Genomic DNA, 72089 nt, shown 5'->3' with positions numbered 1-72089 from the left:
GGGCTTGTTTGGATCTCGTTTACTTGCTTATCACCACTAATCGCTCTCTCTCTCACTCGGGTCTGCCGGATCTGCCTTCGGTCCGGCGGCGAAGTTAGTGTGGTATGTGTGTGTTTTTGGAGTATTAGGGAGTTTGGTGAAAAATGAAGATATTTTGGGATTTTGGGGGTATTTATATCCCTGAAATCCCATTCTCATTTAACCCCTCTCAATTAATCCAAGTCCAAGACCCGCTCCTTACCCGATATTAATTAATTACGCGAAATCACTAAACATAACTTCCTTTACTCATCATTAAAATTTTAGGATGTTACATGGTTGTGCGTTTTACTTTATTCTTTCGCTGAAAACTATGTCGGTTATTTAAGTTTGTGGAACATGTTTGCATGTTTTGGTCCTGTTATCTATTTGTAGATTGATAGGATAGCCATTAATCTGTAGACTGAAAGTGACTGGGGCGAATGAATTTTTTTTATGCTCCTCAAAAATTTGAGTTTTGAAGCAAAAATAGAAAATGATAGTACATTGATTGTTTGACCCCATATCCAACAAGAAATAAGCCTAAAAGACTGAGTGCTTAATTGCATTGGTGTATTGATAGATCTTAAACAAGCTGTTATAGTAAGTATGTGATATAAACATAAAGATATGCCAAATTGAAAGACGTGTTAGTCTCTAACAAAAATCTCGGCGAGGATGGCAGAAATGTAATAACCTGTCGTACTCAAGCCTTATAGTTGTTTGATCACCAAAAAATAAAATAAAGGAAATAACAAGCGTTATGGTTCTTGACACTGTGAGTCTTTATGCGTCTTAATCACTTGAGTATTCATATGCATGAATATTTCACTCGCTTTTAACCCAAAGTCATTAAACTTGATCACTACTGTACTTCGTACAATTTAAACTACTGACCTAATCAAAATCCGTTGTTAGTCATACATTTGTTCCTCCCTTGCGCGCATCTCAATACCAATAAGAAACGGACCACAGGGGATACAATGTATGCAATCCGACAGATGGACTCGTGCATACTCACTCACAGCAAATGAAACTTGATCCATTGCTCAAAAGTTCTATAACTTCAAAAAAATTTTGATCGACACTATAATGGTTTAATTCAAGTTGGGGTGATATGGCAAAAATCAAATTAAGCTTGAACCGATATTAGAGGCTGATAGTTTCTGATATTATGTGCTCTAATTGAACCATTAATCATATCACAAAAACGCTTGAAAGTTTGTTATAAGATTTAAGTGGACAACAATATCAATGATCGACTTAACACCAGTCACAATATTGCTGAAATATAAAACTGTGATGGAAGGGCAATATGGTCAATATGATTCTCTGCTTAAACTCACCAAAAATCCAAAAATATGTACTGCTTTTGAAAAAACCATACAAAAACACGAAAACATTTTCTGTTCTATGTTTTTATTTTCGAATATTTTTCTTGTAAATACATTTCTTCAAAAAAAATAAAATACCAAAAAGATTTTGCTTTTTCGTTTACATAATATTTAATCTTCTTAAATTAAGTGTTTTTGGTACGTAAAACACGTTAAGGTATGTGATCATAGAGATACGGGATTTCGTTGATTTATTTAAAAAGTGGTATCAATAATTAATTATTCTTTAATTTAATTAATTTAATTTAGAATTACATAAAGGTAAATCGTTAGTCATGTATAACGAACTAAAGTCATTCATAACGAATTGTATTCCAATTCGTTAACTTATTTCCAACTCATAAACTTATTTCACTTCCGCCACTCTATAACGAATTTTGCCGACGAGGATATTTTTGGAGATATGCTAGCATTCGTCAGACGATCATGCATTCATTTTGCGGTGACAGCAAGACCGACTGGATATTTAAGCATCATCCTTCAATTTTGGAATACGACAACGTATGTTGAAGACAACAATCATATTGAGGCAACGATCAACAGAACACCCATTATTGTTGATACTGAAGATATCCGTCGGGTGCTTCGATTTGGAGATACTATTGATAATCCTTGTGAGTATGATAAAGAGTTGATCAGGGGTTTATTTAATCGAGTATTCTACGGTGGTGATATTGAAGCTTCTATGTACAACAAGGCAGGATTATGTCCCACTTACAAGTATTTATTGCATGTATTAATCCATTTCCTAGGTGGACGAAAAAGTGGCTTTGATGAATGTCGGATTATGCTACAATCGACATTTGTCTCTTTGATATTGAAGAAGCCATTTAACTTCTCTAAAATGATTTTTTATCACCTTAAATAACAATGTTTTATGGTGAATCAACGCAAGAAGTTCTTGATGTATCCTCGCTTCCTTCGGTTGATTATCCAAGATTTGATTCCAAATTTAGTTATTGATCGGACGTTAGTAGATAATGTGCTAACACTTGAGCATATGACTACTGTCTGTAAGGAGGATGAAGATTTATAGGAAAGATCCTCCACGGACCAAATGATTGATTGATCATCTGGTGAATCCAGATTATGTATGCCCTCCCGATGATCATTGGATCCACGATGACTCAGATTCGCAGCATGAGGAAGGACCAGGTGGGAACGATGGTGATGAGGGTGATGATAATGATGGTGGTGATGGTGATGGTGCTGATCCAGCTCAACAGCAACGTGATGAGGCTGAGGCAGCTGTTGTTGAAGCTGCTCAATGTAAACGAAATGGAAAGGAGAATCAAAAGAAGTTGCTGAGTTATGTCTCATTTTTACAAAAAAACCAAAGCCCTTAATGAGATTGTTACATCTCAGGGGGTGAAGTTAAAAGAACAAGAGGACTTAATTTTGCAGCTTACATGAAAGACGATGCGCTCAAGAAACTCAGAAATGATGATGAAGATCCTGATGAGTCAGGTGCTATGGGTGAGACGAAACACACTCACGACTCATCTTCTGGTGCAGGTATGAGTGCTGCTGCTGGTGATTCTGGTAAACAGTTGGTTGTTTATCATGACTCGGATAATGTCAAACCCATCGAGTCGATAAAAGCCAATACTGTTATATTTATTGATGGGTCGGGGATGGTCAGAAGCATTGTGAATGCTGATGAAATTGAAGTAGGACAGTTTGTTGAGTAATCCTTAACACGAGAGCAGATTTCTATACTGTTTGGTCTAAATGACGATGAACTAACCGTGTTAGAGGCTGAGAATGATGTGGAGGTCGAGAAATATGAAGAGGTCTTGAATGATCTGACTATTCAGATGAACAAGTCTTTTATTTATGAAGACGAGGAGATTGAAATTGAAGATGTGACTGTTGAGGAATACCCTGACTTATTTCAACACTCTAATGTTGATCAGGGTGCTCCAATATTTAGTGAAGAAAGTTGATAGCCGAAGATCATCTGGGAAAGGTATCAAAAGGCAAGAATGTTGATACATGATTTGATTCAAAGCGAGATCCGACTGTCGCTGATATTCAGAGATGGTTTGCTTATCGTGACAAGAAAGCTTGTAAGATTATTGATGCATACAGGTATGTGGATAAAGAGCATAAAGTTGAAGTTGTCGCTCGTGCTCAAGCAAATCATATGACATCTTTTAAGGTCGTATCTAAAGTGCGAGGTGACATTATTTCATGGCTTTATGATTCAGATTTAAAGTTCTGTATTATTAAATGGGAGAATGTCATTCAGTATTATGAAAAGAATACTGAAGTTCTTTCATTACCGTGTTGGGGCGTTCGGACCCTCGTGTGTCGACCTTTTATGAACCGTGGGGGAAATCGACATGCAGATTGGTTTCATCAACATCTGTTGTTCGAGGTCTATCACGGGTTTAAATTCTTTAAGCCATAGATTCCGATTCGTAAGCGCATTGATGAGATAGATACAAGAACAGGTTGGAGAAAGTTGGTGCTTAAGGTAAAGCCTCCAAAAACGATGAAGCGTGTACCAGTCAAGACGCTGAATCAACACATGTATTTATCTTTCAACCGCTGGTATTATGACAATCGAGCTGGCGAGGCCGTCATTGTTTTGGGCAAGGGCTTAAAGACCGAGCTGATAAAGATCACTGATCCAATCTGGACAGAGACCGACAGAGACCGACAACGACGTTCTGTTCAAGAATAAAATATTAATAGAGCGTCGTGGGGACTATGACCGAGCAATGCAATTTCAACGCGTTGTTCGTGTGTGTCATGAGCATGGGATTCACAGTTGCAAAGACTGGCAGACCAAGCGCTTCAAATAACTTAAAGAAAAAGAGCTCAAGACGAGGGGGTGTCTGTTAGTGCACGGTTATGCATCTCGAGTCTTTGTATTTATGTTTTGTATTTATTAATGAAAGAATTATTATATTAAGTTAGTTTGTTAAGAAGTCTCTAGTTCGTTAAGGATGTTTCACGAACTAGATGTTAAGTTAAGTTCCCTCCTAATTCGTTAAGGATGTTTAACGAATTAGGGGGCAGTTCGTTAATGTTTATTCATTATTGTAATGTAACGAAGTGGAAGTCTAGTTCGTTACAGAATGTGTAACGAACTAGACCCATCTTCTATATATAGAGGTGTTCATCCTCTGTTTAATTTAAGTATTGATTAACGTATTGAATCTCTATCAATTTGTTCTCGATCAATCCTTCGTATATTTAACATATTACAACTAATACTAATAATATATAACATATCTACACATATAATCTATAATATAGCCGGTTAGAGTAATCTATGAACTAGATCGGTGTTAATCGTTATTTGGATCTTAGATCTGAGATCCTTAGACGTTCACAAAATAAACAATGGAAACATATATATTTAGAATTATATCACCCCTTCACACGCAGTTAAGGGTTTTAGTGAAACAAGGAAACCAAAACGTTCTTGGTCTTCGGTTGTTTGATTTTAGCACCATAATACAACTCATCTATTTCATCATACTCTAAGTCACTAGTAATTATGTTTACGTTTGAACCATCACATGACTCGTATGAAATTGATTTTTATTTTTCAATAATCATAGTTGGACTTTCTTTTACTCCAACACTATTAGGTTAAGCAACCCAAATTTTTCCAGCTGACTTTTTCTAATTGTAAAAAGTGTCACTGTTAGACCTTGAACATTCACCCTTTTCAAAAATACTTTTTGGTTGTTCTACCCTCTCATCCAAATCCACATTTTTGGTGAAACCTTTTTCTCAAACTGATTTTGTTTAGAAACTGGTTTACAACTTGAATTGGTTTCACAAACAGTTTTACGAAGGCATGTTTTTAAGCATGAACACGATCATGCTTAAAACGTGTCGGACATGCATAGAACAAATGTCCCACATCGCCAAGATTGAAACATTTTCTTCGGTCAACACATTTTTCAATCAGAGATGTTTGTTTTTTAGCATGTTCACGCTCAACTTTCTCTTTACTAAAACTCTTTATCCGATTGTCTTCTAAAAATGGCTTCTTTTTCATATTAAGAAGTTAAACCTTTCACAAACACAATTTTTTTAAGTGGTTTCCTGTTTTTAGATCCATTAAGTTTGTTAAAACTAACACCTTGGCTCTTGTGATAGAAACTTGTTTTAGAAAACCTTTTTGATTCCACACAACCATTTTTACCCGTTTTCACCGACTTGTCAGAACTTGACTCGCACAATACCATTTCAACAAATTGAATACAAAAATCACTCTCACACTCAGAATTGTTCTCAGATAAGGCACAATCGGTATAAACAGATTCAGATAAGCAAGATTTAGAATCATGGTGTGAAGTAGTAAGCTCCACGTTCAATGCTTTCTCGAAACCCTCGGGTTTATTTGGAGCATAAAAATTTCAGACTGTAAGCGGAACAACATGATAATATAGATTTTGATTTCTTTGTCCAATTACACTTTCTCCATTTGATTAAGTATTATTGGTATTGGGAAGTTGTAATCAAACACATAAGATGAAGCCTCATAACTTTAGAGTTTTAAATCGCCTCTCTAAATTTCAATCTTAATCGATTGTAACTCTTGTTTCAGTGACGCATTGTCATCAATATAACTGTTAATAGCAATTTGCTTTTCTCCAATAGTGTGTTTGAACATCAAAATTGTTTTCTCGTCTTGTAAAATATTGTTCCACAAGTTTTCACATTTTTGAAGCTTATAATAAGATTCCTTTACCTTGTTAAAGTCTTTGAAAAGTTTGTCATAACTTGTTTTAAGATTTTTCAACTCAAAATCTTTTACCTCACATTCCTCGTATGGAAATTCACATTTTTCACATACAAACACATTAGTATGTGAATTTACCTTATTAGCCATGTAAGCTTGTTGATCAGTCTCTTTTGTTTCATCCGGTTTCTCATCATTTGGAAGTTTCACATCTTGAAAATTTTCCACCGCTTCCTCATCATCATCTCCCAAATCAATTTTTCCATGTGGCATTTACTCGCCATTAAACCATCATGCAAAAGTTTTAAGAATATCAGGACGAAAAATAGTTTGACAGAAATCAAAGGGGATAAATTGAATCTTATTTTAGGTTCGTGGCTCAAATTCCTCTTTTTCTTCAGAAACTTCAATAGTAATGTCTTCAATAAAGATATCAGAATCCTTAATCTCCACAACCTTCTCCTCTTCCATCTCCAAATTCATAGAATCAACAACCACTTTCTTACTTTCTTCAAAATTTTCAACAATCTCTTCCTTAAAACCTTCCTTTTCAACCAACTCAGCAACATTAGCTTGGTGAACGTAATTTTTCCAATTGAAACCCTCATCTAGTTGAGCAGTTGAAGTTGATGCTTTAGAAGTTTTTGTTATCAGGGTTTGAATACTCAACATGGTTTGGAGAACTTTGATGGTAGATTGCTTGTCTATTATAATCTCTCCCAAACGGATTTGCACTAATATCACCCTCCTTCTTGTTGGTGCATTCTCCTTTGAAGTGTCCTTTCTCTTTAAATCTAAAAGATCTCACTTTAGATTTATCAAAAACCCAACTTTGAGGAAGTACCATCTAAACAATTTTTCCCGGTGATCTCTTTGAACCTTTATGCTCTCCTGATAACACTTGCCATACACCATCTTATGTCAAGCATTTCCTTCTCTTCTGGGTATTTTTTTATCATAATCTTCTTTGGTCATGTTAAAGTTTCTAATTCTTCTAGCAATCAAGCATTCATATGACTCCAAGACTGATCCCATATATGACATACGCTCTTTAACATTCTTAGCAGTAACACCACTGTTAGTTTTAATGTTTACAACAATGTTGCGCTGAAGCACATCAGGGCTTTGATTTTGAGGGTTAGATGGTTGGGAATTTTTATCAGATGACACAGTACCAAAATAAATGCTCGAGAATTGTGGAGTTTGTGATCCACCTTGTTGACTTTCCACCAAAGCAGCTCCATTGTTGTCGATACAATAAGCAGTTTGAATTTTGGGATTTTGAGGTACAACCGACTGTAAACTTGTGAAGCAGAAGAATTCTTCATTTTCTGCTTCTTCCTGAACTCCAACTCTCGATCTTCCAACATCTCAATGAAACGAGCCTAATGGAGCCAAGCATAAGCCATTGGATTTGATTGTTGAATCATAATAAAAGTCTCCCACTCTTCAGGTAATGCATACGCCAATTTGTCAATGTATTCACATTTCGATTTATCAATCCCCAACCTTTTCGTCTCATTAACAAGATGACAATATCTCTCAGTCAGTTGAGCAAATGATTCATCTTTCACCGTCGAGAAAATATCAAACTCTTTCTTTAACAGTGCCATTTTTTTTATTATTCTCTCTTAAGAAAGTTGCATTGTCATCATTAGCAATTTGTAATAGGCGATAATTGGTTGCATTCTCATTCTTCAGGATTACATATTCCTCTTCAACCGCAAGCCACATTTTATAGTAGACACTTGAATATGCGTCTCAAATTTATCAGCCCAGTTTGGATAATCTTCCATTTTGAAAACTTTGGCCGTTTATTAGAAGTAGCCATCTCATTCTCTAAATTCAGATTTTGAAGCAGGGTTGACGGCTATGACACAAAAGCACTTAGGATTTCCATTTTCAAAAATCAAATTCTCACTGATCTGTATATGTTTAACAAAGTTCTTATAAGTGTTCAAATCCGTATATGTATCCAAATGTATATGACCAGTCAAACTCCACATATACTTTTTTTTAACCATATATGTCTTACCCCGTATATGTTTTGGAACAGCGTATAAGTCTAATGCAACGTATAAGTCATTTATCCATGACTTAATGCATATATGTTGACAAACATATCCTTTGAAATAGATATCCATTTAACACTAACATATTCGTTTATCTCCATTTTGCAATTTTAAAGATGTAAACAAGCTTGGTTGATTTTGAAGCTTGGTAAGATTGTTGTATGCAACAAGAGAACATTGTGTGAAGTTTGAATTAATTTTGACCATGAAATCTTAAACTTGTGAAGAAATAGGATGAAAAGAGGTAACTTTTGATGAATTATTGTGATCTCTAAGTAGATAAGGAACCGAAGCTCTGATACCACTTGAATTGACCTGACTTGCAGATGACGTGTCGGATTGACATGAACTTGAATACTATCTACTCTTTAACAACATGAGCAGAAATCATGTTGAGACGAAATATAACAAGATACTTTTAATTCTTTAACTTTATGTTCCTTCCAAACAGATTACAAGTGCAATCAAATATGACAGAATCTTAACACAAGTACAAGAATGAACTCCTTCAAAATGAACGCATAAGTCCACATTATATAGACAAACATATACGACGGATATGTCACTTATCATATACGCCGTATAAGTAAATATGTGGTGTATATGGTACTTATGCTCTGCTACATGCTAACCCACATTCCAATTGTTTAAACATTAAATACCAGACCCTATCTATAGACATTATGCTCTGACATTTTTCAACCAAAACTCTCCCCTACACCCTCTCCACCTCAAAGTTGTGAGTCAAATTTTGGGTTTAAATGTTGTGTACACAACGTTGGAGAAGAGGGTCGTTTGTGTGTGTGTGTGTGTGTGTGAGAGAGAGAGAGAGAGGGGGGATAATAGTGATTGTAGGGGAGTTATAAGTTTGTTATAACTACACCACTTTTTGTAAAACTCTCTATTGTAGATAGTATCACCGCGTGTCATATAACGCTCCTACATGGAGAGTTTTGACTACGCATGATCTTATATAGTTATGACACAATTGAAAATTTTTTTGGTCTCCATGGCCCACATAATTAATGCCAGGTCATTGTAATCATCAAGTTTTCCTTTTCTATTTTGAGAAATTTTTTTGAACGCCCAACTTATTTCATTTCGGACCTTCGTAGGTTTATCAAATAACTTACGAAATTTTGAATCTCTAAGAAGAATTAGTAGAATGTTATCAAATCGAATATTCTAATATCAAATTTGAATCTTTCAAATGGGATACTATCTAAATTCACCACATCGAGATACACTCGTTTTACGATTCGGGGAATATCCTCACCTAATGACAATGCCTTTGAACACTCACCCAAAGGCATAACAGTGCAGTTAGATAAAACTCATTGTAACATCCTGGAAAATCCCATATTAATTTTTGGCCAAAGACATCAACTTTGGAATTTGAAGTATCAAAAATATTTTTAAAGATATGGTGGAAAAGTTAAACAAAGATATAAATAGGTTCATCCCACATTGGAAGGAGGAAGAAAGTAGAGACATTTCACAAGGGTATAAATAGGAAAGAGAAATTTCACCCACATGGATAAATTACAAAACTTGTTAGCTCCTTATAAGGAGATGAGTTAATATGATAACATTCTTGTATGCTTAGACACACTCGGTGGTCTTAGCGAGGGTGCGAAGCATCCAACACACACACACACGGGGCTCGGGTGATGGGAGCAATATGGTGCTTTGTGGCGCACTTTGCACGCTCGCATCGCCACAAGTTGTTTGAGAGCCGCCTTAGAATTTTTGAAAAGTACAAGGACCAAAAGTGAAAATTTTGAATTTTTTATTCTTCGCACTACGCGGCGGATCAGGTACAAAGACTTCGCGATATGCAAAGAAAAAATTACAAAACCCAAAAATGGGCGTGTCGCGCTACGCGAAGATCATAGTCACTAATGGAGTAGATGCTCACTTATGGAGATGGCATAATTTTTAATTATTAAAATATTGTACTCAGACTTAAACAAGATTTGTAGATCAAACTCTCGGGTATCCAATATCCGAAAAGCCTTCAAAGTAAATTAATATTTTATTACAAAAAAATTTCTTTCGCTAAAACAACACACAACTCTGATATATTTATGAAACAGGTAATAATTAGTGGTCACAATTCTAGGCCCTATGTAGGGGTGTGACAAGTTGGTATTAGAGCCATCGATCTTAGCGATTTAGGTATTAAACCTCAACTAAGCTTTAATCAGAAATAAACTTCAATCTTACTAAAAAGATAACGATCTTAGCAATGTTTGGTACTTGATTATAAGTATCAAGGCTGTAACTGGCACGTAATTATTTTTTTACGTATAAGATAATAAGTACAGATAAAATAGGAACATATTCTTACCCTTAATAGACTACGCGCTGATGTTCGATCATCGTTCCAGTCTAGGAATGATACAGCCTTCATTCAGTAAAGGAAAAGGATATATGGGAACATTTTACTCCCAGTTCCTGTATCTAGTGATGAAAATTTATACCAAACAACAATGGAAGATGATTCAGACTAATTCGACACTAAGACCCCACTAGTTCCAATAAGTACAAACCAGAATGTGCATGGAATAGGACCAAGTATATCCAGGAAACCAATGATGTCAAAGGGAAAAGAAATAATGTCCTATCCAGAATAATATCCTCAGATATAGGATTTTTTTCCGGCAATTTAAGACCCCTACTTTTCCACACTCAAGGTGAACGCCTGAACATGGATTATAAGTCCTCAGAAGGAATGTACAACATTGAAGATGATTCAAATGTTACTAAGTTAGAAAAAGCAATGATCAAGAAAGAAATGGATCTTGAAAAGAAGGAAAGAAGGAAGGGGAAAGACGAATACACAAAAAAGGACAACAAAATTAAGAATTTGATCGTTCGCTGAAAAAAGTAGACAATAAGATCTTAGAAGTTGTAATCAGTATTAAGTTTGTCCACTCTTGTAACTATGACATAAATAAAAGATGTGTTTTATTTTCTTTGAAATATTAAACTTATCTTTAAATTTAGGAAAATTGGATTTTAATAATCCCTATTAAATGGTATTGGCCGATAATAATCCCTATTTGTTTTATCGCCACTGGCGGTCTCAAATTCAAAAAAGTTGGCACCCACGCCCCCCGTTAAAAATGACTTAACGGCGTTATAGTTTTTTCTGAATTTCAAACCAATGTTTTAGGGCTTTTGATCGTTAGGAGGATACGAGTTGATTGGTGTAAAACTTAGCCCAAAACAATGATCAAAACGACTCGATTTTGGTTAATTGTATGTTCAAACACCCGAATTGAAGCATTGTTTCGTCATTTTGAAGCACTATTTCAAACTAAGTTTTACACCAATGGAATCGTATCCTCCTAACGATCAAAAGCCCTAAAACATTGGTTTGAAATTCAGAAAAAACTATAACGCTGTTAAGTCATTTTTAACGGGGGACCATTGGGGGCCAACTTTTTTGAATTTGGGACCGCCAGTGGCGATAAAACGAATAGGGATTATTATCGGCTAATACCATTTAATAGGGATTATTAAAATCCAATTTTCCTTAAATTATGTCAAGAATAGAAAGCACAAACTCTCAAAATAATTCTCCCAGTAAATCTGGAAGTGAGAGAAATAGCAACAATGAGATTAAGGAAAAGCCCAGGTGGACAAAAATCTAAAAGTCAATTACCCATTTTTTAAACATATTACTATTTTAAATAGACATGTATCGACCCAGAAAGATAATTAGAGTAATTCTCACTCTCCGCTCGTACATAATATATGTACTAGTCGTTGAAAGAACAGATAATAAGGGCCAAATATATAATGTCGATTGCTCAACCGTACTTTGGCTATCCTCAGTAACGAGTGGGAATCTGCCGAACTTATTACAAATTGATTCCTCTAAAGAACTTCATCGACCATCTTCACTAGTATGATCATAAAATAAATATAGTAATGATGAGATACATGGATCTATCGTTTTATATATTATCCCAGCATCATTTCTCAATCAAAGGACAAACATTTGGATCGTGCACAAGATAACCTCAAGAAAGAGTTACTTAAAAGGGAAAAGCAAAGTTAGAAGGACATCCCTCTCATCAATTTTATATGATTATCCCAACATCATTTCTCAATCAAAGGACAAGCATCTGGATCGTGCACAAGATAACCTCAAGAGAAAGTTAGTTAAATATCTCGCTTAACTTCTCTTCGTGCTACGCGAAGTGGTCATCACGGTCGTGTAAAACATATGGACACGTGGCATCAGGTGTCAGACCACAAGGAAACTCTACGATAACTCAGCGAATTTGAAGACCTTCGTGCTATGCAAACGGGTTCATTCTTTTTCCTTCGCGCTACGCGAAGTAACTCAAAAATGGCTATAAGTAGGGGGTTAACTCAAAAATGGCTATAACGTGTTGTTTTTATTAAAGAGTCAGTCAAATGTTTATATGAGATTACGTGATCTCTAACGTGTAAATATTTAAGGGATTACGTGATCCATTCCTAAATTACAAGATATAAAATAAAAGCAACTCAGACAGAGTACACATGTGTCTGGATCCAAACATATATGTCTAACATGGGTACGTGACTGCAGGCTAGCACTCATAACCGGTTCTCTAATGGGCATCAGTTCCCGGATAACCTCTGAATTGTGTGTGTACGGCAGTGGTACAAATCCCGGAAATAGAAGACGTTTCCGCTGAGCTTGTACAGAAAACTATCTTGTCAATCGTAGATTTATTAAATATTTTTAGAGTCAACGATTCACCGGCATATCACTGATGTATTTTTTCCAACATTACAGGAAATAAAGTCAGAACAGATAGCAAGGAATTAGAGTCACTCATGGAGTAGATGCTCGCTTATGGAGATGGCTCAATTTTTAATTATTAAAATGTTGAAATCATATTTAAACATGATTTATAGATCAAATTATCGGGTATCCAATATCCGAAAAGTTTTCAAAGTAAATTAATATTTTATTATAAACAAAAGTCTTCCGCTAAAACAACCCGCAACTTTGATATACTTATAAAACATGTACTAACTAGTTGTCACACTTCTAGGCCCTAAATCGGGGTGTGACACTCTTTCAGTTCAAGGATTCAACTATTGAACGTCACATACTTGCCTACTCTCCCATCATCACCAGGTACTGCCGAAAGTAAGTGATAGGGGTAGAAATCAAACCTAATTCGTATGATACACTAAGGAGTTGTTTGTTTTATCATAGGTAAATTTTCTGGAGTCTACATACCACATCTGCAGACATCTATTAAAGAAGATGTGGACCAAACCTTTGTAATTTGCAAAAAGAAGATTGTTTCTTTTTTAACGTCTATAGACTACTAAACTAATTAATAGTGGGGTACGAACTGTGGTAGTGGCTAGTGGTGATGAACGGTGATAGTGGTAGTGGACTGTGGTGGTGGACGGTGGTGGTGGATAATGGTGGTGATGGACGATTGGTAGTAGGTGGTGAACGATGGTGGTGGAGAATGGTGGATGGCGGTATGGTTGACGGTGGTGGTGTTAGATGGTGATGGTTGCCGGTGGTGGGTGGTGGTGCTAATGGACGGTGGTGATGGTGGTGGTAGATGATGGGTGATGGGTTGTGGTGTTGGCGGAGGTGGGTGGTGGTGGACAGTGGGTGTTGGTAGGGTTTGAATAAGTTTAAAGAAGTTGGACATTAGCTTATTTTTTAAGAACATAAAAGTATTTTTCAGGTCTTTTTAAAAGAAAAAAAAACTGTTTTTAACTGCTTATGTGTGCGCGTCTAAAGACATAAGCTCACTGTAAACCTTTTAAGTAAAAATAAACAAAATCTAAGTCTTTATTTTATTACTCAACCGTTAGCTAAACTTAGGACAAAAATATGTCCAGATGAAATTCACATGTTGGATTTAACTAGCTATTTATTTATATATGATGAATTTATCATATCAATTTCCGAACATGAGCGAGTTTTTCACCTAAAAATAGGAAAACCAAGAAGATATAATTGTTACCAAGGATTAAGGATTTTTTAACTAGCAAAAAGCAAGAAGCTATTGGGTATGGGCACACCGGTGCTAGCCGAGGATCTTTACGCCACTCATTCCGATATACTAGACCCACCGGTGAGGTCGTTTGCGCAGTGGGATTTTGATGTTTTCATTTATATATATTATAGATTTATAAATTTTTATTAAACAGACGTACAAACGCAACAACATGTTTCTTTACATTTTTTTCAAACTTTTATTCCTTTATATGTGAACATAAACTATGAATTCAATAAATATAGATTAACTTTGGATGATAAACATATATTACCTGACTAGGTTTTATCTCCCATATTACGTGGTTGTGTTTTTTTTCGTGTCTAATATTTATATTTTTTTAATTTTAATTTTATTTATTATAAGAAAGTTAATAATTTACTTAGGGTTTGTTGATTAAATAAATGAGATGTTATAACCCATTTAAAAGCTATGGGTTTGGTGAGAATAATGACCCGCTTATTTTTTTACTACAAAATTGTTTCTTAATATAAATAATATATGTTTCTTAAAAATTTAGATATTAATTTTTAGTATATCCTTATTTTATAGGATTTTCATATTAAATATTTGATGAGATTAATTTTTAATACACTGAGATGTTATAGCTCGTTTAAGGTTATTTGGGTCTGGTGAGACCTAAACTGTCACACCGCGACCAAAGGCAGCGTGGCATGCCGGGATGTAACGATTGTCCATAAGCGCATGACACTATTCAAGGCGACAATATTTAACAAACTGATTTCATTTCCCAACATCAATGTCACATCACATACTTGTTCATATAATAAACATAACAAAATATAGCAAATAAAATATTGTTCGTTTTTACTAATATCCTAAAGTCTTGATGGCGTTATCCTCCAACTCCATAATCAACATAAATGCAAACCTGTAACATTTCATAAAAAAAAGTTTATCAACACAAAGGTTGGTAAGCAATTCATAGTTTTGAACACATATGTATATAATAAGAAAAGCCACAATCTTGTTTACGAAACAATAAATAATAGCAATAATTTGGATAAAAATTGAGGTCACTAATAAGAATACATTAGTGACACCTTGCTATAAGGGGATGTCAAATAGTCTAGGATTTATAGTTATCGTTAATAAGAATACATTAACGACCATTTCTATAAGTGGATGCCAAATAGTTAAGGATTTATAGATCAACCAACCAAAAGCGGTAAACACGTAAACACATGAGCATGTAAACATAGAACACCAAATCGAACATTTATTTAAGTGAAGTATACAATAACGTTTGTGGTTTAAGACTCAAGTATAAAGCACTTAATTTGAATAAGTATGAAATGTCACCCCCAAAACGAAAGATGGAAAACGGGGTATGCATGTACTCACGTTCAAGTAATAAACTTGAAAGATGGATGATTTGGAGTTTAACCAGAATGACGGGTTTAACGAGCAAAGCCTAAGTAAGAGTAAAAACCTTAAATTAGAAAGGTTGTTTACTAGATACGAAATGTAAACAATTAAAGTTTAAGGTTTTAAATGTAACTATTTAAGAATTTATAATAAATACCCTTTAAAATGTAAGTTTGCTCGAAATCGGGTTAAAGTATCTAACCTTAATATTTACTCAACCTATGTTAAGTAATAAGGTGGGTAAAATTCAAGAATGCAAATCCCTTTAAAATAAAGATACTAAAACGGGTTTTAACGAGTGTTCGGGTTGTTGGTTCGGTTTGGATAATTGGTCAAACCCAAAGTCAACTTTCCAAAATAATAAATGTTATGAGATAACTCATTAAAATCTAATAATACTTAACCAAGTATGTAGCTCCATTGTTTTAGAATTAACAACGCACGTTAAGCGAGTGTTTGGTTTTGTCGGTCCAAACTTTGTTATGAGATCAAGTTGGATCCAACATTTCCAAGTACTTAAGAAAATAATTAAAATCAGTTTATAAAGTAATTTAAAAGATTTATACAAGTCTTGATAGCTAAAAACACACTTGTGTGTCTTAAGGGTGAAAATCGGTTTAGTTCGGTTTGGTTCAGTTTCCATCTCACAATAAGTTCATAGATGGTTTCCACATGCCCAAATATCAAAGAACTTGTATAATAATGTACAATGGAAAATACTTAACTTTTACAACCAAAAACTTAACAATAAAGTCTTTAAACAAAAGTTCGGTTTTCGTTTTAGATCTTGGTTCGGGTTAAGACCGAGGTAAGATTCTACAAAACCATAACCATAGAACTTATAAAATGATTTTATACACTTAGATCTAATATTAAACATGTTAAACAAGTATTTAACAAAAACTAGTAAACAAAGTTCGGTTTACGGTCTAGAGCTATTTACGGTTAACCCGTGGCTAGACTCTTAGAACCCATAACCATTGAACTTGTAAAGATGACAAACAAACTAAAATGAGCTGAAGTTAAGCATGGTTAGTATGTATAAACAAGTTATATATATATATATATATATATATCAAGAACACGAAGTCCTCCATGTAGCCTTGCCTTACGAGGCCTGAAACTTAACCAACCGGGGCCGGATAAGTAACTACCAAAGGTAAAAAGGGGTGTATATTATATATATGTTATACAACCATATTCAAGTATAAACAAGTTGATTAAAATGAAAGACTATGGTTAGTTTGACTTGGGAAGTCAAACTACCAAGTATATGAAGAACAGCCTTTAAATCTTAAGAATTGAGAGAGAATTTAGAGTAAGAACAAGTGTAAAAATGAAGGATATGGATGTGTATATATAGGATAAGGGTCAAAGTTTCCTTGCAAAGTTCTCTTTCATGTTTGCATGTAAATAGATTGGTTAAACAAACAAGCAAAGCACAAAACAAAAGGAAAATTCGTATTATGTTGCAGGCCTCTCTAGGCGTCGCGCGACCTAAACCCCCTGCCATGGCCGTGCGGCTCGACATGTTCAATGTGGGGTGGGTTGGCCCAGATCATCTTGTGTGGTTCGTTACGCGTCCCGGAAGTTCGTTTTTGATGTAGTTTGGTCATTTTAAAGGCGTTTTCGAATCCGTAAAAGGGGTTTTTCAAATTGAACCAACGAGAATGATTTTCTAACAGAAAAATCCAATATTTTATATATCATAAGTTTCGGTTTACAAAACGGGTCGGTTTACATAATAAAAGCAATTACAAGATAACCCGAAATTGACGAATGTCATAGTATCCCCTACTTTAGGAAATTTCGTCCCGAAATTACGATGAAGATGATGATGCAAACAAATGTGGATACTTCTCTTTCATTGCATCTTCTCGTTCCCAAGTGAATTCCCGCCACACCGTGATTCCCATCGAACTTTGACTAACCAAATACGACTAAGCTTGGTTTTCTTCTCTTTGCGATTCATGTTCTCAACGGGTCGTTCAACCATGATCATCGACTCATCGACATGTACTTCGTCGTGAGGTATATGGAGATCACCCTCGGCTAAGCACTTTTTGAGATTCGAAACATGAAATGTCAGATGAACACCGGCAAGTTCTTCTCGTAGTTCGAGTCGATAAGCTACCTTCCCAACACGTTCAAGAATTTTGAAAGAACCAACGAAATGAGGAGCTAGCATACCCTTCTTTCCGAAACGGACTACCCCTTCCAAGGAAATACTTTTAGAAGGACAAGGTCGTCAACATTAAATTAGATCAGTTTTCGCCGTTTGTCGGCGTAACTCTTTTGACAACTTCTAGTGGCCAGGAGGTTCTTACGGATTTGATCAGTCACGTCGGTCTCTTCTTGGACCATTTCAGGTCCCGTGATTTGAGCTTCACCGATTTCGTTTCAACTAATTGGGGAATGACATTTACGACCGTAAAAAGCTTGAAAAGGAGCCATATCAATGCTAGAATGATACCTATTATTATAGGAAAACTCAATGAACGGAATGTGAGAATCCCAATTCCCACCGAAATCAAGAACACACGCTCGTAGCGTATCCTCGAGTGATTGAATCGTACGTTCAGATTGACCATCCGTTTGAGGGTGATAAGCGGTGCTAAGATCGATACGTGTTCCCAAATTTTCTTGAAGTGAACGCCAAAAATGAGAGGTAAAATGAGCACCGCGATCGGAGATGATAGACAATGGTAAACCGTGTCGGCACACAATTTCCCGAACATAGATTTGAGCAAGCTACTCGACAGAAAACTTCTCGCGGATCGGAATGAGATGAGCAGATTTGGTCAAAAGATCGATGATTAGCCAAATGCTGTTGTTGCCTTTTTGGGAGTTGGGTAGTTTAGTGATAAAGTCCATAGCAATGTCTTCCCATTTCTAAACGGGAATCGGTGGTTGCTCGAGCAGACCAAAAGGTCTTTGATGTTCGTCTTTGACTTTTGAGCAAGTAAGATATTTAGATACAAACAACGCTACGCCCTTTTTCATACCCGACCACCAAAAGGAAGCACAAAGATCGAAATACATCTTTTACGCACCGGGATGAACGGAATACCGCTAATTGTGAGCTTCGTCGAGTATGCAAGTACGAAGGTCATCGCGATCGGGAACCCACAAACGATTGAGAAACTACAAAAGACCATCGGGTTTAGTTTCGAGTTGAAGTTCGGCTCCACATGACATTTCGTCGTACATGTTACCTACTTCAACAGAGGTACGCTGAGCTTGAAAGATACGACTCTGAAGATCGTTTTGAATAACGACACTTAAAAGCGGAACGAATTTAACATTAACCTTTCGATTTAAGGCGTCGGCAACAACATTCGCTTTGTCGGGATAGTAGCGAATTTCTCAATCGTAATGACTAAGTAATTCGGCATCTTCGTTGTCTCATGTTGAGATCTTTTTGGTCAAAAATATGTTGGAGGCTTTTATAAATAAACATGCAATATGAACAATCAAAATAGAGTAAACACGTATAAGCACACGTATAGGACACCTTGCTATAAGTGGATGCCAAATAGTCTAGGATTTATAGTTATCGTCAATAAGAATACATTAACGACCCTTGCTATAAGGGGATGCCAAATAGTTTAGGATTTATAGATCAACCAACCAAAAGCGGTAAACACGTAAACACATGAGCATGTAAGCATAGAACACCAAATCGAGCATTTATTTAAGTAAAGTATACAATAACGTTTGTGGTTTAAGACTCAATTATAAAGCACTTAATTTGAATAAGTAAGAAATGTCACCCCCAAAATGAAAGATGGAAAACGGGGTATGCAAGTACTCATGTTCAAGTAATAAACTTGAAAGATGGATGATTTGGAGTTTAACCGGAATGACGGGTTTAACGAGCAAAGCCTAAGTAAGAGTAAAAACCTTAAATTAGAAAGGTTGTTTACAAGATACGAAATGTAAACAATTAAAGTTTAAGGTTTTAAATGTAACTATTTAAGAATTTATAATAAATACCCTTTAAAATGTAAGTTTGCTCGAAACCGGGTTAAAGTATCTAACCTTAATATTTACTCAACCTATGTTAAGTAATAAGGTGGGTAAAATGCAAGAATGTAAGTCCCTTTAGAATAAAGATACTAAAACGGGTTTTAACAAGTGTTCGGGTTGTTAGTTCAGGTCTTGATAATTGGTCAAACACAAAGTCAACTTGTCAAAATAGTAAATGTTATGAGATAACTCATTAAAATTTAATAATACTTAACCAAGTATGTACCTCCATTGTTTTAAAACTAACAACGCACGTTAAGCGAGTGTTCGGTTTTGTCGGTCCAAACTTTGTTATGAGATCAAGTTGGATCCAACATTTCCATGTACTTAAAAAAATAATTAAAATCAGTTTATAAAGTATTTTTAAAGATTTATACAAGTTTGGATAGCTAAAAACACACTTGTGTGTTTTAAGCGAGTGAAAATCGGTTTAGTTCGGTTTGGTTCGGTTTCCATCTCACAATAAGTTCATAGATGGTTTCCACATGCCCAAATATCAAAGAACTTGTATAATAATGTACAAATGAAAATACTTAAGTTTTACAACCAAAAAGTTAACAATAAAGTCTTTAAACAAAAGTTCGGTTTTCGTTTTGGATCTTGGTTCGGGTTAAGACCGAGATAAGATTCTACAAACCCATAACCATAGAATTTATAAAAATGATTTTATAAAAATAGATCTAACATTAAACATGTTTAAACAAGTATTTAACAAAAACTAGTAAACAAAGTTTGGTTTATGGTCTAGAGCTATTTATGGTTAAACCGAGGCTAGACTCTTAGAAACCATAACCATGGAACTTGTAAAGATGACAAGCAAACTAAAATGAGCAGAATTTAAGCATGGTTAGTTTGTATAAACAAGTTATATAGTTATGTATATATAGGGAAAGGTTAAAATAAAAACCCACTTCAGTTGAGAAAACCATGTAAACTATCTCTAAACCATTGATCTCCTATAATGTATGGCTGAGATTAAATGTGAATTATCAACACATTATTTATGTTAAAAAACATATTATAATTGCAAAAGGGTAATAAAGACAATTCACATACCATTGCTTTATGTCTAATCAAACACCAGCTAATCAACCCCTGCTTCATCTCACTACACTAAAAACAATCGTTCAAATTTTGAAACACATATTCCGACACAAATTATCATCACCGCTTCATCTCCTTCGTCTTCCACAGCTGATGAACAGTAACAAATCGATTGAAGACTGAGAGATATCAGGCGACGTCGACTAAATTATCGGTATGTTTACTTTCTTTTTGGTTGAACAGATGTTAATAACAAACTTAGGTTTACGTTTTTAACATTTTCCGTTGATCTATTGAGTCATCTGGTTTTTAACATTTTCCGGTCATCTGCTTGTTAACATTTTGGGGTTATCTTTATATAGCGATCTAAGTTTTAGGGTTTTTACAATTTTAAGAATATTAAAGTTAAAGAAAATCCTTGGGTTTCATTAAGGTTTAAAAGTATGAGCTTTATGTTTGAACATTTTTAATAACTTACATTTTTAACTTGAAACACATGAAGTAAGTTACATTAATGTGAATGTGAATTTTTTAACTTGAAAAAAGATTTTTTTATAACTTTAAAACATTTTTATTGCTAAAAAGCTAATTAAGAATGCGGTTTACGTTTAAAAGTTTGAGGGTTTTGAACATTTTTATTGAGTTAGATAATGTGAATGTGTAACCAGTTTAAAAAAATGATTAAACAGAAAAATAAAACAACATAAAAGTATCTGTAAAAGAATTATTAGGGTTTTTGGGTCGAGTATAAACTGGCCTCACACAGTTAATGTAAAAAATAGCTTTTGATTTTATTCAATGTTTTGAATCGAACACATGTGTTGAATACTTTATTGGATTACTTGTAGAAAATGAAATAAAGCACTTCCAAGAAGAAGTACTTTGTTATTGACAGAAGGAGTAGAAGCATCTCTAAAAAAACAAAAAAAAAGAACTTGAAAAGACATTAAGTAACACAATATATGTGAAGAGCTCAAAGAAGAGAGAATGTGGCAGGGCTTAGCTGGGAACAAAAGGTAAATGAAAAATTTAAGGTTACAATAAGTTATATTTTTTTTTGGGTACTTACAGTTTAGGTAAATCATAGTTTAACTTTGTTTTGTTGTATTAAATCAAAAATTGCAAAAAAAAAACGGTTTAGGAACACAATTAGAAATACGATCTTCATAGACTCAAACGACTAGAAGAAGAATCAGAAGAAAATAAAATATGAAGAAAAATAAAAAGGTACTTTTAAGTTAAAAAGTAGCATGTATAAGATTAATAATGATATTCATGTTTTTCATGAATATAGACCATTTAAAATATATAGAATATAAGTCTATTATTGCATGAACAGATTCTGATGGGAGTGAGTACGAAGAGGATACTACACCAAAAATTTGAAGGGGCATAAACAAAAACAACGGGAAGAAGATTCAGAATCAGGTATGAGTAAACCTTTATTTTATGTGATATGTGAAGTAAATTAAATATGGAGTATTCGTTTGGAGCAGATTTAGCAGGAAGTGAAGAACAGGGATCCGAAGAGATGAATCATCCAAGAACCGATACTAAGAGAGGTGGCAAACGGAAGTTGAAGAAAAATAGGCTTTCAGGTAAAAAAAAAGATCTTGTCTAGTATAAAATGTTTTGATAGAATAAAGTTGATGAGGGTGAAAATTAAATTGTTTTGATAGAATAAAGTTAGAACATATGTTATTTATAAACTAAAACATACGTTAAAACATATATTTTTGATAATTACAATGTAAATTGATGAGATTTTTCGTTTAACAAATAATAGCATTAACGAAACAAAAAGGTTTTGGGGGCAGAAAGGACATATAAAGATCTGCTGTAGTAGAATTAAAACTCATTAAATTTTGTTAGAATACATCTGATACTAAACTTGTTGCTAATACAATAGATTCAGACAGCCAGAAGATCGACATAAAGAGGCAACGCAAGGTGGTGAAGAAAAAAAAACAGGTTACTAGTAGCAAGTGTAGTTAAACAAAGTGTTTGTAAGCATTTGCCAGAATTTGAAAAATAAATTAATGAACTTGTTAATACTAACAGGGTATGAGGAAACAGATTCACAGGAGGGATACTCAGACGGGGAGGAAACAGGTATGTGTTGTTGGATATCAAACAAAAAAAAGTTTGTGAAGTGTAGGTCATGTTTGTTAAAATTAAGTAAAGTTAATTAAAAAATAGGTGACAAGATCCATTGGCCAAGGCAAAAGTTTTTGGGAAACTAAAAAGAGAGGGTAAAAAAGATAGGGCAGAAACGACGGATGATGAGAAGAAGAAAAAGTGGCACGGAATAAGAACAAGGTCATCACCGTCTCAATTATGCATGTGCATAAAGGAGTTAAGAAAGAATCAAAGGAAAGGAGTAAAGAAAATGGGTTTTGGGAGAATGCTGGACTTTAATGTTGACGGGATATTGGCCAAGTTATCACATTTCGTTGTGGACAGGTTCGATCCAGAAAAAATGACAATTGGTTGAGACAGGGAGTATTAAGGTAACCAAAAAGGCAATAAGGATATTGTTTGGAATCCTATGTGAGGGTGAGAAAATTGAGAGTCTCAAATATCATGAAGAATATACCAACAGTGTTGCAGAATGGAGAGAGAGATATCGTGGACCACATGTTGCACCAACAGAAATTGTGGCAAAAATAAGGGAAGCTGAAGACAAAGATACATCTTGACTTTTTAATGTTGTTCTTGTGCATCATGGGGGACTGCAAAACCCAAGGAAGATGCAGAGTGGAAGTGTTGAACTACATAAGTAGAAAACGGATTTCAAGAAAATTGATTGGGGTTCTTACATTATCGAATGCTTGAAAACATGTAAGCTTGGATGGGAAAGATGTAATGTAAGCAAATACTTATGCGGGCCACTTACACTTTTAACGGTAATTTGTTAGTTAGTTTAATAATGTTTTAAAGTATAAACACATTAACTGGTAGAAGCTAGTAACTTGTTAGTTTTTTGTTTACAGATTTTATATGTTGAAAGAATGGACTTCAAAGAAGTTTGTTCAGAAGAGAATACAAACCCAATCAAGTTTTGGAGTAAGGAGTTGCTTATATCAAGAGATAGAAAAGAAAGGTTAGCAGGAGGATTCGGAGTTTGGGAGAGAAAAAAAATAAGGAAATGGGTCAAGGAGGATAAAGGTGACGAAGAAGAAGTTTTTCAGGTGAGAAGATACAAATTTAAAACATATGTTATTTGTAAAAATAAAAAAGTATGTTAATTTGTATTCTGTTATCCTTATAACAAAGGCTAAGTTGAATGAAGCAGAGGAATATCTTGAAGAGTTTGAGAGTGCAAAGAAACAAATGGATAAAGTGATAAGAAAGCTAGAAAAAAAGAACCTAGAGTCTGAGGAATTTGAAAAACTACGCAGCCGTTACAGAAGTGCGTTAACGTTAAAGGTAGTTCATGGAAGAAATGGTGACGAAGATGATACTGGTAAGTTAATTAATATTGTTTTTTAAAACATTTGAATTAAAAAAGAGTATTATGAGGAGGAATCAGATGTCCAAGAAGAGGGAAATCCAGGAGATGCAACAGAAGTAAGCTTAGACAACGACCAAGAAGAAAATAATGTCAGTGGTGGAGGTTTGTGAAAACAAAAAAATGTATTGAAAAAAAAAAAGATTAGCATATAACATAAGTGATATGATATATATAGTCTTTGTAAAATCAATGTATTGCAGAAGAAAAAAAGGGAGAGGATAAGGAAAGCGAAGAGGATGACATGGGAGAGGATGAGATAGGAGGCAAGATTGACCATGTGATAGAATTGGAAGACACAAACACCAAAGATGACGTAGAGGTTGATGAAGAAAACAAAGACGTTGGTTTGAGTGAAGATGAAAACAGAGACGACATGAATATCTTTGAGAAATCGGAAGATGAAAGTAAGTTGTCAGTTGTGTTAAAGAAAAAAAATTGTAACTTCACAATACATAAATGTAGGAGTAAATGACGTTGTGTACATTTTAAAAAATTTTGACAGGTGGAAAAAATGATGTGGACAACGTGGAAGTCGAAGATTTGGAAGCCAATCAGGATGGGAAAACAAGATATGAGAGTGCTAGGGATGATGATGTTAGGTTGCCGGAAGTTGAAACCGAAGAACGACAATGGGCTAACGAAGGAAGAACAAAAAGGGAAGCCGCCCGTAAACCAAAGACATTAGGTAAAGCCCAAAAAATACATAGCTGTTAATTACATTTACCAATTCAAGTTTTCAAGTTTTTTTTAATGTTTTTGAATGTTGCAGAAAATGAAGATTTTGGAGCCGATGCACCTTCTTTCAGTCTAGGGGTTTCATAGATTGGTAATAAATTATGGTTATTTGTTAGTTAGTGATTTTTTAAAATGTGTAAATTAAAACGATATTACATATTTGACGTCTTCATTATATCTTGCAGCAACACCAAAAAAGAGTAAAAGAGGATGACAAGACAGGTATTGAAAAATATATCGTAGTAATGAGTAATTGTAAACTGTAATAGTAACTTTTGTTTCAAATGTCATAGACACACAAAAAAAACAAAGAAAATTGTGGATGTCCAAACACCGTCACCGAATAAAGTATCACAGGAAGAAACAAAATGTATTAAAGACAAAGTCCATATGTTTCAAATTTTGTTTTACTGTCAACTAGAAATTGAAAAAGTATTAAAACAACCAAATTTTGGTGTTGTATATGTGTGTGGTAGGCACAACAAGAAAGACAAATGTTAACGAAGGAAGCTCATCGCATCAACCGGTGAAAGATGAACAAAGGAGAGGTATTAAATAAGCAGCTATAAAAAAAATTTACAAAACTCATTTTCATATGTTATTTTTTTAGGAAAACATACGTTGTATATTGTTGACAGAGTGTTCTATATGTAGTTGAGCCAATAAAAAGGGAATTTGATCCAAGGGGAGTTGTTTTGGAAATCGAGAAAAAAAAGACGACTGTGAACGCAGGGGTGGTTGGAGGGAAAGCTGAAAAAATTACAACAATGAGTGGGCCGTTGGATATTGAAAGAACGACAACGAATTTGGAAAATAGAATATGGGAGTACGTGATGGGTGAAGACAGAAATAGTGAAGAAACAAATCTGTAAGGTACTACAAAATAGTAATGTCGGTTTTAATAACTCCAATGTTAACGAATTACAGAAAATGAGTTTTTTTTATTGTGTTTTCTTTATATTTTGTAAAACGTAAGTACTGAAAAAAATTATTAACATGTAGGAAAATACTATTCTCAACGACTCATGGACTGAAAGAAGATGTGGAGGTGATTAGGAGTTTAAACTACGAGGAACGGGTTGACAAGAATGTGGTGAACATGTGGTCGGCTGTATTGAATGAGAACATAACTTGGGAAACACAAAAACACCGAGAAGATACTTCCTAAATGCAGAGGTGATGGTAAGTGCGTAATTGTTTAAAGGTATTTATTACATGTTGGTTAATAAATTATAGGGAAATCTAAACGATACGTAATGATATGAAAAACAGGGGGAGGGTTTGATAGGGGCAGAGAAATGGGACAAGATTGCGAGAGACGCGAAGTTTGCCCAGAATGTGAACATGTCAATGAGGTCAAACCTAAGTATATGTAGTTTCAAAGACATAGACTTGGTCTTTTTCCCAGTAATGGAAAACGATGAATATTTTTTGGTGGTGTTTAATCTTAAGAAGCCGTCAATTTTCACAATTGACCACTTCCCTAACTTGTTTCCGTTGGCAACGGTACGGGACAATGACGAGTTCGAATTAAAAGACATCGCGTGCATACTGGTAAGAATCTACTTAATTAGAAAGTAAATATGATAACTAATTAAGTAAAATGAAACAAAAAATGGCAAATATGTTTATTAGTTTGTTAATGGATTTACAGAAGGACATGTTTGTGAGATATTTGGAGTCATGGAATCATCCAAAGAGTCAGGAGATAAAGGACAGTAAGGTTGAAAGAATTCAGGTGAAGTGGGCAATCACAAACCACACGACAGAAGGTGGAGTAGTGTTGATGAGGCATATGAAGACTTTAATGGGGGGAGGGAGAAAAATTCAAAGCCGGGTTTGCTAGACAAGGCATAAAGAAAAAAAGTCAGCTTAAAAAAGGAAAAAAATATTATCAAGAATTCTTTTGTCTGACTTAAACACTCTAAAGAAAGAAGTTCTGATGGAGGTAGGAGGTGTTGGAGGTAAGTGAAAAAATCCCACGAAATTAGTGTGCTTTTGATTAAACTTGTAGTTTTTGGTTTTGTAAAACTTTAATTTAGTATGGGGTAGGGTACTGAAATGTCTGAACATGATTTAACTGGGGGGCAGTGGTTGGGGCAAAGAAGTTACGGATGTGACTTCTGTTTTGTGGTATGGACCAAAAGTATGTTGTGGCCCCTTATACTTTTGTTTTGGAATATGACTTTGGCAGGTAGTAATTGTGTAACATCCTACTTTCGGTTATATTAATAAAATAAATTTCGTTATTTTATAGTGGGTCGTTATCGGTTTAGATAAATAGAATGCGAGATGGGCTAGTGTTGGGTAAATGAATATGGGTTATGGACTTGGGTTAAGAAAGAAAGAAGGAAAGACCATGGGCTTAAGCCCATGATCCATAATTATATAAACCATTAATCACCATTTAATCCTCATTCACACATATTCCATACACCACCAAAACACACACTTAAGATTTCTCTCTAGTTCTTCCTTATCCCTAGCAGAAATCAAGAAGGAAACCGAGCACCGACCCGAGGTAATGATAGTTTAATGTTGTATGAGCTAAACCCGTTAGATATAGTTGCGAAACGATGAGCCGACACCATTTAACCATTTAAACAACGAGATCCGGGTGGAATTGGGTATAAACCGAACCTATGATGAGCTTAGGGATCACCCTTGCTCAGATCTGGATCGAACGGGGTGAAAAACGAGTTAAAACTCATTTTTCCGGTGAGTTCGCGTTTTTCCAGCGGCTTTCCGGCAATGACGGCGCCGGAAAAGTGTACGAGGATAATGAATATGTCAGGGAATGTTCCCTGACATTCTGACCTAACCCTAGTTCGCTATGGTAACTTAGCGAATTGAAGGGTGATTCGTTAGTTGAGATCACAACGAACTAGCTCTAGTTCGCCTCTGATTCATTAGGAAATAAGGGGTAAAGAATTACCCTTGATTCGTATTAGCCAGTTCGTTAAAGGAGATAACGAATTAGATTATCCAGTTCGCTACCGGAACTGATTCGTTTAAACAACCAGTTTGTTAAGGGGTCAATTCGTTACAAGAACCAGTTCGTATGACAGCCCGATTCGTTAAAAATAGTGTAACGAATTAGATGTTTAACATAATGACAGAATGGTCCCTGAACTTGGAAAGAATGATTTAATTACAAAGAAGCCCTTAAACTTTCAAGTTAGCAAATTTAATAATAATACGAACTCTAATGTAAAATGTGTTACGACAGTTAATAGAAATAAAATTTTTTCAAGCTGACCTGGCAGCTCGACCCCAGCCAGGGGCTCTGCCCCTTGAACCCTGCTAGGGCTGCCTCCCTAGACCCCACTGACAGGGGCGCTGCCCCCAGACCCCCGTTCGTTGAGGGTTATAATTTGAATAGAAACGTGATATGGCTAGTGATAGATAATTGATACGAGTAATTGTTATACAGTTAGTCACGCACAGCTAAAGAAGGGAATAACTATTAACGGCGAACGTAACCGACTTCAGGTGAGTTTCTAGCCCCATTCCTTGTTATGTTTTCGGGGCTGTGTGCATACTCGATGTGATTAGTTAATACACTTATACTGAGTGATAAGTGTATGCCATATATGTATTATGTGAAATGTATGAATGGTTTCTTGCCGGTACATGAACGATCTTCGGAATTGCATGTACTGCAAGGAAATGGTTGATGTTATATGTATGTTGTAATATGAAGAATGAATGATGTATGTATGTGCCAAAGTTACGATTATGTATATAGAAAGTATGTTAAGGAGGGATGGAAGAAAGGGTACCGGACCCTAATAATATCCGAGGATGGAGGGTACCGGACCCTAATAATATTCGAGGATGGAGGGTGACCGGACCCTAATAATATCCGAGGATGAAGGGTGACCGGGCCCTAATAATATCCGAGGATGTAGGGTACCGAACCCTAATAATATCCGAGGATGAAGGGTACCGGACCCTAATAATATCCGAGGTATGTAGGGCGAATGCTCTTTATAACGTAAGGTTAATTATGATTGTGTATGATGAATGAAGGACATGTTAAGTATGTAATGCGGACCTTCGGGCATGTATATGTGTTTGTAAAGTAAGTTATGTGATTAACTAGAACTCACTCAGCGTAGCTGACTTTTAGTATGCACACAGGTTAACAGATTGAGACAGCTAGTTTGAGATGGACACATGGCAGGATTGAAGAGGCTGGCATCCGAAGATTGTCTTGATGTTTTGAATGTTATGATTTATGTTATGTTTTGAAAGACAAATTATGGATATATGTAACGAATGATTGATGTTTTATATTATTCCGCGAAAGTTTTAATTAACTCTGATTTGTAGAACTGTGTTTATGAGTAAATCCAACACCAAAGTAGGGCTACCGGTAATGGGGCCTTACAAATTGTGGGACCTTAAATTATTATGTTAATTTGTGGACAAAAACTGTTTTTGGAAATAGATATTAGGTGGCACCATGTAGGGAATTCCAAGGAAAATATTTAAAAGTAGCCTACAGTAAAAAAGTATAAAAGGTACAAAAGATAATATCTTAAGTAGTCAACTGTAGTGGAAAATGAAACAAAAGCAGTCAAACGTGGGGGAAAAGACTTGCGTTAGTTGAACACGTGAGGATGAGCCAAAAGGTATGGTTGGTTGACTTAGGTATCACAAAAAGCCTTTATTTGATTGTGAAAAAGGAATTAAAATATTGGTAACCTAGCTGTTAAAATTATAGTATGTTGTTAAAGTATTTGTAACCTAGTTGTTGTCATCACTAACGAAAGCCTTTATTTGATTGTGAAAAAGAATTAAAATTCTAGTATGTTGTTAAAATATTTATTGTGTACGTGGAATAGTAGGTGTGACACTTGCGTAGTTGTACTGTAGTTGATTGTACACGTGGAACAGGAAAACAAACTGTTACAAATATATAAGTCGGGGGACCATTTATAAAATCAATAAAAATGTTGGGGGGTACACTTACTTTCTGAACACGTGACAATTTGGAGAACATTCGAAAAAAAGAAAAAAAATGTTAGTTTGACCAGCAGGTATGCTAGTTTGACAATACGATTGCGGGACAATGACCATACGATTTATTATATACAAAATGTGAAGTATGTTTACATAACATATCAATGTTAACATATGTTTTAAGATACCGTAAAACATATGTTACTAAATTAACATATGTTTTCAATTACAACCTAACATATGTTATACATGTTACCGAACTTGAACTATTGTTACAAAACATATGTTCACACTTTCTCCTAACATGGCATGGTCGAGTGGTGAATGGAAAAAAATAAGCTAAAAAGCATAAAGCTTGCATTTCGAAAACATAGTTAAAAGCATATAGTTAGCAGAAAAGTTGTAGACTTAAAGGTCAGTTTACGTGGGATCCGTTTTTATGTTAAGTGAAATTAAAGATTAATTTACTATAACAACTACTAACAGCCCATTAGTAAAAAACCATATAGCTTGCATTTCGAAAACATAGTTACAAAAAAAAAATTTACCCAAAATAACGAACAGAAAAAAAAGGAAAACACGCTTTATAAAACACGTATATATATGCTACAAAAAGTACACCTGATGTTAAAAAAGAATAAATGTTTTTTTAAAGCATATTGTACTATGTTGTACTTTTATAAGTTAGATCATATTGTTTTCAACCTAGTACTCTTGGTAGGGTCACATTTACCTCGTAATATATACTATGTAGGATGATAAGACATCTCTCTGATAACGCATATCAGCTAAAGATAAAGCTAGTTAAGTAGGAAAAGACAACTAGGAATGACAACTAAAAGCATGTACAATACACTTTAATACTTGATAAAGTAAGCTATCTAAGTAACCAAACCAAACTAGGGTCCCAACCAAACTAAAAAACAAAATAAAAATAAGAGAACCAAAAACAACCAAAAAAGGTAACACGACAATAAGAATGTCCCTAACGCGTATTTGACGTCGCAAAACTTTAAAATCATCTTCAAGCTTGTTTTTTGATTTCAACAACCCAGGAATGATTTTCTTAGAACGGTCATACATAGGCTGGTCTAGCCAAACAAAATAACCACACTTGTTCTCCTGCATTTTAAAAAAAAAACAAAAAAGGAAAATAAAAATTACAAAAATATAGTGTATTTAACAGAATTGTATACCATATGAGGACATGAATAAAAACGGCGTCCAGGATTCAAATCGGTCCAAGACGTACGTAAGGTGGCAACCTTATGGCAGTAGCACACATACATACTGATGAGACTGATTTTATGAATGTGGTTTTTCAAGGCAGCCGTGTGGAATGACTTGGTGAGTGTTGAATGGGTATTTAACAACAATTAAGCGGGTGGAGATAAAAAATGTTAAAGTAATAAAAGAAAATAAATGCAAGAGAATATGGTAGGAGGGGAAAGTTGTAGGACAATTAATTGGTCCTTGAACAAGTATAGCTGTCACGTGAACTATGGGAGGACAGGAGGGGAAACAGCTGTCACGTGAACTATGGGTCCTTGACACAATTCCCAATATAGTAAAAAAAGGTAGCAACCAAACACAAAGTCACGTGAACTAGTACATTTAATTCCAAGAAAATAAAATCTAACCATAGTACACATACATTGGGAAAACACTTAAAAAACCACCTAATACATTTAAGGGTGGTAGATACAACATGGGATCCCGTTCCCAGATACATTTAACAAAAATAAAAACTAAAAACATCCCTTAAACAACATAACAAAGAGTACATACTTTCAGAAAGAGAACATCTAAACTGAGGGGTCACAAAACTAACGAACAAAGTAGAAACATTTGCAACAGTGGCAAAAGTCAAAAGACGGGGTTGGGTATGGAAAAAGAGTGGTGATGTTAGGGAGGGGATTGTCAAAATTATAGTAAAACATCCATTCATCATCATGATGTTGACCTCAGGGACTTGAATTTCTTATGCAACTTTGCTCAACTTTGGGCCTCTCAACCTTCGGGGTTTTGTACTTAAAATCTTCAACTTTAGGTTCAACGAAATTTGGGTGAATTTTGAAGGAAGGTAGGTTCTCTCTGTTGACCACAGGTTTATAGTGCATTCTGGAAGATGACTCTATTTAATCTTAGAAAGAGGAACTAATATACGTCGAGTTGCAGATATGATAAAAATTGGAAAAAAGGATGTTAAAGAAAACAAGAGTTTAACTATCTCCTTATCCTTTATATAATGAAAAAAGGTGAGGGAGGTTAGATGAGGATTTGATGTGTTAATAAATATGGTGGTAAATGTAAGTCCAAAGGGCAAATGGTTGGTTGTTAAGTCCCAAATGTTGGCTATGTCCTTCCTTTTTTAAGAAATTTATTAAAAAGGAAAAAGTAAAAAAAAGGAACTTGCAAAAAACAAAAAAAAAAATAAAACGGGATAACCATTAAACAAACTTGCAAATGTCATACATGATCCTTAGGTAGTAATTAGGAAAGAGCATGCTAAAAGATTATAACAAAATAAGAATCAAAAACTAAACATGCTTTCCTATGAAATTTATTTATTAACCCCACCATGAACAACCTAAACATTGTTGCTGCTTTCTGGCTCTGCCAAAGACTTTTTCTTCTTGTTCTTGGGATTTAAAGGACAATTACAAGATTCATGATGAGCATACTCACCACAAGTACGACATAACCTTGCGACTTTACCTGCCTTCTCGACAATTTTCTCCGAGTCACCCATCACTCGACGAACCTTGCCACATCCTTTTGTGCGAACAGCATCCGGATTCTCAATAAAATCATCACCTTCATTGACATTCCCAATAATTTCTTCAAAAACAGATTCATTATCATCTACGGCATCCGCATTTCTAAAACATGTTTCAAAGAACAAAGACTTTAACTCTTTTATCTTCATAGCAAAAGAGTTTAGACCTTCAGAGTCAACCCTCAACATGTCAACACACTGACTTACCATCTCCAAAACCTAAAAACATAAAACAATTTGAGGATTGGAATCCACACTAAAAGATTTGAAATTGAGAAAACAATTCTAGGTAGAGCATCCCGTTTCCACCTATCACTTACATACTTCAACGGGATCTTGTCAACTTTTTTAATTCTATAAACACAAAACACATGGCAGCATAAAAAACCAATACGAGTGAATCCCATACAAGAACAAGAGGCCGGGTTGTCAGCAGGATCAAAGTTAACCTGTACGATAAAAATAAAATGTATGAGCATAACATATGTTAAGGTAGACTTCACTTATAACATTTGTTTTTAGGTAAACGTATAACATATGTTAAAACCAATAATTATGTTAAAGTGACCAAACTTGATCCTTAACGTACCAGAAAAACGTTGATTATGTCCTTCCTTTTGTCCAAGTGAGTCACGGAATATAAAACATGAGAATCAACGGATTCATTGTGTATAACATAACAACAATATATACCTTTCATTATCTCCTTTCTAACTTCATTAAAGATGGCTTGAGTGTACAACTCAAATGCATGTCTCTCTATTTCTTCACTAGTATTACTTTTAAATGAAACAGATGAAGTCTTATACTTACAACCTCTTTGAGAGTAACGTTGACTATTTAGTCTAGACTCCATACATAGCATAAATTGGACAAGAGTGTTAGCGCTAGTTGAGTTGACTTTAAATGTTGCATTAGAGCTTTCACAACGAGATGTAGTCTTCATCAAACAACAAAAAGGGATCTCTCGAAAATAAGCAGGAACCCAACGATCACGGATCTCAAACATATCATTCAACCACTCGTTGTCTTGTAAACCAAACTTCTCAATAAGATAGTGCCATTTGGACTCAAATATATCAGGGGTGATAAACATATTCCAAACCAAACGATGTATTCTAGAACGAACATTAGTATTCTCAATAACATCACCAGATACCTAATGTAAAAAGAAACAAAAATATATCAAAAAAACAAAACACAGATACGAAGCCTATGATGTGACTCAGAAAATATCTTGGCCGGAAATTTCTTCATTATGTGCCACATGCAAAGCCTATGGCGTGACTCAGAAAATACCTGGACTACTGCTTGCCGCATAGAAGGATCCTGATCACTTAAAACTAGCTTGGGTTGTTGGCCATGACAATTAAGAAAGTATTGAAGCAACCATTTGTAAGAGTCGATAGTCTCACTACTGATCAAGGCATCTCCTAAAGTAACACATTTTTTGTGGTGATCTACACCAGTAAAAGGAACAAATATCATTTTGTACCTGGAAAAGTAAAGTGAAAAAACACTAAAACATATCTTTTATTGATAAAGGTACATAAGATAAGTGAAAAAACAAAACCAGAAATCAAGTGACTAACCTATTAGTCTAATAGGTGGCATTAAAAGCCAAAACGTGACCAAAAGCTTTATAATTCAATTTGGATATCTCATCAGCCCAAAAGATAGATCTTAACTTGCCATTTTCAACTGTAAAATCAAAAAAGAATTCGGGGCAACACTCATAACGATCTTTCAACTGGTCAATAACTAACTGTGAATCCCAATCACCTATGAAAATCGTCATTCCATTATAAAAGTTCTTGAAATCAATAGGTGTACCTCTAAAGTTATGATGACCTCCCTTTATTGAGACAAGTAAACGATGAGAAACAGTAGGACCAACTCTATTTAAGCTCATCTGGTGGACAAATTTTTTGGTTGAGAATGAAAGCTTTTTAGATATCTTGTCAAGTCACGGTTAAAAGTGTCAACAAGACAATGATTGTGATCTTCTACAAACTTAGACAAAATAAAGTTACAAGTTTCACGACAAAATGAAACACCTATGTGAACCTTGCAATCAGTTACGGTAAATGTCTTCTGCCTGACATACATTGACGGTTCAGACAAGGAATCAAAAGAACGTTTGCTTTGGGGGGTACCGTACTTATTACAGCTCAAATACTTGTGTGTAACGTCCCCTTTCCATTTCTTAGTATGGCCTTTGCGGACCGAAAAACCAGATTCTTGAGCGTACTTATAATACATAGTAACATCTTCCCATGATTTAAAAATAGTGCCTTCAACAGGTTTTAAATTGTTATCAATCTTTGGACGCCAAAACTTCGAACCATTAGGAGAATAATAAACATAATAGGCATCCTCTTCTTGAAGAATTGTTGGTTCTATGGAAACAGGAGATACCACATCATTTTGGCCTAAGGATGTTTGGTTGCTAAAGACATTCTCTAAAAAAAATAAAAAAAAATCATTTAAATATAGTAGACATATGAAAAAATAATGCTTCAAAAATAAAGGATTTTAAGTTATAAAAGCATGGGAATAAAAGCATTAAAACAAATGGAAACCACCTAGAACCCTTAAAACAAAAACATTTATAAAACAAATGGATTAGAGGTCCCTGGATTAGCGTACTACAAACTAGACTTAACAACATTAATATGACTTAATGAAACATTACCTTAACTAGTGGGACTAACTAAGTGGTTCATGAAATTATTTGAAGTAGACTGATCAAAAGGTATGCTAAAAATGTAGGTCCCCCCGGGTCGTCGCTGATCGATACGAGATCCGCACGAGGTCTAGGAGTGCGGAATCCTCCTAGACTCGTTTAATGGTGTAGAAGACGAATAACACGATTACACATAAGCAAACACACAAACAAACAGACGAATGGGATAAACGAATCTGCAGATCCTTTATATAAAACCAAACCACGTTACAAACCGAACACAAACAAAGACAAGACCGACCCGAGGTGAGCTCTACCTCGGGTCGTCCCACACGACTCTCCCTCTCTGTTTCTCTCTAGACAATTGAACTGAACACACTAAATTCTAACTTTCTGGATTCCTTAACCCTAAACAAGACACACATATATATAGATAACCAACTTCGCGGGCTTGGGCTTGGGCCTGGGCCTGTAGGCGAAGTTGTTCTAACTTCGCCACTTCGTCTCCGCTGGTCAGAATTGCATAGCGACGGTCACAAAATGCACCAACAAAAAACTTGACTGCTTGGAGTAATTAATGTGATATCATCATTGTAGCCGGCTAGGACATCCATCGCAATAAAGGAAGAGTGGGTGAAGGAAGGTGGATAACATTAAAGGTGAGTCTTAAAATTGTGTTTATATAAGAAAAAGTAAACATAATATAGGGGGGGGGAGAAGTATAACAAGACAAGAAAGTACAAAAAATATAAAAAAGATCTTCCAACTACAATAAAATAAATTAAAATAAATGGAGTAGGGTACAAAGGGGGACTTTAATCAAAAGTGTTTGTAGAAATAAATAATAGGTGTCATCAACCAAACTCACACCAACATCCCATTCATATTTCAATTAATACCTTTTACTCTACCACACCACAAAAACATATACAAAAAATGTATCCCGCCCCAAGTACACCTCCAGAGGATGTTATTGAAAAAAAAAGTTTTTTGCACTAAACCCTACTAACAATGTGGTTGACCCGGCTAACCAGCAAGTAGAAACTGGAATCGAGCAAGTTGAACCGAATGGTGGGGTTAACAATCAGCCACAAGTACACGGGAACCCACATGAAGACGACCACCCTCCACCTCCTCCTCCTACTCTTCGACCCACACAAATAGTGCCTGATTGGGCGGAAGGGTACGAAACTGACCATGGGGCGGAATACGAACCACCATTACACTAACCTCCAGCTCCAAAACCAGAACCAGATGGTTACGAGTCTGAACCTGACCCCTTTTACTATGTTAGTGATTCTGACGAGTCATGGGACTACTACAATTGGGGGAGAAAATAGGCTGTCTAATGTTTAATTATGTTGTATTTTTATTTTAGGTTTACCGTTTGTTTAGTGTAGGTTGAATTATGTACGTTTGTTTAATTATGTAGAAGAATAGTCTAATGTTTAATTAAGTTTAATGATGTAACTCGACTCAAAGTTTGGTCTTTTTAATTATTTGGTAACCTGGTTTTACATTAAACCACAATTTACCATAACGAGAAAAAAACATAAAACAATATACAAAAAAGTCATATATTAATAATCGTGCTAAAACATATGTTATCAGGTAGAAGACATATGTTATCATTTGAAGTCCCTTGAAGGACAAATCAAAACATACTTAATAAAAACATGAGTTATCAAGTTATCATAATATAAATGTCATACAACATATAAAGACCGTACTAGCAAAATGTGACACACAGATAGGGGAATCCAGAAAAATACAAAGAAAAACACACACACAACTAGAAAACAAGCACCAGATTAAAACTTCCAGTTGAGAAAAGACTAAAACAAACAAGCATTCCTCACTCATAAAATCTTTATATCAGGAGTGTAATGACCAAAAAGGTTATAAGGTAATAGGACTGACTAAAGCACACTGACAGAATAAGCATTCCTCACCACCCATCAAACTTGGATAAGAGTGATAATCATCACATAAAAAACAAAAACAAATTTCTTGGGATCAGGAATTGGAGAACCAGATATAACTGAAGTTGTAACTTCATCAGAAACTTGATAAACATCGAGATGGTTCACTGCGGCGAACGGATTAACTTGATGAACAACTGGAGCAACGTCAACAGCTACAGGTACGCCAGGTGCTGGATTAACTTGATGAACAACTGAAACAATGTCAACAGCTCCAGGTACGCCAGGTGTTGGATTCACTTGATGAACAGCAGAAAAAACATCAACGCACAACACGGAGTCAACATTGGAATGATGAATATCTAAAGAATCGAATGCTGTTAGTTGATGTTGTCTCTTTGAAGGAAAAAAGGCTGAAAAATCTAAGAATCGCTTTGCTTTGGGAGACATACTTGAAAACCGGTAACCTGGAAGGAATCAATTTGAAATTTTCTGATGATGTTAACATATATGAAAGCACCTCAACAATCGGTGATTTGAAAAGATAAAAAATATTAAAGGACGGAACACAAAAAGACTAAAATACCCTTCTACTTAAAAAACAATTAAATATATCCAGTGAACACATGGCAACACCACAACCACTCATTTGAGTTTCCAGGGTTTTCTCAACTGGAATTGGTTTTCTTTTTATACTTTCCCTATATATATATATATATATATGTATGATAGTTTTTATCTCCTATATTATAGGGTTATTTTATATTATTCTTTTCAAATATTTGTATATTTTTTGGATTTTAATTTTGTTTATTGTAAACAAGTTTATAATATATTTAAGATTTGATAATGAAAGGGTTTCACAAATAAATGCGATATTATAACCCTTAAAAGTTATTTGTGTTTGGTAAGACTAATGGTCTGCTTATTTTTTTTACTATAAAATTGATTCTTAATTATAAATACTATTTCTTTTAATAAAAAAATGGATATTAATTTTTAGTATAAAAATGGATATTAACATTTAGTATATTCCTATTTTATAGGATTTTCATATTAAATATTTGATGAGATTAATTGTTAATTTAATAAGATGTTATAACCCTTTTAAGGGCTATATGGGTTTGGTGAAACTCATACCCATGAAGTCGGTTAAATGAATGAGAAGCTCCCATTTACAAATAAAAAACAATCTAGTTAATTGAGAGAATATATGGAGGTTTCGTTTATATATATTTAAGATATATAGACGAAACCTTTAAAAGCTATCTAGGTGCTCCCTACATTCTCTCAAGCCAACAGATTGTTTTATTTGTAAATGGATAATTCTCATGCATTTGACCCGACTTCACGGGTATAGGTCTCACCTAACCTAGATAGTCTTTAAACGGGTTATAGCATCTATAAAAATTAGTTTTACCAAATATTTATTATGAAAATCCTATAAAATAGGGATATACTAAATATTAATACCTGATTATTTTAATAAAAATATATAATTTATAATTAAGAAACAAATTTATAGTAAAAAAATAAACGGGTAATAGGTCTCACTAAACCTATAAAGTTTTTAAATCGGGTTATAACATCTCATTTAATTGTGTAACCCTTTCATCATCAAATCCTAAGTATATTATTAACTGATTTACAATAAATAAAATTAAAATCCAAAAAATATATATAAATATTAGAAACGAGTATTATAAAAGAACACCGTAATACATAGGATAAAAACTAGTAACATCATTTATTTGTCGAAAGATAAACTACCTTGTAAACACTTTCTGTGATCTTTTATAACCGAAATTTTTAATTAAAATTTTAAAATAGCATATTTATTGAATGTTGATCATCAAATTTTCAAATTTCAATTATTAAATTAATGTATTCATTGAACTAAAACGAAACTGATATAAGTTTATTCGAAGTTATGTGATGAATATCATGCGTAATTAAAAACTATCGTTGAAGAGATGCAACAACGTCATGTGTAAGTTATTCAAGTTTCATGATCAATGGCATATTTTTGTCCAAGTTTAATATTCACGCTCTAGAAAACGAAAAATTTTGGTGACTAAAACCAACCAGCCATTAAATGTATAGACCAAGGAAATCAAAATATATATATATATATAGAGGTGAGTTAACGTACATAATCGCTAACGTATATTACGTACGCGAAATACGTTCCACTAAAACGTTCAAGCAAAAATCACAAAAACTTTAAACGTTCAAGGTTAAAAACACTAATACGTTCAACAAAATCACAAACTTTAAACGTTCAAAGGTTAAACCTTTAAACGTTCAGGTTTAAAGTTTATCAAAATTGATCGATTGAATATTCAAATTGATGATTAATTGGATCGATTTCAAGGTTAATTGATCAATTAGGTTCAACAATTTCAATTTCAATTGCTCAATTTGACAACTGACCTGTGAGCAACGATTGATGGTTGTGTCGTAGAAGATGGTGGTCACGACGGTAGACGATGGTCGCGACGGTGGACGGAATTGTTGAACAGGGATGGTGAAGGTGGACGGAATCGACGAAATCGACGGGAGAAGAGGTTGACGGAGGCCAGCTGGCGTATTTGTGATTTTAGGGTTATTGAAGATCGACGATTCATAGCCTCGCGTACGTAATGTACGATAAAGGATTTTTGTATTCCATCCTTTACCTATATATGGGGTAGGTTAAAATAAAAAGAGATAGTTTTCTAGGAAGAGTAAGAATAAATCTTAGCCATTAGATCATGTTAATCAATGGTTGAGATTTAAAATTACCAAAAACATTCATAGTTTCCTATAATTACTCTTTCACCTCTATAATCGACATAGTTTCCTAGAATTGTTCTTTCACCATAGGTTGTAGTGCCACATGTCAAAAATCTATTGGTTCTTATCATTCTTAGGAAACTCTTTATTTTTATTTGAACCCTTTTCTATATATATATATATATATATATATATATATATAGAAGGGTTCAAATAAAAAGAAGGTGTTTCCTAGGAATGGTAAGAACCAATAGAATTTTGACATTTGGCATTAAAACCTATGGTGAAAGATTAATTCTAGGAAACTATGTCGGTTATAGTGGTGAAAGAGTAATTCTAGGAAACTATGACGGTTTTTGGTAATTTTAAATCTCAACCATTGATTGATATGATCCAATGGCTATGATTTATTCTTAGTCTTCCTAGGAAACAACTTATTTTTAGTTTCTAAAAAGAAATAGTTTCCTAGGAAGACTAGGAATAAATCACAACCATTGGATCTTGTTAATCAATGGTTGAGATTTAAAATTACAAAAATCCGACATAGTTTCCTAGAATTACTCTTTCACCATTATAACCGACATAGTTTCCTAGAATTATTCTTTAACCATAGGTTGTAATGCCACATGTCAAAAATCTATTAGTTCTTACCATTTTTAGCAAACTATTTATTTTTATTTGAACTCTTTTCTATATATATATATATATATATATAGCAAGGTTAAAATAAGAAGACATGATTTCCTAAAAAGTATAGGAAGAGATATTAACCATAGGATTTATAGTAACACATAGGGGTATGATAGTGTTACTTGAAATTCTTTAATTTTGGAATTAAAATATATATTAATGTTCACTTATATTTTTATGCCTTATTTAATTACAATATCAAAACTGATTACATTTGATCTCATTTTTATTTTTTTTGTTATAAATCGATGCACAACTTGCAACACTATAATCAATACATACCAATTATCAATCCATTCAAACACATCAACAGACATGAATTTATCGTAATTAAGATTACTATGGTTTTCCCCCCCTGGTGTTGTGTTATTCAATTAATATTAAAATAATATAACACCAAACTTGCACAATAACTTGATTACTTTTAAGGTTTTCCTTCAAATAAGTTGGCATTGAACATGTCTCTCCCAATTATTGTTTTCCTTTTGTTTTTGCAATGAAGATAGGTCTTGAAAAAGTTGGTGAATTCTTATAGTTTTCATGTTCTGTTTCCCACATCCATCATTTATCAAACGTGTATTATGGGCAATTCTCGGGCTTTTTCAAACTATATAAATCAACACAAATTGTTACTAACATCAAACACACTAAGTTAAAACACAATATATGAAAAAATAACACACCATTCGAATAATTAGTGTGTTTCTGTTACAACACACCATTCAATTGATTATTGTGTTTCTGTTACAATCGCTAGACCAAATACTTTAACAATCACTTAATGTGTTTATGTTAATACTCACAGACCAAATACCTTAAAGCAATCCACCAATATTTGGGTTAAATAATTAAAAGATTTTAGGTAGTTGAGCATATTTTGAAAGTTCAAGAGAAAATTGCATAAAAATAGGAGCTTCCAATATTATCACGTTGACAATCTGCATGTTACCAAATATTGTCTGACAAAAATAACCTTTAACACATCACTTTTAGCCTTTAAAATAAAACACTCCTCTAATTCCTCCTACATTCAATCTTAGCCATTGATTACCAAAATCCTACCACTCAGATTCCTTCATATACTTTTTAGACACACTCATATTTTTACAATAACTCCTCCCTATATATATATATATATATATAGAAAATGGTTAAAATAAAAAGACATAGTTTTGTAGGAAGAGTAGGAATAACATAAATTTTAGAGTTAAGAAACTATTTAGCCTAAATCCTAGATTCTAGGAAACTATTTGGTAGTTTTAAAAACTACCAAACTCAACCACTAGATCATAGATCTAAGGGCTTAGATTTATTCTTACTCTTCTTAGAAAACTATTTCTTTTTATTATAACTCACCCATATATATATATATATATATATGTGGTGCCATAGATGTAAAAGAAAATTAAAATGCTATTCTAGTATCGTTTAAAGATACTCTATAAGGCTATGCGTAGTGGAGGGGCTACAAAATGGGGCGTTTTGCATCGTGTGGCACACAGTCAGCAATGGTAAGTTTTTATTTTTGGTGTGTAATGGTGTTGTAGACCAATATATATATATATATGTATACACATATATATATATCACTCTCTCTCAATACAATATAATAGTAATAAACAACACATTCCCCCCCCCCCCAAACAACACCATCCGGCGACAAAAGCTTCCCCCCCCACCCCACACACACAATTCGCCCCAAATTTCGCACAGGGGGGCGGTGTTGTAGCCCAAAATCGCCCAATCTTCATGCCCACTAAGCATAACCTAATAACTGTTTGTCATATTAATTTAAAGAGTCGACCTGAACTTAGACGGTATCAGTTAAGTTCGTTTCACTATAAACAACATAAAAAAAGGAAAAGAAAGTAAAAAAGATTAACCAATCAACTAGTTACCGTCAAGTGAATCAATAACATGCTTGCGGTACCAAAGTTCACTATTTATTTATAGGGGTTGAGTTAAAATAAGAAAATTAGTTTTTGTAGGAAGGATAGGAAATAATCTTATCCATTCATTTTAGAATTGAATGGTTAAGACTGGATTAGAGAGAAAATCAAGTGTAAAACAAGGGTAAGGGCATAATAAGGATAACACATTTGTTGACTTTCTCTCTTCACATGCAATGCACATGTCAAATTCCCCCATCATTTTAAAGCGTCCATAACTTGTTTATACGACATTTTTTTCAAACAATTTCACCTTAATAACGAGTGTTTTTTTTATATTTTATATGAGTATCATATTAGTATATAAAAATGAAATCAAAATTCGTGGGTTTTACAAAAATTGTGTTTTACAAAAATTGTGTTTTACAAAATTGTGTTTTATTTTTTCATAGTGTTTTTTGCATTGTGTTTTTTTCATTATGTTATTTAATTGTATATTTCATTGTGTTTTTATTTTCATAGTGTTTTTTCCATTATGTTTTTTTCATTGTGTTTTTTCATAGTGTTTTCCATTGTCTTTTTTCCGGTGGCCATTTCCGGTTGATCATTTCCGGTAATTGTTTTTCCGTGAATTTCGGTAATTTTTTTGGCGAATTTTCAGGTGAAATTTTCCGGGGATTGTTTACCGGTGACTTTCCGACGAGATTTCCGGCGAAATTTTCGAAGACTTTTCCGGTAAGGTGGTTGCGGTGGTGGTTGTAGGGTATGAGTGAAAATTTAAGTGGGTGTTTAAGATTAATTAAGTGGGTTTTTGAAATTAAAATAAATGAGTTTTCAATATTAAGGTAGTAGACTAAAATACACTCATTTCTAGCCTTCTTAAGAAAATCAAACTTTTTATTTGAACATTTCTCTTATCTATAGTATCTTAAATTTTTATAATATATATATAAACGTAAGTTTTAAAAGGTTTCTGGTTGCTCCCCACATTCTCTCAAGCCACCAGATTATATTAGTTGTAAATGGAGGTTTCTCATGTATTTGGCCCGAATTCACGGGTTATAACATCTCATTAAATTTAAAATTAATTTCACCAAATATTTGATATGAAAATCCTATAAAGTAGGGATATACTAAAAATTAATATACAATTTTCTTTAAAAAAAGATATATATAGTATTTATAATTAAAAAAACAATTTTATAGTAAAAAAATAAAATGGGTGATGGGTCTCATTAAACCCAAATTGCTTTTAAACTGGGTTATAACATTCTCATTTAATTGTGAAACCCTTTCATAATCAAATACTAAGTATATTATTAACTTCTATGCAATAAATAAAATTAAAATTCAAAAAATATATAAATATTTTAAACAAATAATGTAAAACTCCGTAATACGGGAGATAAAAGCTAGTATATAAATGAAAGCTCCCTAAATTCTCTCAAGCCACTAGATTGTTTTATTCTTAAATGATGTCTTCACATGCATTTGACCCGAATTCATGGGTATGGGTCTCACCAAACCCAAATAGTCCTTAAACGTGTTATAACATCTCATTATATTATTAATATTCATTTAAAAAATATATTATTTATAATTATAAAACAATTTATAATAAAAAATAAGCGGGTCATGAGTCTCACAAAACCCAAATAGCTTTTAAACCGGTATAATATCTCATTTATTTATAAAACCCTTTTAACATCAAATCCTAACTATATTATTAACTTTCTTACAATAAATAAATAAAATTAACATTCAAAAATATATATAAATATTATAAACGAATAATGTAAAACAACAAATAAGGATGTGAATAAATTACAATACATGTTGAATGCAAAAAAAAGTAAAATGAAAGAAAAATCTATAGAACTAAGAATCTTAATCTTAGATATATATAAACGAAATCTTTAAAAACTTTCTGGTTGCTTTTTTACATTCTTTCAAGCTATCAGATTGTTTTATTTGTAAATGAAAATTTCTCATGTATTTGAGCCGAATTCACGGTTGTACGTGACATTCGTCAATTTCGGGTTATCTTGTAATTGTTTTTATTATGTAAACCGACCCGTTTTGTAAACCGAAACTTATGATATATAAAATATTGGATTTTTATGTTACTAAATCATTCTCGTTTGTTCAATTTGAAAAAACCCCTTTTACGGATTCGAAAACGTCTTTAAAATGAGCAAATCACATCAAAAACGAACTTCCGGGACGCGTAACGAACCACTCAAGACGAGCTGGGCCAACCCACCCCACCCTAGACATGCCGCGCCGCGCGGCCGGGGCTGGGGGGGTCAGGTCGCGGGGCACCTAGAGAGGCCTGCAATATAATACGGATTTTCCTTGTTGTTTTGTGCTTTGCTTGTTTGTTTAACCAATCTATTTACATGCAAACAAGAAAGATAACCTTGCAAAGAAACTTTGACCCTTACCCTCTATATACACACCCATCTCCTTCATTTTTACACTTGCTCTTACTCCAAATTATCTCTCAGTTCTTAAGATTTAAAGGTTGTTCTTCATATTCTTGGTAGTTTGACTTCCCAAGTCAAACTAACCATAGTCTTTCATTTTAATAAACTTGTTTATACTTGAATATGGTTGTACAACATATATATAATATACACCCCTTGTTACCTTTGGTAGTTACTTATCCGGACCCGGTTGGTTAAGTTTCAGGCCTCGTAAGGCAATGCTACATGAAGTACTTCGTGTTCTTGATATATATATATATATATATATATATAGGGAAAGTATAAGAAGAAAACCTATTCTAGTTGAGAAAACCCTGGAAACTCAAATTAGTGGTTGTGGTGTTGCCATGTGTTCACTGGATGTATATAATTGTTTTTTAAGTAGAAGGGTATTTTAGTCTTTTTGTGTTCCGTCCTTTAATATTTTTTAGCGTGCTCGATTTGTTATTGTTCATCAGCTGTGGAAGACGGAGATGAAGCGGTGAAGATAATTTGTGTTGGAATATGTGTTTCAAAATTTGAACGATTGTTTTTAGTGTAGTGAGATGAAGCAGAGGTTGATTAGCTGGCGTTTGATTAGACATAAAGCAATGGTATGTGAATTGTCTTTATTGCCCTTTTGCAATTATAATATGTTTTTTTAACATAAATAATATGTTGATAATTCACATTTAATCCCAGCCATACATTATATGAGATCAATGGTTTAGAGAGGGTTTACATGGTTTTCTCAAGTGGAGTGGGTTTTTATTTTAACCTTTCCGTATATATATATATATATATACACACACTTAGATTAGATCAATATTATTAATTATAGCTGTTAAAAAAAGATCAATGTTATTTAATCATGAAATTTTGATTTTATATTAATTTAATTTATTATAGTTAATCAACAAAATAATTTATTATGAACACGAATACAATGAATCTTATACTAATGCTTTACAAAACAATGTTTTCAGGTTTCATTGTTATGTATTATCTTTTACTATGAGCTGCTACATGTTGCTACAACGGGTATAGCGATAATGATGGCATGGTAGGGTGACGAGATGTACGATTCCAGGGTTATCTTTCAGCTTTCAATTTGTATGTAAAACACGAAAGAACTCGTTAGAAGGGGATTAGAGACCGGGGTCTCTGGACCACCCTTCGACACTCGTTGTGGTTTTCAGAAGTATTTTGAGTGACATGATAACTGCTTCTGACTCAACTCTTTTCTTCCTGAAATCCCCCTAGGTGTTTAATGCTTTTGGACTTAGTGGCGTGCCTCTTCTTTGACCAATGCACATACCCATTTTGTTGTTTTAGGCTTTTTTATTGAAGCCAATACGCTGGAAATGTTTCTAACGTATGGTCTAGAAGCTAAGAGCTTGTGGCCCGAAGCTTCCGCGATGGAAGCTTAGGATTAGAGGCTAGGAGCTTCTGGTGACGACCTATCGTGTTCTCCGGCGATATCTTCCTTTTTTGTTATTTTGTTTTCCAAAAGGGTTCAAAAGAGGTCATCTTATACATTCGTTTCTTTGATCATCAAATCTTTGTAATCTGTTTTGAAAATTCTTTCTTGAATGTTCTCATACACCATCGCGTTAGCTTAGGTTAGTTGGTACCTTTTGGTGTCGCTAGGACTATGTATTTTGAAATCATGTGTCGATCACTTAGCTATGAACCTTCATGTTGTAACAATGGTTTTTTTGAAGAGAAACACGGTGATTGGTTCACTATCGAGAAAACTCATTGTGAGAATGGTCTGACTTCTAGTAGCATTAGTTTCACTTTTACTTGAAAAGCACAAGATATTTTTTATTTCTAATTCATTCTTCCTTTTGCTGTTGTTTGGAGGATGCATGAAGTTGCATTCAGCGAGACATAACCTGACGCTGAGGGGCTTTATTTTGTTTTCTTAAACGGCTTTTGGATATTTTTGTGCTTAACTTCGTACCTTAGTTGTTTCAGCCTTGTAACTAGTGATGAAGGCGTCGCCCTTATTGTATCAATTATTGGTTTCGCTCCTTCCCTTGAAAAAAACTTTCGAAGGATCCATCTAGCTCGTCACAAAAGGTAACGCTTGGGGTAAAAAAATTGTTGAGAAACCTGCTAGTAAGGAGCATGCTCTTACTGAGGTTGATAGAGGTAATTTTGAGAAGGTTTAGAAGTCGAATAAGGTGAAGTTCGTTTCTTCTAAGAAGCCAATGGACAAGGGAATTTTGAAGGAAGTTATTAGTGAAGGTGACGTTATTGGTGTGAGTAAATTTACTGTGTACCCATGTGGAATATTCAAAATGATGACATGTTCAAGAAAGCATTCGTTTACTTTGATTTTTTGTTCCATTGTTTGCCTCCGGATAAGAAGGAAGTTTGTGAAGATTTGAGTGATGACGAGTTGATGAGAAAGATATTGTATGGTTTTCCCGCCTTGCTGCTCTTGATCCCGAAGGTTGGGGCATTTGAGTGGTGCTCCAAGGGAACTTATGAGCTTGCGTGATGATAATGAGAATCTGGAAGCAATTGTGGATGAATTAGAGAAAAAGAATGGTACCTTATCTACTCATGTAGACGGATTGACCTATCAACTTGCCATCTCACGGCGACGATTAACATTGAGAAGCATAAGTTGAAAATTATGGCCACTGATTTACATGAGTAGAGGCCTAAGGTTAGTCAAGATAGGGTGGTATTAGTTGAGAAGGAGAAGCTCGATAATGAGAAGGTAGCTTCTAAGGTTGATGTTTCCAACCCCCATGAGCGTATTTTTTAGTTTCTTGTTGATAGGTGTTGGCTGTTTAAACAAGAGTTCTATCACGTTGTGACTTACCTCTTGCATAGCAATGAGTTTAATGCTCCCCTTGGTGATATTTATACCAAAGGTATTGCTCATGGCCACCACTATGGTTTAATAATTGCCGTTAAAGTTAGCAAAGTTGTACAGACTCCACATAGGCTTCCTTCCTACATGCATAATGTTGTTGGAAAATTTGTGAACGATGTAAAGATCATGGAGTTAATGGCCTTCCTTTATATTGATGCTATCTCTTAATATTATGATCAACCTTTTTCTACTCTTTATAGCATCGAGTTGATGGATCTTAAACAAGAGATTTCACAGAAAGTGTTAGCATGTATTATTAGCAGCAGGTTTGGGGATACTATGTTTAATGGAGATGGTAGGAACGAAGAAGGTAGTTTGTAGGATATTTCAAAATGTTTGAAATTATCGAGGAACCTTCTTGTGATGCTCCAACTGTGGTTTCTCCGTGTGTCGAACCTTCTGATGTTGGCAGTAAGAAAGTCAAGGTGACTTCCTCCCTTGCTAAGGAGGTTGAGGTTACTCCTTCCTTTTCATGAGAAGTTGATGTTACTTCTTCTACAGGTGTAGATACTCCTTCCTGAGACTTGTATTATGATACCTACATGCTCTATAGATATTTGCATGGGAAGGTTGCTATAGCTTCTTGTGGGGATGAATCCACTAGTGTAGCTCCTAGTTTGTTTAATATTGTTTTTGGCATGAACAATTTATGTTTTGTTTGAATAGATTAGCATCCCTTAAGATACTTTTAATGTTTTATCAAGTTTGTAGTTGTCTTATATGTTTGTTATTTTGCAATGTCTTTGAAACTTTGTTAAAGATTAATGCTGCAGACACCCATATTTGAGTTAGTAACTAAGAACTGATGCAAAGCATATCTCATCCGTTGTCATAACTTGTTTGTGGTATATTGTCACATAAGTCCTTAGTTTTCTGTGCTTATCAATTTTCTAGGCTTCTAGCTTCTTGAACTTATGAAGCAAGTAGGCGAGAGATGCTCAATCTCGTTGCATAGAGGTAGTTTTGGATATGTACTCCATGGAGTCGTTTTGTTTTAGGGACTCACCATGTATACAAGAAGATATAGCGTCTTCTTACCTGTTGTGCGATATAGCCTAGGAGCTCAACCCTGTAGTGAGTAGGTACTATGTCGGACCTCATGAAGCATAGTTTGGAGGGGCTCACCCTTAGATAGGATAATAAACAAGTTTTGTAATCAAAATACGATTTTTATTCATATTTTGAAAACAACCGAAGATAACAACTATATTGATTGATTTTGTAACATGGATTTGCTTATGTTATAACTTTATCTACGAAGTTCCTTCTTTTCATGTTTGGTATGTGTCGAGTGGACAATATGAAACGAGAAAAGAGGAAACTTACTATCTAATTGAATAGATGTTTTCATATAAGAATGCCATATTCTTTATGTTGGACGGTCGGTTTCATTGTTAGAAGGTGAACTTCTTATGTTAGAAACTCAACTTATTTGTTAGAAGGTGAACTTCTTGTGTTAGAAGGTCATCTAATTTGTTATAAGGTGAACTTCTTATGTAATAAGGTCGGCTTCTTTGTTAGAATATGAACTTCTCATGTTACAAGGTCAGCTTATATGGTGGTAACAATGAGCTTCTATTATAGTTACCTTCTTGCGAACAATGTTTAACTTCTATATTTCTAGTAGAAGCTTCAACAGATTCAAGGTTAGTAAGCTTGATGAACGAATGTGTAATCGGACCTTGTAGAAGGTGAAAACACTTCGTAACGTTTATAAACAATGTTAAGTGTGATAGTTTGTTTATTGGTGCTTGGTAATAAGCTCTGACACTTATATGAGGTTGTCTTTATCCCCATTTCTACTATAATATATTAGTTATGATCTTAAATCAATCATAATTCAGGGTTGATTTAGTATAGAAAGTGATAAATATAAGCTTTCTTAAGATCAAAGAAGCTCTTGGTGTTTACTGTAAACTTGGTGAGTCAGAGGCATAACTTGTCTAATGTCATTGTTCATCAGCGTTGGATTTCATTTAAGGAGAGTTAATGAGTAAGAGTTCAAATGGTGAAACCACTCACCTCCTAGATGTTTGAGTTTTAGGTCGAACATAAATGTTTGAGGACTCCTAGATCATTCTTTCGCAGAGTGCTTAGGTGTTGTGGATAATCTCTTAATCCACACATTTTGATGTTACAGCAAGCTATCTTTTTTTCCTTCCAAGCTTCTTGTGGACTACTTCTATATATCCACAAGCTTGCAGACTGTTCTAAGGTTCTACCCACCTATTTTAGCTCGCGACAATTGTAAAGAATATTTAAGCAAGGATTTTCCACTCTACTCTTTTGGTATAGCTCTAATATTGTGGCGGTTTGTAGCTTTAGCGATTACCATAAGCAATTTATTACGATCCTTGGTGTTCACATCGGTTCTTTGGGAGTTTGCCTGTAGATGTGAGTAGGAACGCTTCTTTAGTTAATCGGCTTTCGTATTTCTCTAAACATAGCTCAAAACTTCTTTGCTTGTTTCAGCCAACTATTTATTCTTGAAGCGTCTACGAGGTGCGATGGTGTTTTAGCAAGTTGCTTTAGTGATTGAGCAAGCTGCTTGGTAACCTTGACCTTGTAGGTTTTTCTTTATAGAAGATTATATGAAAGATAAGAATTGTCATATGTTTGACACATATGTGATCATCTAAGTGGGAGCTATTGGAATGGGCCTTCATTGGTTGCAAATATGCATTCTTTTTGGTAGTTTCTTCACTCATTTTTTGATTGAAGGAAACAATGTTTATATTGGAGAAAAGCATATGCCTTATTCTGGCTATAATTTTATTTGATGCTTCTTTTCTTCTCATGATGATTTTGCATATGTAGCAAGATACTTGTGACCATTTTAGCTTCCAACAAGAGCTTCGATATGTATAGTTGCTCAGCTTCTATGCTTCTTGGTACCTTGACTTCATTGGAAAGTGTGATCTTAGGTATTCGTATTATCACCCCCCGCCCCCCTAGGGGTAAGTATCCATGACGTAATTATGGGTGGTTGTGACTTAGTACCTGTTTCTTCGCTTTCAGAAATTTATAATATATGAGCTTCTTACGTAAAATAGCCCAAGGTGAACCTTCTATACAGAAGAATGAAGCTGGCAAGCATTACATATGTGAATCTCTTTGGAGGCATCCTTAAGCATTGTTGGCATGTAGTAAGCTCTATTTAAGTTTCTTATGGATGCATCTTTTTTATTAAATTCTTGGTTGTCTTACTGTTTCAATTGCTTGAGTATTTAAACGAATTAAGGCTGAAGAGTTATTTGGTTTTATATCTTGAGTAATATGCAGCTGAAACAAAACACTGTAAGTTGGCTATTATGATTGTTCAAGCTACACCGGAGTTCTGGTAATTTGTTTATACGCCTTTGATTTTATAAGTCTTTAAAGCTCAGAAGCTTAGAGCCATAAGCTAGAAGCATGAAGCTTGAAGCTTGGGGATCTAGCTTGGAGTCTTTTATATTTTTCTGAGTATGTATTTACATTGTTGGCCTACTAGTTCCCTTAATAGTGCATGTGGGGATACATGGTTTTACTAGAGTGTAACTTTACTATTATGATAGATATCACAAGGAAGTATGATCGGGCTAAGGGACAATTGGCCATGAAGATATAATCGTGGCTCTCCGTTATCTTCTTTGATGTTTGTCCCTCAATCTTCTTTGGTTAACCGAGACCTTGTAGGTTTTGGTTAATCTGGAGCTTTTGCTGAGGATTATATGGGAGATGAATCCCATTATATGCTCGATATAGATAGGATCTCCTAGATGTAAACTTCTAGCAAGGAGCTTTATTGGTTCATGTAACAAAGATGGGTCGCATAAGCTTCTCTAGCTGAGTTTTAGATAACACTTTCTCCGTTGAAGGTGATTTCAAGGTGAGAGTATATGGATTAAAGGCTATGCTCTAGATACTTTAGTTTATATCAAAGTCTTAGCTACTGCTTTGGCGATTAAGTAGACTGCTTTTTCGTTTTATCAACATTTTTAAGGTATCTTTGAGCTGCTTTGTTGCTTTAAGGAAGAAGTTGCTACATATTTTAACGATTCTATGTTTTTATGGAAGGTGAACCATGCTTGTTTCCTTGCTCTCATGAGTCTCTCGAATAATATAAGAGGCATAAGCTTTTGATCCTTTGTTGCTTTTAGTAAAGGATAAAGCTTCTTTTATGTGAAAGTTCTCTAAGAAGCCTCTAATTATGTTCTGTTCGTAGCTCATGCTTATTTTTAGTTAAGCTATAAAGGCAAAGTCAAGCCGACGCTTGAAGGTATATGATATAGGCTAAGTACCCAAATTTCTATCATATTAAAAGGCAGCGAGCTAGGTTTGTATAGATAGCTCGCTTGGATCTTGCTAGTTTTCATTTTTCGGAGTATCTTATGAAGCTGACCCTGCATTGAGCATGTGTTAACTTGCTTCCACCTAACGCTACCTTAGGTATGTAACATTCGATGGGTGCTATTTAGAGACTTTATGAATGCAAATGGAGGATTATAAGCTTCCCTACCTCCTAGCTGCATGAGTTGCAACAACTATTTGATGGCATGGTAGGTCACATCAAATACTCGGTGGTATGTTCCTAAGCTTCTAAAGTCATAATAACTACTCGATGTTGTGCTTGGGAGCTTCGTAGGTCATGATAGGTGTGGATTTGTGAAGCTGGTTTCTATATGAGCTTCTAAGATCGCCATGTGCCAACCTACGAAGTTGATTTCCTTATAAGCTTCCCAGGTTACATGTGAAGCTGTTTTTCTTCTAAGCTTCCAATGTTGCATGCGAAGTTGATTTTGTTTAAAGCTTCCAAGCTAATTTGTGAAGCTTATTTCCTTCCCAATGATCAGTTTTTCTTATCAGGCACAAATGTGTTTTGTGTTGGTAACACCTTGAGGCTGAGGGAGAGGTTTCTTTATACTTTCTCTAGCAGGTGAACATGATCTTCATTCCTTTAAAGCATATTATTTAGCAACCTCCTTACCATGAGAAGGTTTGTTTTCCCTTTCCAGAAGTGATGTATGTAAAAGAGTTTAGTCTTGTATGGATGATTTTACATAGGGTCCATCCATCCTTAGAAAATCCTAATTTGATTCATATAGTAACATATGACTGGGCTACCAAGCTTCTAGTGTTTATTCCTTTTGTGCTTTAGCAGGAAGCTACGTAGCTTCTGACACATCGTATGAAGCTTCTGACCTGAGCTTGCTTGATGTAAGCTACTTTTATAGCTCCTAGCCTAAGTTGCTATTGTAGCTTCTAGTATAGGTTGTTTTATAAATTTTTCCATGAGCTGTTTTTTTAGCTTCAGTCATGTCACATGTTTAGCATTTCTTTTGACCTTTAAATGTTCGAAGATAAATGTAGCCCAGCTTGCATGATGCGAGTGTTTATACGGTGCCTGGTGCACCATCTTAGTAGTTTAGTATCATACTTCATGTCTATTTAGGATACCTTTTTGTCTGCTTTTAATTAGTGTAGGCCCAACACTTACCTATACGGTGTAAGGGCTAGAGTATGCTATTCACACAAATCTATCTCCCCCAAGTAATTTTTTTCTAGGATTTAGTGTTTTGTCAGTATATGTTGAATTTATGACCGTTACACCATTTGGTCATTGTAGCAGAATTTGATGAGCTAGGAGCTGGGAAGCTGGTGAGCGTAGCTTTAAAGCTTCTTTGCTGCTCTTGTGTAGGTGTTTTTACAATTCTCTTATCAGGATATTTTATGTCATTTTGGCTTTATTATTACAACATGCTTCTTTGTTTCCCATAGTGTTGACTATGTGATTATGTAAGAAGCCAATATGTTTCTTTCTGCCGAGCTTTAAGCTTTTGAGCTTCAAGCTTTTGAGCTGCAAGCTTACTTGTAAAGCTGTTACAGCTGAAACTGTCATTTGACAGCTAGGTGAATAGTAACCTATGTACCTTTTCAGACTTACATGTTACTTTTGTGAAAGCACATGTGTAGGTCAGATCTAGTCATGCCATAGATCTTATTCACATCGTTTTTTATTACTTAAATGACCAAAAATAATAGTTAGTTCACTTTTCTTGGAAAAATAGATTTTTGTTGCCATACATTGTTTTGAAGGAAGTTTTGACATAACTTGTTTCCTACATAAAGTTAGATGAAATAAACTAATCTTAGATGGTAACTTTTTTATTTTAGTAAGTTGAGTAATATCATGTTTTTATCCGAAACATAAGGTAAATGTGTATAAATAATGATATGATAATATATTAGTACTTGCTACCAAGAAAAGCTTTTATAAAAGGTTTTCGTTGTTCATGTATATAGAACAGGAAAATTTTGGAACAATTTAGCATTGAAAATAATGTCATAGTGTAAGAAGTTAGGAACCTCGTGTGGAAGCGACCTTAAGAAACACGTCATCTCAACCATAAAGAGAAGAACTTAGGAACATTTGGATGTGGCCATTTGTTGCTACAACGGGTATAGAGACAATGAAGGTATGGTAGGGTGATGATATAGACGCTTCCAGACATTCCAGCTTGTACCTACAACACGGAAGAACTCACTAGAATGGGGCCCCATCTCTGGACCACCCTCTGATGCGCAACATTAGTAATTTATCCCATGAAAGTATATAAATAGTACATTTAGATATGTATACTAGAGATAGAGAATGCAGATGAGATGGTGGTTGAGACCCAATGGTCAGAGAGCAGCCGAGACGATTTCAGGCTGCTAAACAGGTGACTGGTCGTTGGGGTTGGAGTGAGCTGATAGTGTTATGCCTCACTGCTCATGGACTTAGCAGCTTAGAGGACTAACAGCTCAATTAATGATAATTACTCTTGGGAGAGTGACATCTCCTAGTGAGTAGTATTTTGGAGATAATCTTCTAGAGAGTATTATTCTAGAGTAGGAGAACAGTGATAAAGTAGAGAAAATGAGATGATAACACAATATGTGGGGGTCTTCATTTATAGGCACTCTGAGAGCTTCCCCGGGAAGCTTAAGCTTCTATAAGAGGAATGGTTCAACTCCTTATTTTAGGTTACTTAGACAAGTCATCCCTCTTTGATGTACCTTGTAGTCTGCTTTGAACAAGCAAGTAGACATTGTCACACCCCAACCTACGGGGGAAATGCTGGGGCGTGAGCTGATTGCTCACGGTTCTCAAGGTACTATCCTGTAATAATTTAAAAAGTGACAAAATTCATTAAATTAATTCATTATTCAAATAAATCAAATACAAGTACATAATTCATATAAACAAAATAATTCAAAAAATAAATTTAGCTAAGTCTTGATAATCCCTTCTCTAACATAGCAAAGCCTAAGTTCTTCACCAAATCTTGCAACTAGATCAAATGATAACCTTCTTATGCGTTAACAATACAATAATTTTGTCAACACTAGGTTGAGTGAGTTAAATACCAGATTTTATGAATATATAATAAGTAGAAAAGGTGCAAACTGTATCAAGTGGGATAATTAATTTAACCAAATAAGCAAGTATGTAAGTTGCAGATCCGCACGATGCCAGATTAAATGGGCGATGGCTACTACATAAGCAAGTAAATAAGTTGTAGATACGCACGATACCAGATGAACTGGGCGATGGCTACTACATAAGCAAGTAAATAAATTGTAGATAAGCACGATACCAAATGAACTGGGCGATGGCTACTACGACGATACAACCAAATAAGCAAGTAAGCATATAACACGTTTGGCATAAATTGGTATACACACATGATTAACAGTTGTGGTTGAGTATTGACTAATAATAAAATAATTAGACCACATATGTCCCCAAAACAGTAAAAATGAGTTAAAAAGGGGGAGTGAGATACACACCTGATAAGATGAACGAAATTAAAATATTGATGCGAGAATGATGAACCCTTCGTGATACCCGACAAGGATTCCTAGTTAAAAATAACGATATAAATTAATTATAAATGATATAACATAATTTATTGAATTAAGATTTCGATGTGTTTTGAATTATGTTGTGATTAGAATATTTATTAAACTCTGCGGTTCTTATTATTGTGAAATCATTAGTATTGATTTGAATAAATAAATATGAGTTGAATAATTATATAATTATATATATAAAGGGTGGGGTTACAATAAGAAATGAGTTATTTGTAAGAAGTGTGAGAAGTAATATCGGGCGTTGGATGTGATCATCTGATGGTGGATATTGTTAGTGTGTTTTTTTTCGGTGTGTTTTATTTTGTTAGTTCGGTGTGTTTTTTGTTCGATGTGTTTTATTTTTTTAAGGGTAAAAAAACACTTCTTACACTTCTTAGGATAGTTTTACTTCTTATTTTAACCTTGCTCTATATCTAAATATATAATCGTTTAAATAAATATGATAAATTACATAAACAAAGATAGCTTGTAACCTATTAAATAATTTAATACAAACATTTAGATATATAATTATCGCATAAAATGTATTTTGGAATCTTTAACAAAAATCTAATGATATGTATATAGATATATTAAGTTAAAGCCCTTTTTAAATAAATTAAAACATTTAAAAAATTCTAATAACTTGATGTGTGTTGGTACATGTATGTCAGTAGTTCATAGTCTAACGTTTGTAATCGAGTCTGTAATGTAATTATGTTTTTGATTATGTTTATGTTTATGTAACGAGCGAAGTTGTCAACAAGTTCGCTTAGGCGAACTTGTTGAACAAGCGAAGTTGTTAACAAGTTCGCTCAGGCGAACTTGTTGAACAAGCGAAGTTATGGACAACTTCGCCTGAGGCGAAGTTGTCGTGTTTATATATACTGTTCACCGTAACAGTTGAGGAGAGTTCGTGAGGTTGGTTAGGGTTCGTTTCAGTTGATTAGTTCGAGAGTTACGTGTTTACAAGTCAGAGTCTGTAATAGTGACCTCGTGTCACGTGTTCGGGTTATCAATATAACGTGTTTCGGTTATTGCTCGTGTGTTTGTTTTATACGTATTCTACGCTCGTATCTACCTACGCAGGGATTCCGCACCTGCGCAGATAGCGACATCCCGTGTACGATCCGTCCAGGAACCTACAATGTGTGAAAATGTATAATATAAATAAAGAACGAATCACAATTAAGCTTTAAATTTATAAAAACGAAAATCCTATAGAAACCATACAAAACCGGCAAGTGTACCGATCATAAATAGTATAGCATCAAGGAAGTCCGGATGTCGAACTCAAAGACACGTGAAAACGTTTATGATTAAGAAAACTCTAACCAAGACTTACCAAAATAATATTTATTTAATTTTTAAGATTTTATTTAACTATTTAAATTAATTTAACTAAACGAAAACGTTTGACAAAACACTTTTAAGAAAACTTCGGTTTAAATTCAATATAAAGAACGTCTACCTAGGAATGAATCATGTTGAAAGAAATAACAAGACAACGGATTGAAAATATTCAAGACACCGGTTATAAAAGATGACACAACTAAAACTTGTTTAAGAAAGTCAAATTACCTCTCAGTCTCTCTAACAATCTCTAACTTATTTTAATTGATTTTAAAGAATAAACCGGAAAAAAATTATTAACGTGTTCAAATGTCGACTCTCCTCTCTGTCTCCTCGACACGCTATCCTAATGGAGACGAATACTACGCAACCAAGGATAGAGGAACAATTTAACTTAACCCAAATTAAACCAACTAATTGCACATAAACACTCAAACTTGACAAGACAAAAACCCGCTCTCGCGCGGTCTTAATTCTAACAAGTAAAAGCAAAGAGACAATATTACTTCTTATCACCTCTCGGTCTCAAAGAAGGTGTATTTTAACTGATTTTAGATGATATATTACCCACTTATCCCTACGGTTGTACTTCCCGCAAATAAACCCAAAACACCAAGTAAAGAGCTTAACAAGCAATCAATTAATCAAAACCGATTCAATTAACTAATGCAAGAGGATTATAAGCAATAAAACATAAATCACAGCCATCACACACAATCTAATTCATGGTTTAGTTAAACTTTACATCAATAATTTAAGTCTTGAACATTAACAATCCATTAAACAAGTTAAAACTACTCAACAATCATCTATCCTAGGTAGAACAAACAAGTTTAGCCTAACATAGATTTTGGACAGCCATGCATACTTAAGAAAAACACCATAAATATCATCATAAACATTATAAAACTCATTCAAGATCCAAACTTAATCAATAACAAGACAAACTATCAAACAATTGCAAAACAATTCAAATCAAAAGATCAAATTAACAAAGTTAGGGTTCTTGAAAGATAAATAAAGTTTGTAGATGTATACTCAAGGTTTATGGCTGAGATTTGTGATTGTTTGAAGCCCCTAGCTGCTGCCCCAAGGTTCCTTCTTCTTCTCCAGCCGCCAAACACCTCAGCCACCAACAACTTTCTCTTTTTCTTCTTTCTTTCTTGCGGCTGCTGAAAGTTGCGATCGCAACTTGTAGATGGGGTTAGGGTTTTGTGTATTTCGGGATTATGAGCTAATGAATGGCTGATTACTCTTGATATTAATTAAATATAATAATATAAAAGGCTTTTAAGATGTGGGCTTGGGTCGGGCCTTGATTAAACTTTGAAACTTTGACACTTAAACCCCCCAAGTTCTCTTTTTCTTGCCTTTTTTTCCACATCTTTCCATAACCTACACAAAACATTTCAACTTTGTAAAACTTTGCACTTAACCCCCTAAACTTACATAAATTTGATATTAAATCATTAAAACATTATAAAATTGCAAGGAAATATAAGTGTGTTATTCAACACATCAAACATCCCCACACTTAAGACTTTTTCGTCCCTGAAAAAGATTTTACTGCAGTTGGATCAGAATCGGAAAATCAAAGTCAAATCAAACATATAGGTTAGATTTTAAAGCTCAGAAAAACGCAAAAACCGCGATCATCGATAATGTTGTCCACCTAAACCCATTCCTTAATCTTTACCTGGACAAATAAGATCCGACAATAATATTACTTAGTGGTTTACACAATTAAGACCCGCTTATTTTCTGCTTTTACCGGACCAGACCACCCCAACTTGACTTAAACATCAAAATTAGCATAATTAAAACTTTGTTGCTCCATATTTATGAATAGTTAAGACGATCAAGGGTATTGTTTATCCACCTAAGCTTAAGCATCAAAGTCTACCAAGCAGCCATTAGATATGATTAAGGTTCAATTATTCATTGCCAGTGTTCCCCACAACATGACATACCCCCGCTATCAAGCAATACCCCAAATCCATAACCATAGGTGAGTATGCAAAATTTTATCTGTAGGGCTTACATGTAGCGTGTCCCTTGTGGTCCGTTTCTTAATGGTAATGAGACGCGAGCAAGGGGACCCCACATGACTAACAGCGTGGATGATCAAGTCTGTAGTGTATTTGTACTTTCGTACTTTTTGTGATCATGTTTATAGACTTATAAGGGTTTTGCTCTTTGGCTTTATTTTAAATATCCACAACCCCACTTAGGAATTGTGAATACCCAGCTAAATAGATTGCATACAGACCCATGGTCTCCGGACCCGAAGCATCCCATCAATACAGGATTTAAGGTTATAAAACTATACGCCGATGAGGTGTAAAACACTAAACTAGCATTTTAAGATTTATATCACAGGCTACACGGCATACTCTAACGTTAAACCTACCCAAGCATCATATGATAACGTATTCAAATTTTTAAAAAACTCATGGTATTTCCAATTTTTCATACCAAAATTTGAGGCTTGAGTATGGCCCGACCTTTCATTGCTTATTTTCCACGAACAAAACGCTTTACCCACAAAAGATTTCCGTTTAACCGTTTATCAAATTTGCCCTTTCATTTTCAAGGCTGAGCCTACCGACACATCCCAAGTTAAGTGCGTTTTCTTTTATTTATCTCATATTATTATTAGTTTGAAAAACCGATTTCCGAATAAAATCATCATCTCTCACTTTAACGCAAAAGAAACTAAAACAAGAGACATTTTAACTTTTTTTTTTAAAAAAAAATTAACAACGTACGAAAACGAAAAACGATTGAAAAATTTTTAATTTTAAATTTTTTTATTTTTTTTTAAAAAAAAATTTTTCTTTCTTCTACAACTAAGTAAAATAAATTCCTATCCCCACACTTAGAACGAAATCGTCCTCGATGAGAACAAGGAAAAGAAATAAAATAAAAACAAAACGTAAAGCATAAAATAAAAACTTTAAAGAACAGAAATTAAATAGAGAACGGGTTACTCCCCTGGTTTAGATGCAAATTCTTCATCGGCTGTATATGACTCAAACAAACGACCGTATAGCATTTCATTCGCGGCCGTAACCTCGGGTGAACCAGTTCGAAAACGCCATCAGAGCTACCATGCGCATAATAATACCTGTAACAACTCAAACTCGCTCGCATGTAGCGGCGTACAAAACAGAAAACAGAAACATAAGAAATAAACATATTTTTGTGTTTTTGAATTTTTTTAATTTTTTTGATTTTTATTAAATATTTATTTATTTATTTTTTTTATTTATAAATATAAATAAAAATAAAACAAATAAAAAACAAATAATAAAGAGAATCATAATACAAACTCTACAACTCGGGCTGTCTCCAGAGAGCGCTTAGTTTAACGGGTCCTCAGCCTGACCCCAAATCTCAATTTCAATCAGGTGGCTTCTCCTTTATCCGTTTTCCACTCGACCCGTTTCGTTTTATTTGTCTACTAGTAGTCCTTACCAGAAAAATTTAAAGAGATTTTGAAAAACTAAAGCGGGTCGGACCACCAAGACTTATACTTGCCCGGACCAAACTTTATACGAGTCGTGTAATGAAGGAGGATGTCATTTTTGCTGTGTGTCAACTTTTTATTTTGTTTCGTATGTTGTATCCTCACTTTCAAGTTTGTTTGATCCAAGTATACATGTTCTCTCTTCTGTGATGTCTCCTTGAAAATTAATCTTCCTATTTCTTCAATGTCACCTCCCGGGTCAAATTGCGTATCATCTAATTCCATAGAGGTATCCTCCACAAGCTCTTCATGACAACCCTCGATATCAAAGATAACCACATTCGCCTTCTTAACCTCCGTCAAAGTAGATGCAATGATAGCCGGCAGCTTCCTCTCTTCATCTAAAAACGCATACTCAAGGTGGGCAGGCGAATCCTTAATCTCTAAGGAAGAAGGAGGAATTTCGACCGAAGGTCGGTCAATCGGATCGTCTCGTACGATCTTAGCAGACACACCAGATTCAGGGTTATGCGACTCGGTGTCGTCATCAAAGGACTGATTAGTTACGGCAACCATCTCAATCTCTGGAATCTCCCTATCGATAATCTGGGTGTCGGAGGCAGATCCTCCACATATTTCACTGAGAAAACTCCCGGACATGCTCCATGATGGTATCAATGAAGTATAAGGAGTCATCAGCAGACTTAGGGTGTTTAATTGACTGTCGAACGTCAAAACTAACGTTCTCATCCCCAACTCTTAAGATTAATTTACCCTCGCAGACATCGATCAGTGCCTGTGCAGTGGCAAGGAATGGTCGGCCCAAGATGAGTGGGACACTATCGTCATCGTTCATGTCCAGGATGACAAAGTCCACCGGGAAGATGAACTTGTCGACACGAACAAGCATGTTCTCGACCACCCCTCGGGGGTATTTCACAGAATGATCAGCAAGCTGGATACTCATACGGGTAGGCCTCGGTTCGCCTAGACCCAACTTGCGATACACGGAATACGGCATGAGATTAATACTGGCACCAAGATCTGCCAGCGCATGGACGACCGTATTATCACTCAAGATGCAGGGAATTGTGAAACTCCCAGGATCGGACATCTTTTCAGGTAACTTTCTCTGCAAGACTGCAGAGCAACCAGCACTCAGCGGAATGGAAGAGACTTCGGCTAACTTCTCTTTGTTTGAAAGTATATCCTTAAGAAACTTTTCGTATTTGGGCATTTGCGTAAGTGCCTCAAGGAAAGGAATATTAAGATGAAGTTGCTTCAGAAGATCAAGAAATTTGGAGTTCTGCTCCTCGTCTCTATCCCTACGGACTCTCCCGGGAAATAGGAGTCTAGGTTTGTAGACTCTCGGTGGTGTTCTGGGTAATGGATGGTTCTCGGACTGTGCTGAACTTCCGGAAATGTGCCTCTGATTCACCTTGGCCGGTGGAGACTCCAATTGAATCTCCTCGTCTACCTGCTCCTCTACATCTACCGCAGGCTCGTTAACGCCTCCTCTCGTCGCCTCTTGAACCACGGGCTCGCTACGTGCCCCCGCACCTGTCGTCACAGCCTTCGCAAACGCCTTCGGATTTTGTTCAGTGTTACTTGGAAGTGTACCTGGCGACCTCTCATTTAGAAGACTTGCTATCTCTCCCATCTGACGCTCAAGATTTTGAATTGATGCTCCTTGATTTCTCATGAATGACTCGTGCTCCAGGAATTTTTCTTGAGTCTCTTTGTGACGGGAGTCCCCCCGAGTCATATACTGCGACAACATCTGTGTCTGCTGTGTCATCATCTCCTCTAACGTGGGCTTCTTCTCCCCACTACTCGTTCCCTCACCGGGATTCTGGAATAGGCTATGACGTTGCTGGAAGCCGGACTGATTTCCGTTCCTCCAGTTGTAATTTTGGTTATCTCTCCACCCCGAATTATAAGAATTGAAAGAATGTTGATTTCGGTTTGGATTATTAACGAAGTCGACTGCCTCCTCCTGGAAACCTGTAACACCCCGCAACCGCAGCGGAAACGTAAACGGGGTGCAACAGACTCGTCTGATATCAACCACATTGTTTATAAAGAAAACTGAATACATTAATATACCTCAAATTACATTATCTTGTATTTCATTACCGTCTAGGTGATACACACATCATACAATACGATACATAATTCTATTTATTATAATGTATCCTAACATCCAGCACGCAAATCTTACACACATCAAGCACTTAGCACGTAAGCAATCACTTCATCTTAGTTGTACCTGAAAAGCATGTGAGAAAACGGGTCAACTACGAATAGTTGGTGAGTTTCACAATTTGAGTAAACCATGATAAATCCATATCAAAATATAATATTATCTGGGGACACTGTTAACCCAGTACTGTACTCATTCCGGTGGCAATGTTAACCCAGAATTACGATGTAATTATGCTGAGCCCACAAGTGAAACCTCTGACTATCACACACAACCCACGTGGCATATCCCCCGCCCACGGAACTGCCCCAAACCGCTATGTCTAACATTACATAGCAAAATAAATAACAACAAAATAGACATGTGCAACTGGCTGGGAAACATCAGCAAATCCATGCCGGACCAGTTGGGTTTGTCAAACCAATAGTACTATCCACACTCTACCGGCTTTCAGTTAATCACTCGTGTTCCGGGGCCTTAGAATGTTAGCAACTCAGACAATTACCATCTTAGTACATTTCCGTACGATTCCCGTACAATAAAATATATATAAATCCACGCAAATCCATGCGTTCAGTATGTACTTAAACATTTCAGTAAAAACATGCTTCCGCCCCGAGAAAATATTCGAAAACAGTTCAGAAAAAGGGGCTCGTGAAACTCACCTTAGCACATGCAAGCAGGTAACAACAATCATTATCAATTAACACGTCCAATCTGTAATATGATCCATACGATCGTTATTATACACTTATTGTTTATATAATCTTTTAACCGTATCAACTGGTACATCTGGGGACACTGTTAACCCAGTACTGTACCCGAAATACTTCTCCGGACTCAGATTGTGATATCGTTTAGAGTTCCATGGTCACAATTACTATTAGTCGTTTTTCTCGTTTTGCGTGCTTAGCACGGTTATCCGTTTTTATGTTTCAAAAATGAGTTTGGTCACACACGACTCGAAAATAGTGGTTGACTGATAATTTAATTAAAGATGTGAAATTATAGCTCGGTTTAGACGTCCCGACTGGCCGCGGGACCCGTTTCCGTCTTTGCGTACCGGAAACTGTTAAAATAGATTAAAATTACTCAAATCATCCGAATTATTTTCGGATGATTCATTTTTACTTGTTTAACTCATTTATATGAAAATAGTCCATTTTTAGGGTTTTTATACACCAGTCAGCTCGCTTAAGCGAACTTCACCGGTTTACGCGTTTTAACTTTAAAAGTTTGATAATTAGCACAAATAATTATCCGTTTAACCTCGGATCTTGAAATTTTGCACAAATAACATTTTGACAGTGGGGAAATTTATAAAAATATTTCCAGAATTTATTTTTATATTTAAAATTTATTTATCTATTTTTAAACACCATTTAAACACTAAATATGTCGTAAATACCAAACGATCTTAGAAAAATCCCAAATTTTTCCTGGATGACCCCTGCAATCCCCATAGTCCCCTGTAATTTTTCCAGAACCAAAATCTCATTTTACATGCCATTTTCACTAAAACCGAGCTAGAAAACCCAAGAAATCGTTTAACCGAAAAGCCTACTTAGAATTCTCCAACTGACCTCAAATTTTGTGTGTGACTTATACATGATACAAAAAGCTTATCTGCAATTTTACAGAATTTTTCATGATATTTAACTATTTTTCACCATTTTTGGCCAAAACCGAGCCTTAAATTCACCAAATATTCATCCTTTATCCAAAAATTACCAAAAATTTACAGAACTCTTATTTTCATGTGTAGAACATCCCTGTAAAATTTCATTACCTAACTCTACACGTATCACAATCTGTCCAAATATCCCAAAACCGAACATAACCGAATATACCTTTCGTTTTCCGCCACTACAAGCTACAAACTCGTCTTTCCGCCTTATCTACCACTAAATACAGAACCTACAACCAACATACCACAATACCAAGCAAGTTACACTCACGATCAAGCCATTTCTTTCATGGTTTCGGTTATGATTCAAAAACAAAGATTTAACCGTAAAAATTCGTTTTTGGTCCGTTTAACTCCTTTCTTGGACCAAGATCCTTTGTATAACCCGTATACATCACTTGATCATGCAAGAATCGGTTTTCATCTTAGAAACCTCATTTTCTTGCAAACCAACTCAAGAAACGAAGATGGAAACGTGATTAACTCGATTCTTTACCTTGTTTTTCTTGCTAGAACTCTCGGTTTTTGGATGAAATTGTTGAGAGAATTGATGATCTTGAATGTTTTGATGTAGAAAAAAGAAATGAAATGGGGTATAACCCCCCTATACACCGATCGGCACTCTTAGGGGGTGGGGTGGGACCCACCTCTTCATTTTAGGCCACATATTTGGATTCTCGTAATCCGGATAATGTTTTGGATAATCTGGTTCAGTTCGTTTTTCGGTTAAATGTTTAATTCGGCTTAAAACGAGGCTAAAACGGTCGCTTTTCGGCTTAAAAATGAAATTTATATAAAACCGATTTAAAAACTTTAAAAACTTAAACCATGACATTTATTAACTTACAACATCATATCATTAATTATCGCGCATCTTTTTCGGCTTGATCGATCATCTCTTGCTCGGTTTGGTATTAAAGGTTTCGTTTAACGTACCGACGTACATTAAATCGAAATTCTTTTTCTGTGCCGTACTTTACTTATCCCGAAGCATTAATGCTTCGTAAAATCACTACATATCATATATCTCGTCTATAATTGAACCCTAGATTCGTTCGGGTTTCAATAACTATCGATCGATTGATCGCATATTCAATACGATGAATTATATATTCACGTACAATCAATACAGTGAACCATGTATTCTCGTATAATTACTCTGGTAACTCATGTACCCGACATTAAATATGACGTAATTATTATCTACCGGTTAGGGTATACCGGGTTTCATCGGAATCGTTACATTCTCCCCCCGTTAAGAAATTTCGTCCTCGAAATTTTACATGCTCACTATCCCTTTCCGAGGGAAAGGTGGGGGTTTTTCCTTCAGAATACACCCTCGCGTTACCAGGTATAATCTAGTCCTCGCTGTGAATTCCACTTAATCTTAATCAATAAAGCTTGGTGTGTCCAAACTGTTTAGTTTTCCCGTCTACTATCTCTACGGAATTATTTATGATATCAAGTATGACTTCTACGAGTACCTCCATTACTAGTACTTTCGTTGCCTCATCGCTTAGGTACTTTCCAATCCGTATACATGGCAAAACATCATGTATAGTATTTAGCCCCTGGAGTACTTTAATCGATAAACTAAATGACCAATCATGGAGATAGTCTCATGAGGTCCAATATATTAAGGAGCTATTTTCGGTTTTGCCAAACCTCATATCACCTCTCTAAGGTGATGTCTTAAAAATGCCTTGTCACCTCTTTCCAGTGACAATGGTTTCCTTTGAATGTTGGCATAAATCCTTTGCCAATCTCGCGCTGCTTTCAACTTATCTTAAATATTATAATTCCGATTGGTTGTATCTCGAATCAACTCAAATCTTATGGCTTGATTGACGCCCATTTTCAATTTAACAAATTGGTGATAATTACTTCACCCATAGAAAGCTTCAAGCTCTCGATGCTTCCTTCCCCGCCTTCCAATATTGGAAGTAGGATGACTATTTCGATCTGAGATAATTGAAAATGGTACTCCACGACGAGATACCATTTCACCATCATGAATTTGGGCGAGAATTCATTGTGGTAATCGACATGGATTGGGATGGAATGCAAGGATTGGTTAATCGATCCGCGATTACCCAATTTACCTCATGCCATTGATATATCTTGGGAATTTGCGTCCCGAAACCCATTGTAATTTATTCCCACTATCATTGGCGAATTTTTCTGTCGTTGTAGCGTTCCCTAGGGTTTTCGGCGTGCAGCCTTATCTCTTGCATAACATAAATATTCACCAACATACGTAACCATATCTTTCTCCAAACTCGGCCATTAATACAATCCTTTCAGATATTCGTATCATCAATAGTCTATTCCGATCCCGGATGTATGGAATATTTCGATCTATGCGCTTTGTCCATGATTAATTCATGAAGGTCATGGAGGGTCGGGATCCAAACCCGATTTTTGAAGTAGAGAATTTCGTCCACGCGCTGTTCAAAATTCTTCTCATTGCCGTAAAGTTCCTCCTTTTCGCTGTTCCTCTTTCAACGCCTCACGTTGAGCGACTCGAATCAGATCCGAAAAGTTCGGCTGGACTATCATCCCTAGCGCTCGCACTCGCAATGGCTTAACCCGACCTTTCCTACTCAAAGCATCGGCTACGACGTTAGCCTTGTCGGGGTGATAACGGATGTCACAGTCATAATCGCTTAACAACTCGACCCATCTTCGTTGCCTCATATTCAGTTCTTTCTGATCGAATATGTGCTGCAAACTTTTATGATCGGTGAAGATGGTGCACTTCGTATCGTAGAGATAATGTCTCCACATTTTAAGTGCGAAGATAACCGCTCCCAGTTCTAAGTCGTGAGTAGTGTAATTTTTTCGTGTACTTTTAACTGTCGGGAAGCATAGGCTATAACCTTATTATACTGCATCAACACGCATCCTAACCCTTTACGCGATGCGTCACAATACGCGACAAAACCATCGTCTCCATCGGGGAGACTTAAAATCGGCGCTTGGCACAATTTTAATGGTTTCTATCTTGTTTGGGTCTATGTGAAGTCCTTGTTGCTTTACAACATGACCAAGGGATTATGCCTTCTTTATTAAAAATCACATTTCGAAAACTTCGCGTACAACTCCTCTTGCTTTAACACTTCCACAATTTTCCTTAACCGTCGTTCGTGCTCTTCTTTACGTTGCGAATATATCAAAATATCATCAATGAATGTTATGACAAATTTGTCAAAATAAAGTTTACAGACTCGGTTCATGAGTTCCATGAATGCTGCCGGCGCATTTGTTAGCCCGAAAGGCATAACTAAGAATTCATAATGGCCGTAGCGAGTCCGAAACGCTGTTGTTGCAACGTCCTCGTCTTGGATTTTTCATTTGGTGATAACTATATCTAAGACCAATTTTCTAAAAATAAATCGCCCTTTGCAGTCGGTTAAACAGATCATTTACTTCGAAGAAGTGAATACCTATTCTTGATCGTCACTTTCTTCAATTCTCTCTAATCAATACATATCCTAACACTTTCGTCCTTCATTTCCCAAATAACACTGGTGTACCCCATGGTGACTAACTAGGTCGTATAAAACCTTAACCAATAATTCTTGCATTTCAGTTGGTGCAAGCCGGTAAGATGCTTTAGCAACAGGGCCAGCTTGAGGCATTAAATCGATTCCGAACTCGACCTGTCGGGTTGGCGGTAATCCAGGAAGTTCTTCTGGGAAGACTTGTGGAAATTTGCGTACCACCGGGATATCTCCTATATGTTTTCTTTTAAATACTTTGGCAATTGCGTTTGTTAAATACACCACGTCTTCTTGTCGTAAATATTATAACATCTCAAGATGAGATTAGAGTGGTAACATAATACCGTACACTTTTCTCTGTATCTAATCGCTTCATCGACCGAAAGAGAGCTTCTAGTCATCTTCTTTTCATATTTGATTTCAGCTTCATGTTGAGTTAACCAGTCCATGTTAACTATTACGTCAAAACTTCTTAACTTTACTGGTCGTAGGTTAATAAGGAAAGGTTAATCGTTCAGAATAATAGGACAATTCCGAACAATTTAGTTAACCATTAGGGGTTTACCCTTAGCGATTCTACAGTATAGGGTTCTTATAATTTCACTAATCGGTATCTTTCCAGATGATAGGAGGTCAGCAGGAACTAACTTCTATCGGCGACCGTAAAAATATCACTGAAGCCTATTGTTTTAAAACTACAACATACTTAATAGCACCTTTGGATCATGACGTGCTTTATTCGAATTACTCACAAAAGCACGGCTCCTTGCTTGATCAGAGGTTGATGCTTGGCCTGAGGTTCGTCTTCCAACGACACCTTGGTTCAACTTTGGGCAATTTCTCTTGAAACGTTCTGTACTGCCACATTCCTAGCAAGTACAACTGTTTGGCATAATGTGATTTCTTTGGATGGATTGTTATTGAAGCTGTTGGGTTCGGAGTGGTTGTACACGAATGGGTTGGGGTTGCCGGTTCACATGGCTTCAATTGGTTCTACAATTATTCTTACGTCCATCATTACCACACCTGTGGCCCTACTATCACTCGACATTCTTCTTCCTGCCGATAACCATATTTTCCACATTTAGGGAAGGACCCTACAGGCGGTTCATGTTTCACACCAGAACTAGTCTTAGTATAATTCTGGGTTGTAGGACATACCTACTTATTCAAAAGTCTACCTTGCACTATACCTTTATCATTTCTCTTCTTTAACACTCGACGTCTCATCTAACGTCCTTCTAGTCCGCTTTTCATAGAGTCAAATATATCAATGCTGGCTTGTGACCCAACCCTTCCAAAGGTTGTATATTTTACAGGATTGACTATACTCCTTATCGATGGAGTTAGTCCCCAATATAGCGTTCACTTCGCTTAGTTTCAGGAGTAATTAGCCATGTTACCAGACATGACAATTCCTTCAAACGATTAGTGTGTTCTAAGTGATCAGCACACAACATTTCTATCTTTCATAGCTCAGTTTCCAATCTCTGAGTTTAATTACTCGAATAAAAGGGCTCTAGCACAAGAATTTTAAATCCTGACCATATCATCTGAGCAATAATTTTCTAACTATAATTTTTTACCATCGTGTTCCATCACGATACAACATAATCTACCTACATATCGGTAGCATATTTCACTACACAATGTTCTAGACTCTTACCAATATCCTTAACCATTTCGATCTTTTCTCTCCACTCGCTAATCTATTCCTCCCTTTACCATCAGTAAACTATTAATAATCCCCTTAACACAAACAACAAACATATCCTTCATACCGGATCTAATTCATTACGACTACTATTCATGTTTAGTTTATAACTAATACTTGTAGTCATAATAGTATTCGGTGGGACATTAACACTCTTAGTAATAACACTAAGAATTGAAATATTCATAATCATGTGATTGCTCGATCTATAAGTCTGCGATCACATTTGCATCAACACTAGCAGTGATCTGTGATACGACACTCGGTATCATCATCTGCTATCTTTGAGAAATCAACTGAATCATATCAATCTCCATCATTGGAGTTACTCTCTTTATGTCATTCTGCCGTACTCATCCCGTACGCAGTGATCAATATTAATTTCACCGTATGACTTGTTACCAGCTCAATTATAACAGCAAGTACACATACACACCAAGTATTATCATACATATTACACATACTAGTATCTAGTATATATGTCCCACAAATATAATAACATATGGACTTAACCTGACGTCAGTTAACGTTTAAACATTTTTCATACTCTTGTCACCAACTGACATATAGTTCTTTCTCAACAAAGATTAATGTTTACTATGCTTGATTTCAATATCCTTCTGTATGTCAGCATAACCGATACATGCTCACCGTGAGCACCAAACGATTACGTACCACGGAGTTATAATATCCGTGTCCATTTGTATATCCGGCATACACGGTATACCACCTACGAACGAACAACCAACTATGCTACAATGATTCCAACACCTCTTTGTGTATGGGAAATCATTCTATTCGAGTATACATGGGTATAGGCATCTAACGGATGTAAGGATTACATAGGGGGTTGCAAGGTTCAAGGTAATCTCGCACATGGGTTACCTTCAAATATTATCAATTACTATTATGGGAAATTCTATCACTTGCTCAGTCAATGTCCTCAGGCGTTCTAGGTTAACTAAAATCGATGATTCTCGATCTGGAGGTGGTATAACTCATATGTTTGAGAGTGAGAGATACACATATATATTTATATATATTATTTTTTTATCTGCTCAATTATTATCAAATTTATTGTTATTATTATTATTTTATTTTATTCTATTTATTTATTTATTTATTTATTTATTTATTTATTTACCTTAATGGAATAGGAATGGGTTCAGGTACAGATCCGTCCGTACGTGAGGGTCGGCGGCTCGGGTGAACATATGGGGTTATTAGGATATACGGTACCGGTGTTGGTAGGGTAAGGGATTTATCAATTTCGGTTGGGAGTGACGGTTACTAGATATTTCTGGTTAATGTCAAACGGGATATCTAGCTTGGTAACATCATAACTATGGCCCGATAAGTCAGACTTATCATCAACCGATGCTCTAGAAATTTCAGCATCCTCGGTACTTTTATTATTTCATCCCCCGGTTCCTTATCCGGGTCTTATTTCTCAATACATGTACCCACAAGATATGCACACATATATATATATATACACATTAGCACGCATAAATAATATTATATACTTTACACATATGTTGCCATTTTTACCTATTAACGTACCCCGTGACTTCCCCCGAGCTCCCTCGTGCGGACAAGTCTGTTATTATGTTTCGGACCATAATAACTCACTTGTCCATCCAAGTTCATCCAGACCTCGTCACTATAAATTATTAGTTGATATTCAGATCCTATAATACTTGAGCTACTGGTTATATTTTAGGTATCTTTTAAAGACATCCTAATTCTTTTATAACCAATGGCTCTGATACCAACTTCTGTAACACCCTGCAACCAGCGCGGAAACGTAAACGGGGTGCGACAGACTCGTCTGATATCAACCACATTGTTTATAAAGAAAACTGAATACATTAATATACCTCAAATTACATTATCTTGTATTTCATTACCGTCTAGGTGATACACACATCATACAATACGATACATAATTCTATTTATTATAATGTATCCTAACATCCAGCACGCAAATCTTACACACATCAAGCACTTAGCACGTAAGCAATCACTTCATCTTAGTTGTACCTGAAAAGCATGTGAGAAAACGGGTCAACTACGAATAGTTGGTGAGTTTCACAATTTGAGTAAACCATGATAAATCCATATCAAAATATAATATTATCTGGGGACACTGTTAACCCAGTACTGTACTCATTCCGGGGGCAATGTTAACCCAGAATTACGATGTAATTATGCTGAGCCCACAAGTGAAACCTCTGACTATCACACACAACCCCCGTGGCATATCCCCCGCCCACGGAA

General features: G+C 35.2%; 1 pseudogene; it reads right to left on the bottom strand.

Moving 5' to 3' along the window:
- Nucleotides 1-32496: 32496 nt before the first annotated feature.
- Nucleotides 32497-34947, bottom strand: LOC143609982 (protein FAR1-RELATED SEQUENCE 5-like; annotated as a pseudogene).
- Between the last annotated feature and the right edge of the window lie 37142 nt (nucleotides 34948-72089).

This window comes from Bidens hawaiensis, unplaced genomic scaffold (assembly GCF_021521415.1).
Source record: "Bidens hawaiensis isolate Kalapana, Puna unplaced genomic scaffold, B.hawaiensis_p1.1 tig00022892_1, whole genome shotgun sequence".
In the NCBI taxonomy this organism is placed as follows: Eukaryota; Viridiplantae; Streptophyta; class Magnoliopsida; order Asterales; family Asteraceae; genus Bidens; species Bidens hawaiensis.
The sequence above is the reverse complement of the archived record's forward strand: the minus strand, read 5'-3'. Positions and strand labels throughout refer to the sequence as shown.